At 43.3% G+C, this 72089-nt stretch overlaps 3 protein-coding genes across 3 annotated transcripts; 1 reads left to right on the forward strand and 2 right to left on the reverse strand.

Annotated features, from left to right (window-relative positions):
- Positions 1–38561: 38561 nt before the first annotated feature.
- Positions 38562–40572, reverse strand: LOC123171197 (CCR4-NOT transcription complex subunit 9-like). The gene is made up of 7 exons (XM_044588808.1): positions 40542–40572; positions 40268–40275; positions 39722–39841; positions 39443–39532; positions 39262–39304; positions 39004–39110; positions 38562–38657 (listed from the first exon to the last, which is right to left on the reverse strand). The coding sequence occupies exons 1-7, from the start codon at positions 40570–40572 to the stop codon at positions 38562–38564; spliced, it is 495 nt and encodes a 164-aa protein (XP_044444743.1).
- A 5224-nt stretch (positions 40573–45796) lies between these two features.
- On the forward strand, positions 45797–57319 carry LOC123170123 (replication factor C subunit 1). The gene is made up of 23 exons (XM_044587963.1): positions 45797–46104; positions 46224–46361; positions 46938–47651; positions 47757–47824; positions 47975–48050; positions 48134–48195; positions 48283–48434; positions 48744–48910; positions 49023–49211; positions 49318–49439; positions 49517–49724; positions 50102–50155; positions 50309–50478; positions 51347–51437; positions 52744–52925; positions 53023–53062; positions 53158–53282; positions 53924–53996; positions 54486–54578; positions 55239–55485; positions 56502–56561; positions 56649–56799; positions 57035–57319. The coding sequence occupies exons 1-22, from the start codon at positions 46102–46104 to the stop codon at positions 56780–56782; spliced, it is 3168 nt and encodes a 1055-aa protein (XP_044443898.1). The 5' UTR covers positions 45797–46101; the 3' UTR covers positions 56783–56799; positions 57035–57319.
- A 13396-nt stretch (positions 57320–70715) lies between these two features.
- LOC123169175 (germin-like protein 8-4) lies at positions 70716–71919 on the reverse strand. Its single transcript, XM_044587024.1, has 2 exons — positions 71688–71919; positions 70716–71489 (listed from the first exon to the last, which is right to left on the reverse strand). Exons 1-2 carry the CDS (start codon positions 71833–71835, stop codon positions 70930–70932), a joined length of 708 nt encoding a protein of 235 aa, XP_044442959.1. The 5' UTR covers positions 71836–71919; the 3' UTR covers positions 70716–70929.
- Between the last annotated feature and the right edge of the window lie 170 nt (positions 71920–72089).

The raw sequence follows: 72089 nt of genomic DNA on the forward strand, positions 1-72089 counted from the left end.
AGCCGAACCAGTGAACCCTCGTACTCCTCTCCGCATGGGCTTCCACTGCCGCGTCTTCCTCGGCTCCGCGTCGTCCCAATCCTAGGCCTCGCCGTCGTCCACCGCCCTGGTGCTCTCGGCACGGCGTGGTCAACGTGGTCAAGGAATGACTTCCATCGGAAGAGTACTGTATGTGGAGAGCCTGACAGCTGGGTCCACGGCCGCAGCAAGGAAGTGCCCCCTTATTACATGCAAAATAATTATTCCTCCACCTGACATCGGGGACCCACCGGACGGGCCACCATATTTCGTGAAAAAAATGTTCCCCCTAACTGCTGGGACCCACCGGCTACATCTTCACACGCAAGGAAGTGCATCCGGGCAAAAAAATGATTCGCCCCTTGACTGCGGGGACCCACCAGCTACATCTTCGCACGCAAGGAAGTGCCCGACAGTCGGGACCTACCTGGTCGAAGCGTACGTAGCGTTGTCATTCTGGTCGCGAACGTGTACGTACATACTGGTCGATGTAGAGGCGCGCACGTGTCGTAGTAGAGGCGCGCACGTAGCATGTACACGTACGTACAGCGGCCAAGGTGCAAGAAAGTAAATACGGCCACGTACGTACATACGGGCGGGGTCTCGAACGCCTACTCGCGCGTACGTACGGTCAGGGCTCGTGTACATGGCTGGGTCAGAACGGAGAAACAGCGTTGTCGTCGTGTTCATGGGGAGCCAACCGGCTGGGTCGGAACGGAATGCGTCGTCGTGTTCATCGGGAGGGCTTGGATGGAACAACCGATGGAAACGAGGCCTGGCGTACCGCAGAACGGAGGAAACGGCCTTGTGTTCGACCGGCCACGTTCGAAACGGGATCCTGTTCATCGGGAGGGGTCTGGCGTACCGCAAAACGGAGGAAACGGACCTCCTACGGTCGAAACGGGGGTCCTGTTGATCGGGAGGGGTGTGGCGTACCGCAAAACGGAGGAAACGAACTTGTGTTGGAGCGCTACGGTCGAAACGGGGGTCCTGTTCATCGGGAGGGGTGTGGCGTACCGCAAAACGGGACTCCACGAGATACTGTTCATCTCCACCGTCGACCCCCTCCAGCCTCCACGGGCTACTGTTCATCCACCGTCGACCTCCTCCAGCCTCCACCTGCGACTGTTCATCCACGGGCTCCTGTTCATCGAGCCTCCACCGCGCGCTACTCCACCGGCTACTGTTCAACCAGCCCTCTCCACGGGCTCCTGTTCAACCACCCCTCCACGGGCTACTGTTCATCCAGCCCTCCACCATCTACTATTCATCATGCCCTCCACGGGGTGGTCCTGTTCATCCAGCCCTCGACGGGGTCCTGTTCATCCAACCCCAACCGGCTCGATCGATCGGGGTCCTGTTCATCCAGAGGCAACACCACGGGGTCCTGTTCATCCACCCCCACCGGGAACTGTTCATCCAAACCCCCCAGCAACGCTCACTGTTCATCCAGAGGCAACATCGATCGGCTTCAGTTAGTAGCAGTAGCGAAGGAATCGCTCGATCGGGTTCAGTTAACAGCCATCGATCGATCGCTCGGGTTCAGTAACGCGTAGCCTGCAGTGCAATCGCTCGGGTTCAGTTAGAGCCCAACGCCTCGCTCGGGTTCAGTTAGAGCCCAATGCCTCGCACTCACGCGCCTGCGTGTACGAGAGAAACGTGCATCGCTCGGCCCCGACCACCCACCGTAACCGGGAACACCCCGATATTTTCCTCGCCCTCGCTTCTACCACGGTTTTTCCATCATGGACGGCCCAAAGAATGTCATGCAGCTGCGTCTCCGGCCCGCCCAGGACGAAAAGCCCATTTTCTGTCATGATTTTTTGTAATAGAAGTATGACCCCACCACATCTATGATGATACCGGGTTTTGTCACAATTATCGTCATAGAAGTGTCATAAGTATGACAGAAAAAAATTCGTTCGGCCCAAAATGTCACAGATGTGTCTTTTTTTTGTAGTGCCTCCTCGGCCCACCTCGGTGCCCATCTTCTGGTACATAAGTCATTTTGACCTAGCAAAAATAAGGAGAAGGCTTTCGGGACGGAGCGCCGCCGTCTCGAGGCGGAACTTGGGCAGGAGCACTTTTGCCCTCCGGCGGAGCGATTTGGCCGGGGGAACTTCCCTCCCGGAGGGGGAAATCATCGTCATCATCATCACCGACAACTCTCCCATCTTGGGGAGGGCAATATCCATCAACATCTTCAATAGCACCATCTCATCTCAAACCCTAGTTCATCTCTTGTATTCAGTCTTGTTACCGGAACTATAGATTGGTGCTAGGGGGTGACTTGTAGTGTTGATTACATCTTGTAGTTGATTACTATATGGTTTATTTGGTGGAAGATTATATGTTCAGATCCATGTTGCTAATTAATACTCCTCTGATCATGAGCATGTTTATTATTTGTGAGTAGTTACTTTTGTTCTTGAGGTCACGGGATAAATCATGTTGCAAGTAATCATGTGAACTTGATATGTGTTCGATATTTTGATAGTATGTATGTTGTGATTCCCTTAGTGGTGTCATGTGAACATCGACTACATGACACTTCACCATATTTGGGCCTAAGGGAATGCATTGCGGAGTAGCAATTAGATGGTGGGTTGCGAGAGTGACAGAAGCTTAAACCCCAGTTTATGCGTTATTCCGTAAGGGACCGATTGGACCCAAAAGTTTAATGCTATGGTTAGAATTTATTCTTAATACTTTTCTCATAGTTGCGGATGCTTGCGGGAGGGTTAATCATAAGTAGGAGGTTTGTTCAAGTAAGAACAACACCTAATCACCGGTCCACCCACATATCAAATTATCAAAGTAGCGAACACAAATCAAACCAACATGATGAAAGTGACTAGATGAAATTCCCGTGTACCCTCAAGAACACTTTGCTTATCATAAGAGACCGTTTTGGCTTGTCCTTTGCCTCAAAAGGATTGGGCTACCTTGCTGCATACTTGTTACTATTATCGTTACTTGCTTGTTACAAATTATCTTGCTATCAAACTACTCGCTACTTACAAATTCAGCACTTGCAGACATTACCTTACTGAAAACTACTTGTCATTTCCTTCTGCTCCTCGTTGGGTTCGACACTCTTACTTGTCGAAAAAGAGCTACAATTGATCCCCTATACTTGTGGGTCATCAAGGCTATTTTCTGGCGCCATTGCCGGGGAGTGAAGCGCCTTTGGTAAGTGGAATTCGGTAAGGAAACATTTATATAGTGTGCTGAAATTTATTGTCACTTGTTACTATGGAAAACAATCCTTTGAGGGGTTTGTTCGGGATATTTTCACCTCGTCCGGAACCACAATTAGCTATCCCTCAACCTACTGCACCTACTAAAAATATTGAATATGAAATTCCTTCGGGTATGATAGAACAACTGCTAGCTAATCCTTATGCGGGAGATGGAACAGAACATCCTGATATGCACTTGATATATGTAGAACAAATTTGTGGATTGTTTAAGCTTGCAGGTTTACCCAGGAGATGAGGTGATGAAAAAGGTTTTCCCTTTATCTTTGAAGGGAAAAGCATTGGCATGGTATAGGCTATGCGATGATATTGGATCATGGAATTGGAATCGTTTGAAATTGGAGTTCCACCAAAAAAATTATCCTATGCATCTAGTTCATCGTGATCGGAATTATATATATAATTTTTGGCCTCGTGAAGGAGAAAGTATCGCTCTAGCTTGGGGGAGGCTTAAGTCAATGTTATATTCATGCCCCAATCATGAGCTCTCAAGAGAAATTATTATCCAGAATTTTTATGCTCGGCTTTCTCGTAATGATCAAACCATGCTTGATACTTCTTGTGCTGGTTCTTTTATGAAGAAGACTATTGAATTCCGGTGGGATCTTTTGGAAAGAATTAAACGCAACTCTGAAGATTGGGAACTCGACGAAGGTAAAGAGTCAGGTATAAAGCTTAAGTATGATTGTGTTAAATATTTTATGGATACCGATGCTTTTCAAAAGTTTAGCACTAAATATGGACTTGACTCTGAGATAGTAGCCTCCTTTTGTGAATCATTTGCTACTCATGTTGAACTCCCTAAAGAGAAGTGGTTTAAATATCACCCACCTATTAAAGAAGAAATTAAAGAACCGGTACCAGTTAAAGAAGAAACTATACTCTATAATGTTGATCCAGTTGTTCCTACTGCTTATATTGAGAAACCCCCTTTTCCTGTTAGGATAAAGGAACATGCTAAAGTTTCAACTGTGGTTAACAAAAGCTATGTTAGAACACCTAAACCAGATGAACAAATTAGAGTAGAACCTAATGTTGCTATGGTTAAAGATCTCTTGGAAGAAGATATAGATGGGCATGTTATTTACTTCTGTGCAGAAGCTGCTAGAATTGCTAAACCCGATAAAAGGGATAAACATAGACCAGTTGTTGGCATGCCTGTCATTTCAGTTAAAATAGGAGATCACTGTTATCATGGTTTATGTGACATGGGTGCTAGTGTGAGTGCTATTCCTTACACTTTATATCAAGAAATTAAGAAAGACATAGCACCTGCAGAGATAGAAGACATAGATGTTACTATTAAACTTGCCAATAGAGACACCATATCACCTTGTGGGATTATTAGAGATGTTGAAGTCTTGTGTGGGAAAATAAAATACCCTACTGATTTTCTTGTTCTTGGTTCCCCACAAGATGACTTCTGTCCCATTATCTTTGGTAGACCTTTCTTGAACACAGTTAATGCTAAGATAGATTGTAAGAAACAAACTGTTGGTGTTAGCTTTGGTGATGAGTCTCATGAGTTTAATTTTTCCAAGTTTAGTAGAAATCTTCATGAAAAAGAATTGCCTAGTAAGGATGAATTAATTGGTCTTGCTTCTATTGTTGTGCCACCTACTGATCCTTTAGAACAATATTTGCTAGACCATGAAAATGATTTACATATGCATGAAAGAAATGAAATAGATAAGATTTTCTTTGAACAACGTCCTCTGCTTAAACACAATTTGCCTATTGAAACTCTAGGAGGTCCTCCTCCACCTAAAGGTGATCCTGTGTTTGAATTAAAACAATTGCCAGACACTTTGAAATATGCTTATCTTGATGAAAAGAAATATATCATGTTATTATCAGTGCTAACCTTTCAGAACATGAAGAAGAAAGATTATTGAAAGTTCTAAGGAAGCACCGAGCTGCTATTGGATATACTCTTGATGATTTAAAGGGCATTAGTCCCACTCTATGTCAGCACAAAATTAATATGGAACCTGATGCTAAACCAGTTGTTGATCACCAACGTCGGTTAAATCCGAAGATGAAAGAGGTGGTAAGAACGGAAATATTAAAACTTCTGGAAGCAGGTATAATCTATCCTATAGCTGATAGTAGATGGGTAAGTCCTGTTCATTGTGTCCCTAAGAAAGGAGGTATTACTGTTGTTCCTAATGATAAGAATGAACTTATTCCACAAAGAATTGTTACAGGCTATAGAATGGTAATTGATTTTAGAAAATTAAATAAAGCAACTAGAAAAGATCATTACCCTTTGCCTTTTATTGATCAAATGCTTGAAAGATTATCTAAGCACACACACTTTTGCTTCCTTGATGGATATTCTGGCTTTTCACAAATACCTGTTTCTCAACCTGATCAAGAAAAGACCACTTTTACTTGTCCTTTTGGAACCTATGCTTATAGACGTATGCCTTTTGGTTTATGTAATGCACCTGCTACCTTTCAAAGATGCATGATGACTATATTCTCTGACTTTTGTGAAAAGATTGTTGAGGTTTTCATGGATGACTTTTCTGTTTATGGGAAGTCTTTTGATGACTGTTTAAGCAATCTTGAGCAAGTTTTGCAGAGATGTGAACAAACAAATCTTGTCTTGAATTGGGAGAAGTGCCACTTTATGGTTAATGAAGGCATTGTCTTGGGTCATAAAATTTCTGAAAGAGGTATTGAAGTGGACCAAGCTAAGGTTGATGCAATTGAGAAAATGCCATGTCCTAAGGACATCAAAGGTATTCGTAGTTTCCTCGGTCATGCTGGTTTCTATAGTAGATTTATCAAAGACTTTTCTAAAATTTCTAGGCCTCTTACTAATCTTTTGCAAAAGGATATTCCTTTTGTTTTTGATGATGATTGTCTTGAAGCCTTTGAAACACTCAAGAAAGCCTTAATTTCTGCACCTATTGTTCAACCACCTGATTGGAACTTGCCTTTTGAAATTATGTGTGATGCTAGTGATTATGCTGTTGGTGCTGTTCTAGGACAAAGAGTTGATAAGAAATTGAATGTTATTCATTATGCTAGTAAAACTCTAGACAGTGCTCAAAGAAATTATGCTACTACTGAAAAAGAATTCTTAGCAGTGGTGTTTGCTTGTGATAAATTTAGACCTTATATTGTTGATTCCAAAGTAACTGTTCACACAGACCATGCTGCTATTAAATATCTTATGGAAAAGAAAGATGCTAAACCTAGACTTATTCGTTGGGTTCTCTTGTTACAAGAATTTGATTTACATATCACTGATAGAAAAGGAGCTGAGAACCCCGTAGCTGATAACTTGTCTAGGCTTGAAAATGTGCTTGATGACCCACTACCTATTGATGATAGTTTTCCTGATGAGCAGTTAGCTGCAATAAATGTTGCTAATAGTACTCCTTGGTATGCTGACTATGCTAATTACATTGTTGCTAAATATTACCACCTAGCTTTACATACCAATAAAAGAAAAAAATCTTCTATGATTTAAGACATTACTTTTGGGATGACCCACATCTTTATAAAGAAGGAGTAGATGGTATTATTAGACGTTGTGTACCTGAGCATGAACAGGGACAAATCCTACGGAAATGTCACACCGAGGCTTATGGAGGGCATCATGCTGGAGATAGAACTGCTCTCAAGGTATTGCAATCTGGATTTTATTGGCCTACCCTCTTCAAGGATGCCCGTAAGTTTGTCTCATCTTGCGATGAATGTCAAAGAATAGGTAATATCAATAAGCGTTAAGAAATGCCTATGAATTATTCACTTGCTGTTGAACCATTTGATGTTTGGGGATTTGATTACATGGGACCTTTTCCTTCCTCTAATGGGTATACACATATTTTGGTTGCTGTATGGTTAGAAGCTATTCCAACCAGTAGTGTTGATCACAACACCTCTCTTAAAATGCTTAAGGAAGTCATTTTCCCAAGGTTTGGAGTCCCTAGATATTTAATGACTGATGGTGGTTCACACTTTATTCATGGTGCTTTCCGTAAAATGCTTGCTAAGTATGATGTTAACCATAGAATTGCGTCACCCTATCATCCTCAGTCTAGTGGTCAAGTTGAACTGAGCAATAGAGAAATAAAGTTAATTTTGCAAAAGACTGTCAATAGGTCCAAAAAGAATTGGTCTAAGAAATTAGATGATGCACTTTGGGCTTATAGAACAGCATATAAAAATCCTATGGGTATGTCTCCTTATAAAATGTTTTATGGAAAAGCTTGTCATTTGCCTCTTGAGTTAGAACATAAAGCATATTGGGCAGTTAAAAAACTCAATTATGATTTCAAACTTGCTGGTGAAAAGAGGTTATTTGATATTAGCTCATTAGATGAATGGAGAACCCAAGCTTATGAAAATGCAAAGTTATTCAAAGTAAAAGTTAAAAGATGGCATGACAAAAGAATCCAAAAGTGTGAGTTTAAAGTCGGAGAATATGTTCTTTTGTACAACTCTCGTTTTAGATTTTTTGCAGGAAAGCTCCTCTCGAAATGGGAATGCCCATATGTCATCGAGGAGGTTTACCGGTCCGGAGCCATCAAAATAAATAATTCCGAAGGTACTAACCCGAAGGTTGTCAATGGGCAACGAATAAAGCATTATATCTTAGGTACGCCTATTAATATTGAAAGTAATATTATCCAACCTTTGACACCGGAAGAGCACATAAAAGAGTCCTTCCGGAACACTCCAGAATCGCCAAAATAAGGAGGTACGTGATACGGAAGTAAACGAACTCCGAAAAATCCGCAAAAATATTTTTTTTCTTTGGAATATTTTAGAATTTTGGAAATAAAGAAACTTCTAGGAAGCGTCCCCTGGTGGGCCTGGCGCGCCCAGGTGGGTTGTGCCCACCTGGGACACCTTCCGTAGTCCGTTTTTCTTCCATGTACTTGTCCTCCAAGATAAAAAAATCTCTATATACTTCCCGAACCTGTTAACCACCGTATCACGGAGAAAATCCTCTGTTCTCTTTTTCCTTGTTGTTTTCTGTTAGATCCCATCTACCATGGCTGCTTCAAGCTCCTCCAAGGACAAGTTCTTCAAGAACGTCATCAACCCATATTTACGGGAGGTGGTGCAACACCCTCGGGTCATTGAGATGCATGAGGGGGTGCTTCACCTTCGTAATGTGCCTTGCCCCAAGGGGACGGGAACCGTGGAGGCTAGGCTTGAAGCTTTGGAGCAAGATGTCTTCCGGTGCAAGGGGATGGTGGAGCGTGGACTCCATGCCAATCACCTCATGATCACGGACCTCTCCCGTGATCTCAAGGTGGATGGCAAGCCCATGAAGGACATCGTCTTCACCTTCAACGAGCAATTCAACTTCCTTCAAAGCCAAATCTATGACCTCCAGAACCAAGTCTTTGAATATGAGGCGAGGTTTAAAGGTATGAGTTTGGCTGCTAGTTGCAGGACCCGTGAGACTCACTCTTCCTCTTATGATGGTGGACCACTGCCATGGAAATCTGAGGACAAGGCTTCTTCTTCATCACTACCACCATCTTCTTCACCACCAAAGGAGAACTGAGTATCGGGTATGGGCACTCCCCTTGGCTTCCGCCAAGCTTGGGGGAGGTGCCCCGGTATCGTATCTTTTTGCTTTTACTTATCTTAGTTCGATCTTTTTGCTTTAGATGAAATAAAGTTTAGTTCGATACTTTCCTCTTTGAGAGTTTGCTTAGTGATCTATCATTGTAATCATGTGCAAGTTATATAATAAAGTTTAGTTTGAGTTTTTGCTTTCTTTAATTTCATGTTGCAAATAAAGAAAAGAAATAAGAAATAAAGAAATAAAAAGAAAAAGAAAGGAAATAAATAAGTAAGATTATATACTAATCCTATGGTAGGTGATGGCACCACATAAGGAAAAGTATAAGTAGGAAATTTTATTAGAGATTGACAAACATAGCATTAGTCAATGATGCAACTCATGAAAGAATTAATAAGGGAAGAGAAGATTCACATATAAATATATTATCCTAGAAATCTTTTGTGATTGTGAGCCCTCGTCAAAATATTATATGCCAAAATTGTTGATGTTGGACAAGGAAGACAACTTAATGGTTTATGTTTGTTTATATTCACATAGAAGTCATATTGTCATAGATCCTTCAACATGTGGTGCTTGCCCCTATCTTTGCTAGCCAAAAATTTCGCACTAAGTAGAGATACTACTTGTGCACCCAAAAACCCTTAAACCCAAATCTTTTCAAGTAAGTTGTCATCGGTGCAAAAAGGCAATAAAAATTGTTTCTAAATATGTGAGATCATTTAGTGTAAGAGAAAATTGAGCGTTGTACGAACTTGGATGACAAAGAATAAAAGCGACAGACTGCATAATAAAGGTTGTCATCTTAAGGGGCAATACAATCTGACGTTCTCTTGCACTAAGGGATTGAGCATGCACAAATAAGCGCATGGCAACCTCTGCTTCCCTCTACTAAGGGCCTATCCTTTACTTTTATGTATTTACTTTTATGCAAAGAGTCAAAGTTTTCCTTCTATTCCTTTTTATTTCTCTTTTGGCAAGCATCATGTGGTGAGGAAAGATCTAGGCACATATGTCCAGTTGAATTTAGATGGCATGAGTTATTATTTTTGACATCACCCTTGAGGTGAGTATGTTGGGAGGCGAAACTATAAGCTCCTATCTTTCTATGTGTCCGGTTGAAACCTTTTGCTCATGGGTACGAGGTGAGTGTTAGCAATCATAGAAGACTATATGATGGTTGAGTATGTGGACTTGCCTAAAGGCTCCGACGCGTGACTCTTCCTGAAAAGATGATGGATTTTAGTTGCAAAGTTGACTCGGAACATAGTTTGTTGGTTTCTAATAGAGTTTTTGCTTTATACTTCGATTATGTGATGAATTGTTACTTATTCATGAGAAGTATATGATGCAAGTTCTATGATAAAAGTCATATGTTTAATTTTGTTGTTGTTATAATAATCAACATGATGCTTTTATGTCCGTATTTTGTTTTTATCGACACCTCTCTCTCAAAGCATGTGGACATGTTTTCCGATTACGGTTTTCACTTGAGGACAGGCGAGGTCTAAGCTTGTGGGAGTTGATACGTCCATTTTGCATCATGTTTTCTAACTATTATTTATAATGTTTGTATCCATAATAATGGTTTTCGGAGTAATTCTAATGCCTTTTCTCTCATAATTTGCAAGGTACACACAAAGAGGGAGAATTCCGGCAGCTGGAAATCTAGACCTGAAAAAGCTACGTCAGGCCACCTATTCTGCACAACTCCAAATGAGCTAAAACTTCACGGAGATTTTTTATGGATTATTTAAGAAATATTAGAGCCAATAATCACCAGAGGGGGCCACCAGGTGGGCACAACCCACCTGGGCGCGCCAGGCCCCCCAGGCGCGCCCTGGTGGGTTGTGGCCTCCTCGGCCCACCTCCGGTGCCCATCTTCTGGTACATAAGTCATTTTGACCTAGAAAGAATAAGTAGAAGACTTTCAGGACGGAGCACCGCCGTCTCAAGGCGGAACTTGGGCAGGAGCACTTTTGCCCTCTGGCAGAGCAATTCTGCCGGGGGAACTTCCCTCCCGGAGGGGGAAATCATCGTCATCATCATCACCGATAACTCTCCCATCTTGGGGAGGGCAATCTCCATCAACATCTTCAACAGCACCATCTCATCTCAAACCCTATTTCATCTCTTGTATTCAATCTTGTTACCGGAACTATAGATTGGTGCTAGGGGGTGACTAGTAGTGTTGATTACATCTTGTAGTTGATTACTATATGGTTTATTTGGTGGAAGATTATATGTTCAGATCCATGATGCTAATTAATACTCCTCTGATCATGAGCATGTTTATTATTTGTGAGTAGTTACTTTTGTTCATGAGGTCACGGGATAAATCATGTTGCAAGTAATCATGTGAACTTGATATGTGTTCGATATTTTGATAGTATGTATGTTGTGATTCCCTTAGTGGTGTCATGTGAACATCGACTACATGACACTTCACCATATTTGGGCCCAAGGGAATGCATTGTTGAGTAGCAATTAGATGGTGGGTTGCGAGAGTGACAGAAGCTTAAACCCCAGTTTATGTGCTATTCCGTAAGGGACCGATTGGACCCAAAAGTTTAATGCTATGATTAGAATTTATTCTTAATACTTTTCTCGTAGTTGCGGATGCTTGCGGGAGGGTTAATCATAAGTAGGAGGTTTGTTCATGTAAGGACAGCACCTAAGCACCGGTCCACCCACATATCAAATTATCAAAGTAGCGAACACAAATCAAATCAACATGATGAAAGTGACTAGATGAAATTCCCGTGTACCCTCAAGAACGCTTTGCTTATCATAACAGACCATTTTGGCCTGTTTTTTGCCTCAAAAGGATTGGGCTACCTTGCTGCATACTTGTTACTATTATCGTTACTTGCTCGTTACAAATTATCTTGCTATCAAACTACTCTGCTACTTACAATTTCAGCACTTGCAGACATTACCTTACTGAAAACTACTTGTCATTTCCTTCTGCTCCTCGTTGGGTTCAACACTCTTACTTATCGAAAAGAGCTACAATTGATCCCGTGTACTTGTGGGTCATCAATCGTGCAGTATGTAATATAGGGTGGGCACTCAAATTCCCTCGTGCAAAGGTGATTAATGAAGAACATGTTCATTCCGACCATCGCCAGCTGGTGCTGGATACGGATTATCTGGACGAGAATATTTTCAAGCAACCAGCGGGATGTGCAAAACAATTCGAAGCTAGGTGGTTACAGGAAGACACTGTTAATGAAATCATTAAGGCATCTTGGGAGAAAGCAAAGTTAGCTGGTATTGGGCCTTCTCTTGCGGATCGAACGAGAGCCGTGCATGCTGATCTTCACAACTGGGATCGTGAATTTTTAAAGGGCCTGAAGCGGAGAATTAAGAAATTGAAAAAAGAGTTAGAGAGACTGCGGCGCGGCCCGACGAATGCTGAGTCTCGTTGCCGACAGAAGGAGATAATTGTGGTTATTGAAAACCTCTTAGACCAGGAGGAAATTTTCTGGCTACAAAGAGGTCGTGCAAACTGGTTGATGCACGGGGACCGTAGCACATCTTTCTTCCATAACGCAGCTACGGCTAGGAAGAAGAGAAATAATATCAAGAAGTTATTGGATGACTCGAGGGTCTCGAGAGAGGATAAGGAGCTACAGGATCACATCATTGGTTATTTCGCAAAACTCTTCACATCGGAAATTCAATGTCCAAGCCAAGAGGTCTTGTCCCTTGTTTATCAGAGAGTTTCTTCTGAAATGAACAATGCTCTTCTCGCCCCTTATACTGCTGAAGACGTTCGTAAGGCTTTGTTCGATATTGGGGATCTAAAAGCCCCCGGGAAGGATGGACTCCATGCTATGTTCTATAAAAGATTTTGGCCCATGTTAGGGGATGACCTAATTGAGGGGGTTTTGCAAGCGATCAATGCATGCACTATTCCAGCCGGTTGGAACAATACAGCGATTGTGATGATCCCAAAGGATAATTCACCAGAAAAGGTAACCCAATTTAGGTCGATCAGCTTATGTAATGTGGCATATAAAATCATTGCAAAAATGGTGGCTTCTCGTTTGAAGGTTCTCCTGCCAGATATTATTAGCCCAACTCAAAGTGCCTTTGTGCCTGGCAGATTGATAACAGATAATATTTTAGTAACCTATGAGTGTTTCCACACAATCAAGAACAAAAGAGAAGGTAAAGAAGGCATCTACGTGATAAAACTGGATATGCACAAAGCTTATGATAGAGTTGAGTGGCCTTTTTCGAGGGAAATTATGTTGAGATTGGGTTTTCTACAAGAATGGGTGAACTTTATTATGCAATGTGTCTCAACAGTTGAGTACAGGGTTAGGATAAATGGAGAGGAAAGTGAGAGTTTCAAGCTGTTGGGGAACGTAGTAATTTCAAAAAAATTCCTATGCACACGCAGGATCATGGTGATGCATAGCAACGAGAGGGGAGAGTGTGTCCATGTACCCTCGTAGACCGAAAGCGGAAGCGTTAGCACAACGCGGTTGATGTAGTCGTACGTCTTCACGGTCCGACCGATCCAAGTACCGAACGCACGGCACCTCCGAGTTCAGCACACGTTCAACTCGATGACGTCCCGCGGGCTCCGATCCAGCAGAGCTTCGCCGAAGAGTTTCGTCAGCACGACAGCGTGATGACGATGATGATATTGCTACCGACGCAGGGCTTCACCTAAGCACCGCTATGATATGATCGAGGTGGATTATGGTGGAGGGGGGTACCGCACACAGTTGGGAGAGATCAACTGATCAACTTGTGTGTCTAGAAGTGCCCCTGCCCCCGTATATAAAGGAGCAAGGGGGGAGGCCGGCCGGCCCTCTATGGCGCGCCAGGAGGAGGAGTCCTCCTCCAAGTAGGAGTAGGACTCCCCTCTTTCCTACTCCTACTAGGAGGGGGGAAGGAAGGATGAGAGGGAGAAGGAAAGAAGGGCGCCGCCCCCCCCCCCTCTCCTAGTCCAATTCGGACCAGAGGGGGAGGGGCGCGCGGCCTGCCCTAGGCCAGCCCTCTCTCTCTCCACTAAGGCCCATAAGGCCCATTATTTCTCCCGGGGGGTTCCGGTAACCCTCCGGCACTCCAGTTTTCTTCGAAACCACCCAGAACACTTCCAGTGTTCGAATATAGTCGTCCAATATGTCGATCTTTATGTCTCGACCATTTCGAGACTCCTCGTCATGTCCGTGATCATATCCGGGACTCCGAACTACCTTCGGTACATCAAAACACAAAAACTCATAATACCGATCGTCACCGAACTTTAAGCGTGCGGACCCTACGGGTTCGAGAACTATGTAGACATGACCGAGACACGTCTCCGGTCAATAACCAATAGCGGAACCTTGATGCTCATATTGGCTCCCACATATTCTACGAAGATCTTTATCGGTCAAACCGCATAACAACATATGTTGTTCCCTTTGTCATCGGTATGTTACTTGCCCGAGATTCGATCGTCGGTATCTCAATACCTAGTTCAATCTCGTTACCGGCAAGTCTCTTTACTCGTTCCGTAATACATCATCCCGCAACTAACTCATTAGTTACAATGCTTGCAAGGCTTATAGTGATGTGTATTACTGAGTGGGCCCAGAGATACCTCTCCGACAATCGGAGTGACAAATCCTAATCTCGATATACGCCAACTCAACAAGTACCTTCGGAGACACCTGTAGAGTACCTTTATAATCACCCATTTACGTTGTGACGTTTGGTAGCACACAAAGTGTTCCTCCGGTAAACGGGAGTTGCATAATCTCATAGTCATAGGAACATGTATAAGTCATGAAGAAAGCAATAGCAACATACTAAACGATCAAGTGCTAAGCTAACGGAATGGGTCAAGTCAATCACATCATTCTCCTAATGATGTGATCCCGTTAATCAAATGAAAACTCATGTCTATGGTTAGGAAACATAACCATCTTTAATAAATGAGCTAGTCAAGTAGAGGCATACTAGTGACACTCTGTTTGTCTATGTATTCACACATGTACTAAGATTCCGGTTAATACAATTCTACCATGAATAATAAACATTTATCATGATATGAGGAAATAAATAATAACTTTATTATTGCCTCTAGGGCATATTTCCTTCAGTCTCCCACTTGCACTAGAGTCAATAATCTAGATTACACAGTAATGATTCTAACACCCATGGTGGTGCTGATCATGTTTTGCTCATGGAAGAGGCTTAGTCAATGGGTCTGCAACATTCAGATCCGTATGTATCTTGCAAATCTCTATGTCTCCCACCTGGACTTGATCCCGGATGGAGTTGAAGCGTCTCTTGATGTGCATGGTTCTCTTGTGAAATCTGGATTCCTTTGCCAAGGCAATTGCACCAGTATTGTCACAAAAGATTTTCATTGGACCCGATGCACTAGGTATGACACCTAGATCGGATATGAACTCCTTCATCCAGACTCCTTCATTTGCTGCTTCCGAAGCAGCAATGTACTCCGCTTCACATGTAGATCCCGCCATGATGCTTTGTTTAGAACTGCTCCAACTGACAGCTCCACCGTTCAATATAAACATGTATCCGGTTTGCGATTTAGAATCATCCGGATCAGTGTCAAAGCTTGCATCAATGTAACCATTTACGATGAGCTCTTTGTCACCTCCATAAACGAGAAACATATCCTTAGTCCTTTTTAGGTATTTCAGGATGTTCTTGACCGCTGTCTAGTGATCCACTGCTGGATTACTTTGGTACCTCCCTGCTAAACTAATAGCAAGGCACACATCAGGTCTGGTACACAGCATTGCATACATGATAGAGCCTATGGCTGAAGCATAGGGAACATCTTTCATTTTCTCTCTATCTTCTGCAATGGTCGGGCATTGAGTCTTACTCAACTTCACACCTTGTAACACAGGCAAGAACCCTTTGTTTGTCTGATCCATTTTGAACTTCTTCAAAACTTTGTCAAGGTATGTGCTTTGTGAAAGTCCAATTAAGCGTCTTGATCTATCTCTATAGATCTTGATGCCCAATATGTAAGCAGCTTCACCGAGGTCCTTCATTGAAAAACTCTTATTCAAGTATCCTTTTATGCTATCCAGAAATTCTATATCATTTCCAATCAACAATATGTCATCCACATATAAGATTAGAAATGCTACAGAGCTCCCACTCACTTTCTTGTAAATACAGGCTTCTCCAAAAGTCTGTATAAAACCATATGCTTTGATCACACTATCAAAACGTTTATTCCAACTCCGAGAGGCTTGCACCAGTCCATAAATGGATCGCTGGAGCTTGCACACTTTGTTAGCACCTTTTGGATCGATAAAACCTTCAGGTTGCATCATATACAACTCTTCTTCCAGAAATCCATTCAGGAATGCAGTCTTTACATCCATTTGCCAAATTTCATAATCATAAAATGCGGCAATTGCTAACATGATTCGGACGGACTTAAGCATCGCTACGGGTGAGAAGGTCTCATCGTAGTCAACTCCTTGAACTTGTCAAAAACCTTTTGCAACAAGTCGAGCTTTGTAGACAGTAACATTACCGTCAGCGTCTGTCTTCTTCTTGAAGATCCATTTACTTTCGATGGCTTGCCGATCATCCGGCAAGTCAACCAAAGTCCATACTTTGTTCTCATACATGGATCCCATCTCAGATTTCATGGCCTCAAGCCATTTTGCGGAATCTGGGCTCATCATCAGTTCCTCATAGTTCGTAGGTTCGTCATGGTCTAGTAACATGACCTCTAGAACAGGATTACCGTACCACTCTGGTGCGGATCTTACTCTGGTTGACCTACGAGGTTCGGTAGTAACTTGATCTGAAGTTTCATGATCATTATCATTAGCTTCCTCACTAATTGGTGTGGTGTCACAGGAACCGGTTTCTGTGATGAACTACTTTCCAATAAGGGAGCAGGTACAGTTACCTCATCAAGTTCTACTTTCCTCCCACTCACTTCTTTCGAGAGAAACTCCTTCTCTAGAAAGGATCCATTCTTAGCAACGAATGTCTTGCCTTCGGATCTGTGATAGAAGGTGTACCCAACAGTTTCCTTTGGGTATCCTATGAAGACACATTTCTCCGATTTGGGTTCGAGCTTATCAGGTTGAAGCTTTTTCACATAAGCATCGCAGCCCCAAACTTTAAGAAACGACAACTTTGGTTTCTTGCCAAACCACAGTTCATAAGGCGTCGTCTCAACGGATTTTGATGGTGCCCTATTTAACGTGAATGCAGCCGTCTCTAAAGCATAACCCCAAAACGATAGCGGTAAATCAGTAAGAGACATCATAGATCGCACCATATCTAGTAAAGTACGATTACGACATTCAGACACACCATTACGCTGTGGTGTTCCGGGTGGCGTGAGTTGCGAAACTATTCCATATTGTTTCAAATGTAGACCAAACTCGTAACTCAAATATTCTCCTCCACGATCAGATCGTAGAAACTTTATTTTCTTGTTATGATGATTTTCCACTTCACTCTAAAATTCTTTGAACTTTTCAAATGTTTCAGACTTATGTTTCATTAAGTAGATATACCCATATCTGCTCAAATCATCTGTGAAGGTGAGAAAATAACAATACCCGCCGCGAGCCTCAATATTCATCGGACCACATACATCAGTATGTATGATTTCCAATAAATCTGTTGCTCACTCCATTGTTTCGGAGAACGGCGTTTTAGTCATCTTGCCCATGAGGCATGGTTTGCAAGTACCAAGTGATTCCAAAAGTCCATCAGTATGGAGTTTCTTCATGCGCTTTACACCAATATGACCCAAACGGCAGTGCCACAAATAAGTTGCACTATCATTATCAACTCTGCATCTTTTGGCTTCAACATTATGAATATGTGTGTCACTACTATCGAGATTTAACACAAATAGACCACTCTTCAAGGGTGCATGACCATAAAAGATATTACTCATATAAATAGAACAACCATTATTCTCAGATTTAAATGACTAACCGTCTCGCATCAAACAAGATCCAGATATAATGTTCATGCTCAACGCTGGCACCAAATAAAAATTATTTAGGTCTAAAACTGATCCCAAAGGTAGATGTAGAGGTAGTGTGCCGACGGCGATCACATCGACTTTGGAACCATTTCCCACGCGCATCGTCACCTCGTCCTTAGCCAGTCTTCGCTTAATCCGTAGTCCCTGTTTCGAGTTGCAAATATTAGCAACAGAACCAGTATCAAATACCCAGGTGCTACTGCGAGCTCTAGTAAGGTACACATCAATAACATGTATATCACATATACCTTTGTTCACCTTGCCATCCTTCTTATCCGCCAAATACTTGGGGCAGTTCCACTTACAGTGACCAGTCTGTTTGCAGTAGAAGCACTCAGTCTCAGGCTTAGGTCCAGACTTGGGTTTCTTCTCTTGAGCAGCAACTTGTTTGTTGTTCTTCTTGAAGTTCCCCTTCTTCTTGCCTTTGCCCTTTTTCTTGAAACTGGTGGTCTTGTTGACCATCAACACTTGATGCTCCTTCTTGATTTCTACCTCCGCAGCCTTTAGCATTGCGAAGAGCTCGGGAATTGTCTTATCCATCCCTTGCATATTATAGTTCATCACGAAGCTCTTGTAGCTTGGTGGCAGTGATTGAAGAATTCTGTCAATGACACTATCATCCGAAAGATTAACTCCCAGTTGAATCAAGTGATTGTTATACCCAGACATTCTGAGTATATGCTCACTGACAGAACTATTCTCCTCCATCTTGCAGCTGTAGAACTTATTGGAGACTTCATATCTCTCAATCCGGGCATTTGCTTGAAATATTAACTTCAACTCCTGGAACATCTCATATGCTCCATGACGTTCAAAACGTCGTTGAAGTCCCGGTTCTAAGCCGTAAAGCATGGCACACTGAACTATCGAGTAGTCATCAGCTTTGCTCTGCCAGACGTTCATAACATCTGGTGTTGCTCCTGCAGCAGGTTTGGCACCTAGCGGTGCTTCCAGGACGTAATTCTTCTGTGCAGCAATGAGGATAATCCTCAAGTTACGGACCCAGTCCGTGTAATTGCTACCATCATCTTTCAACTTTGCTTTCTCAAGGAACGCATTAAAATTCAACGGAACAACAGCACGGGCCATCTATCTACAACAACATAGACAAGCAAAATACTATCAGGTACTAAGTTCATGATAAATTTAAGTTCAATTAATCATATTACTTAAGAACTCCCACTTAGATAGACATCCCTCTAATCATCTAAGTGATCACGTGATCCAAATCAACTAAACCATAACCGATCATCACGTGAAATGGAGTAGTTTTCAATGGTGAACATCACTATGTTGATCATATCTACTATATGATTCACGCTCGACCTTTCGGTCTCAGTGTTCCGAGGCCATATCTGCATATGCTAGGCTCGTCAAGTTTAACCCGAGTATTCTGCGTGTGCAAAACTGGCTTGCACCCGTTGTAGATGAACGTTGAGCTTATCACACCCGATCATCACGTGGTGTCTCGGCACGACGAACTTTGGCAACGGTGCATACTCAGGGAGAACACTTTTACCTTGAAATTTAGTGAGAGATCATCTTATAATGCTACCGTCAATCAAAGCAAAATAAGATGCATAAAGGATAAACATCACATGCAATCAATATAAGTGATATGATATGGCCATCATCATCTTGTGCTTGTGATCTCCATCTCCGAAGCACCGTCATGATCACCATCGTCACCGGCGCGACACCTTGATCTCCATCGTAGCATCGTTGTCGTCTCGCCAACTATTGCTTCTACGACTATCGCTACCGCTTAGTGATAAAGTAAAGCAATTACAGGGCGATTGCATTGCATACAATAAAGCGACAACCATATGGCTCCTGCCAGTTGCCGATAACTCGGTTACAAAACATGATCATCTCATACAATAAAATATAGCATCATGTCTTGACCATATCACATCACAACATGCCCTGCAAAAACAAGTTAGACGTCCTCTACTTTGTTGTTGCAAGTTTTACGTGGCTGCTACGGGCTGAGCAAGAACCGTTCTTACCTACGCATCAAAACCACAACGATAGTTCGTCAAGTTAGTGTTGTTTTAACCTTCACAAGGACCGGGCGTAGCCACACTCGGTTCAACTAAAGTTGGAGAAACTAACACCCGCCAGCCACCTGTGTGCAAAGCACGTCGGTAGAACCAGTCTCGCGTAAGCGTACGCGTAATGTCGGTCCGGGCCGCTTCATCCAACAATACCGCCGAACCAAAGTATGACATGCTGGTAAGCAGTATGACTTGTATCGCCCACAACTCACTTGTGTTCTACTCGTGCATATAACATCTACGCATAAACCTGGCTCTGTTACCACTGTTGGAGAACGTAGTAATTTCAAAAAAATTCCTATGCACACGCAGGATCATGGTAATGCATAGCAACGACAGGGGAGAGTGTGTCCACGTACCCTCGTAGACCGAAAGAGGAAGCGTTAGCACAACGCGGTTGATGTAGTCGTACGTCTTCATGATCCGACCGATCCAAGTACCGAACGCACGGCACCTCCGAGTTCAGCACACGTTCAACTCGATGACGTCCCGCGGGCTCCGATCCAGCAGAGCTTCGCCGGAGAGTTTCGTCAGCACGACGGCATGATGACGATGATGATGTTGCTACCGACGCAGGGCTTCGTCTAAGCACCGCTACGATATGATCGAGATAGATTATGGTGGAGGGGGGCACCGCACACGGTTGGGAGAGATCAACTGATCAACTTGTGTGTCTAGAGGTGCCCCCTGCCCCCGTATATAAAGGAGCAAGGGGGGAGGCCGGCCGGCCCTCTATGGCGCGCCAGGAAGAGGAGTCCTCCTCCAAGTAGGAGTAGGACTCCCCTCTTTCCTACTCCTACTAGGAGGGGGAAAGGAAGGATGAGAGGGAGAAGGAAAGGGGGGCGCCGCCCCCTCTCCTAGTCCAATTCGGACCAGAGGGGGAGGGGCGCGCGGCCTGCCCTAGGCCAGCCCTCTCTCTCCACTAAGGCCCATAAGGCCCATTATTTCTCCCGGGGGGTTCCGGTAACCCTCCGGCACTCCAATTTTCTCCGAAACCACCCGGAACACTTCTGGTGTTCGAATATAGTCGTCCAATATATCGATCTTTACGTCTCGACCATTTCGAGACTCCTCGTCATGTCCGTGATCATATCCGGGACTCCGAACTACCTTCGGTACATCAAAACACAAAAACTCATAATACCGATCGTCACCGAACTTTAAGCGTGCGGACCCTACGAGTTCGAGAACTATGTAGACATGACCGAGACACGTCTCCGATCAATAACCAATAGCGGAACCTGGATGCTCATATTGGCTCCCACATATTCTACGAAGATCTTTATCGGTCAAACCGCATAACAACATACGTTGTTCCCTTTGTCATCGGTATGTTACTTGCCCGAGATTCGATCGTCGGTATCTCAATACCTAGTTCAATCTCGTTACCGGCAAGTCTCTTTACTCGTTCCGTAATACATCATCCCGCAACTAACTCATTAGTTACAATGCTTGCAAGGCTTATAGTGATGTGTATTACTGAGTGGGCCCAGAGGTACCTCTCCGACAATCGGAGTGACAAATCCTAATCTCGATATACGCCAACTCAACAAGTACCTTCGGAGACACCTGTAGAGCACCTTTATAATCACCCATTTACGTTGTGACGTTTGGTAGCACACAAAGTGTTCCTCCGGTAAACGGGAGTTGCATAATCTCATAGTCATAGGAACATGTATAAGTCATGAAGAAAGCAATAGCAACATACTAAACGATCAAGTGCTAAGCTAACGGAATGGGTCAAGTCAATCACATCATTCTCCTAATGATGTGATCCCGTTAATCAAATGACAACTCATGTCTATGGTTAGGAAACATAACCATCTTTAATTAACGGGCTAGTCAAGTAGAGGCATACTAGTGACACTCTGTTTGTCTATGTATTCACACATGTACTAAGATTCCGGTTAATACAATTCTAGCATGAATAATAAACATTTATCATGATATGAGGAAATAAATAATAACTTTATTATTGCCTCTAGGGCATATTTCCTTCACAAGCCCACAAGGGGGTTGAGACAGGGAGACCCGCTGTCGCCATACCTTTTCTTGTTATGTACTGAGGGTCTGAATGCTTTACTCACACACGCAGAGGAAATTGGAACTATCTCAGGTGTAAAAGTATGTAGAGATGCCCCACCTATCACAAATATCCTATTTGCAGATGATTCGTTGATTCTTATGAAAGCAAACTACCACAATGCAGAAGCTCTAAAAGCAGCGCTTGATCTATACTGTAAGTCATTAGGATAATTGGTAAGCGTTGAAAAATTCAGCATTTTCTTTAGCCCCAATACTGTTGGGGAACGTAGTATTTCAAAAACTTTCCTACGATCACGCAAGATCTATCTAGGAGATGCATAGCAACGAGCGGGAGAGTGTGTCCACGTACCCTTCTAGACTGAAAGCGGAAGTGTTAAGTAACGCGGTTGATGTAGTCGAACGTCTTTGCGATCCACCCGATCAAGTACCGAACGCACGGCACCTCCGCGATCTACACACGTTCAGCTCGGTGACATCCCTCGAACTCTTGATCCAGCTGAAGATGAGGGAGAGTTTCGTCAGCATGACGGCATGATGACAGTGATGATGAAGTTACCGACGCAGGGCTTCGCCTAAGCACTACAACAATATGACCGAGGTGGAAAACTGTGGAGGGGGGCACCACACACGACTAAACAATCAACTTGTGTGTCTATGGGGTGCCCCCCTACCCCGTATATAAAGGAGTGGAGGAGGGGGCCGGCCGGCCTCAAGGGGTGTGCCCCAAGGGGGAAATCCTACTCCAACTAGGCGTAGGTTCCCCCCTTTCCTAGTCCAACTAGGAGGGGGAAGGAAGGGGAAGAGGGAGAGAAGGAAAGGGGTGTCGGGCCCCCTCCCAATTCGGATTGGGCTTGGGGGCGCGCCCCTCCTCTTGGTCTTCTCATCTCTCTTTCACTAAAGCCCATGTAGGCCCATTAAGCCCCCGGGGGGTTCCGGTAACCTCCCGGTACTCCGAAAAATGCCCGAACTCATCCGAAACCTTTCCGGTGTCCAAACATAGCCTTCCAATATATTGATCTTTATGTCTCAACCATTTCGAGACTCCTCGTCATGTCCGTGATCATATCCGGGACTCTGAACAACCTTCGGTACACCAAAACACATAAACTCATAATACCGATCGTCATCGAACGTTAAGTGTGCGGACCCTACGGGTTCGAGAACTATGTAGACATGACCGAGACTCATCTCCGGTCAATAACCAATAGCGAAACCTGGATGCTCATATTGGCTCCCACATATTCTACGAAGATCTTTATCGGTTAAACCGCATAACAACATATGTTGTTCCCTTTGTCATCGGTATGTTATTTGCCCGAGATTCGATCGTCGTATCTCAATCCCTAGTTCAATCTCGTTACCGGCAAGTCTCTTTACTCGTTCCGTAATGCATCATCCCGCAAGTAACTCAATAGTCACATTGCTTGCAAGGCTTATAGTGATGTGCATTACCAAGAGGGCCCAGAGATACCTCTCCGACAATCAGAGTGACAAATCCTAATCTCGATCTATGCCAACTCAACAAACACCATCGGAGACACTTGTAGAGCATCTTTATAATCACCTAGTTACGTTGTGACGTTTGATAGCACACTAAGTGTTCCTCCGGTATTCGGGAGTTGCATAATCTCATAGTCATAGGAACATGTATAAGTCATGAAGAAAGCAATAACAAAAAACTAAACGATCATAGTGCTAAGCTAACGGATGGGTCTTGTCAATCACATCATTCTCTAATGATGTGATCCAGTTAATCAAATGACAACTCATGTTTATGGCTAGGAAACTTAACCATCTTTGATTAACGAGCTAGTTAAGTAGAGGCATACTAGTGACACTCTGTTTCTCTATGTATTCACACTTGTACTAAGTTTCTGGTTAATACAATTCTAGCATGAATAATAAACATTTATCATGATATAAGGAAAAATAAATAACAACTTTATTATTGCCTCTAGGGCATATTTCCTTCAGTCTCCCACTTGCACTAGAGTCAATAATCTAGTTCACATCGCCATGTGATTTAACACCAATAGTTCACATTGCCATGTGATTAACACCCATAGTTCACATCGCCATGTGACCAACACTCAAAGGGTTTACTAGAGTCAACAATCTAGTTCACATCGCCATGTGATTAACACCCAAAGAGTACTAAGGTGTGATCATGTTTTGCTTGTGAGAGAAGTTTAGTGAATGGGTCTGCCACATTCAGATACGTATGTATTTTGCAAATTTCTATGTCTACAATGCTCTGCACAGAGCTACTCTAGCTAATTTCTCCCACTTTCAGTATGTATCCAGATTGAGACTTAGAGTCATCTGGATCAGTGTCAAAGCTTGCATCGACGTAACCCTTTACGACGAACCTTTTTGTCACTTCCATAATCGAGAAACATATCCTTATTCCACTAAGGATAATTTTGACCGCTGTCTAGTGATCCACTCCTGGATCACTATTGTACCCTCTTGCCAAACTCATGATGAGGTACACAATAGGTCTGGTACACAGCATAGCATACTTTATAGAACCTATGACTGAGGCATAGGGAATGACTTTTCATTCTCTTTCTATTTTTTGTCGTGGTCGGGTTTTGAGTCTTTACTCAATTTCACACCTTGCAACACAGGCAAGAACTCCTTCTTTGACTATTCCATTTTGAACTACTTCAAAATCTTGTCAAGGTATGTACTCATTGAAAAAACTTATCAAGCATTTTGATCTATCTCTATAGATCTTGATGCTCAATATGTAAGCAGCTTCACCGAGGTCTTTCTTTGAAAAACTCCTTTCAAACACTCCTTTATGCTTTCCAGAAAATTCTACATCATTTCCGATCAACAATGTGTCTTTCACATATACTTATTAGAAAGGCTGTAGTGCTCCCACTCACTTCCTTGTAAATACAGGCTTCACCGCAAGTCTGTATAAAACTATATGCTTTGATCAACTCATCGAAGCGTATATTCCAACTCCGAGATGCTTGCACCAGTCCATAGATGGATTGCTGGAGCTTGCACACTTTGTTAGCACCTTTAGGATTGACAAAACTTTCTGGTTGCATCACATACAACTCTTCTTTAATAAATCCTTTAAGGAATGCAGTTTTGATATCCATTTGCCAGATTTCATAAAATGTGGCAATTGCTAACATGATTTAGACAGACTTTAAGCATTGATACGAGTGAGAAAATCTCATCGTAGTCAACATCTTGAACTTGTCGAAAACCTTTTGCGACAAGTCGAGCTTTGTAGATAGTAACACTACTATCAGCGTCCATCTTCCTCTAAGATATCCATTTATTTTCAATGGCTTGCCGATCATCGGGCTAGTCCACCAAAGTCCACACTTTGTTCTTATACATGGATCCTATCTCAGATTTCATGGCCTCAAGCCATTTCGTGGAATCTGGGCTCATCATCGCTTCCTCATAGTTCATAGGTTCGTCATGGTCTAGTAACATGACTTCCAGAATAGGATTCCCGTACCACTCTGGGGCAGAACTTTCTCTGGTTGAACTACGAGGTTCTGTAGTAACTTGATCTGAAGTTTCATGATCATTATCATTAACTTCCTCACTATTTGGTGTAGGCATCATTGGAACTGATTTTAGTGATGAGTTACTTTCCAATTCGAGAGAAGGTACAATTACCTCATCAAGTTATACTTTCCTCCCACTCACTTCTATCGAGAGGAACTTCTTCTCTAGAAAGGATCCACTCTTAGCAACAAAGATCTTGCCTTCGGATCTGTGATAGAAGGTGCACCAACAGTTTCTTTTGGGTATCCTATGAAGATGCACTTCTCCGATTTGGGTTTGAGCTTATCAGGCTGAAACTTTTTCACATAAGCATCGCAATCCCAAACTTTAAGAAACGACAGCTTAGGTTTCTTGCCAAACCACAGTTCATACGGTGTCATCTCAACGAATTTAGATGGTGCCCTATTTAACGTGAATGCAGTTGTCTCTAATGCAGAACCCCAAAACGATAGTGGTAAATCGGTAAGAGACATCATAGATTGCACCATATCTAATAAAGTACGGTTATGACATTCGGACACACCATTACGCTGTGGTGTTCCAGGTGGCGTGAGTTGCGAAACTATTCCACATCATTTCAAATGAAGACCAAACTCGTAACTCAAATATTCGTCTCCGCGATCAGATCGTAGAAACTTTATTTTCTTATTACGATGATTTTCCACTTCACTTTGGAATTCTTTGAACTTTTCAAATGTTTCAGACTTATGTTTCATCAAGTAGATATACCCATATCTGCTCAAATCGTCTGTGAAGGTCAGAAAATAACGATACCTGCCACGAGCCTCAACACTCACCGGATCGCATACATCAGTATGTATTATTTCCAATAAGTCAGTTACTCGCTCCATTGTTCCGGAGAACAGAGTCTTAGTCATCTTGCCCATGAGGCATGGTTCGCAAGCATCAAGTGATTCATAATCAAGTTATTCCAAAAGCCCATCAGCATGGAGTTTCTTCATGTGCTTTACACCAATATGACCTAAACAACAGTGCCACAAATATGTTGCACTATCATTATCAACTTTGCATCTTTTGGCATCAATATTATGAATATGTGTATCACTACGATCGAGATTCAATAAACCATTCACCTTGGGTGTATGACCACAGAAGGTTTTATTCATGTAAACAGAATAACAATTATTCTTTGACTTAAATGAATAACCGTATTGCAATAAACATGATCCAATCATATTATGCTCAACGCAAACACCAAATAACATTTATTTTAGGTTCAACACTAATCCCGAAGGTAAAGGGAGTGTGCGATGGTGATCTTATCAACCTTGGAATCACTTCCAACACACATCGTCACCTTGCCCTCAACTAGTCTTTGTTCATTTTGTAACTCCTGTTTCGAGTTACTAATCATAGCAACTGAACCAGTATCAAATACCCAGGGGCTACTATGAACACTAGTAAAGTACACATCAATAACATGTATATCATATATACTTTTGTTCACTTTGCCATCCTTCTTATCCGCCAAGTATTTGGGGCAGTTCCGCTTCCAGTGACCATTTCCTTCGCAGTAGAAGCAGTCAGTTTCAGGCTTGGGTCTAGCTTTGGGCTTTTTCATGGGAGTGGAAACTTGCTTGCCATTCTTCTTGAAGTTCCCTTTCTTTCACTTGCCCTTTTACTTGAAACTAGTGGTCTTATCAACCATCAACATTTGATGCTTTTCTTGATTTCTACCTTCGTCGATTTCAGCATCACGAAGAGCTCGGGAATCGTTTTCGTCATCCCTTGCATATTATAGTAACTTGGTGATAGTGACTAGAGAACTCTATCAATCACTATTTTATCTGGAAAATTAACTCCCACTTGATTTAAGCGATTGTAGTACTCAGACAATCTGAGCACATGCTCACTGGTTGAGCTATTCTCCTCCATCTTGTAGGCAAAGTACTTGTCAGAGGTCTTATACCTCTCGACTCGGGCATGAGTCTGAAATACCAATTTCAGCTCTTAGAACATCTTATATGCTCCGTGGCGTTCAAAACATTTTTGAAGTCCCGGTTCTAAGCCGTAAAGCATGGTGCACTAAACTATCAAGTAGTTATCGTACCGAGCTTGCCAAACATTCATAACGTCTGCATTTGCTCCTGCAATAGGTCCGTTACCTAGCGGTTCATCAAGGACATAATTCTTCTGTGCAGCAATGAGGATAATCCTCATATCACGGACCTAGTCCGCATCATTGCTACTATCATCTTTCAACATAGTTTTTCTCTAGGAACATATCAAAAATAAACGGGGAGCTACATCGCGAGCTATTGATCTACAACATAGTTATGCAAATACTATCAGGACTAAGTTCATGATAAATTAAAGTTCAATTAATCATATTACTTAAGAACTCCCACTTAGATAGACATCCCTCTAATCATCTAAGTGATCACGTGATCCATCTCAACTAAACCATGTCCGATCATCACGTGAGATGGAGTAGTTTTCAATGGTGAACATCACTATGTTGATCATATCTACTATATGATTCACGCTCGACCTTTCGGTCTCAGTGTTCCAAGGCCATATCTGCATATGCTAGGCTCGTCAAGTTTAACCCTAGTATTATGCGTGTGCAAAACTGGCTTGCACCTGTTGTATGTGAACGTAGAGCTTATCACACCCGATCATCACGTGGTGTCTCAGCACGAAGAACTGTCGCAATGGTGCATACTCAGGGAGAACACTTGTACCTTGAAATTTAGTGAGAGATCATCTTATAATGCTACCGCCGTACTAAGCAAAATAAGATGCATAAAGGATAAACATCACATGCAATCAATATAAGTGATATGATATGGCCATCATCATCTTGTGCCTTTGATGTCCATCTCCAAAGCACCGTCATGATCACCATCGTCACCGGCTTGACACCTTGATCTTCATCGAAGCATCATTGTCGTCTCGCCAACTATTACTTCTACGACTATCGCTACCGCTTAGTGATAAAGTAAAGCAATTACATGGTGATATACAATAAAGCGACAACCATATGGCTCCTGCCAGTTGCTGATAACTGTTACAAAACATGATCATCTCATACAACAATTTATATATCATCACGTCTTGACCATATCACATCACAGCAAGCCCTGCAAAAACAAGTTAGACGTCCTCTACTTTGTTGTTTCAAGTTTTATGTGGCTGCTACGGGCTTCTAGCAAGAATCGTTCTTACCTACGCATCAAAACCACAACGATTTTTCATCAAGTGTTCTGTTTTAACCTTCAACAAGGACCGGGCGTAGTCACACTCGATTCAGCTAAAGTTGGAGAAACAGACACCCACTAGCCACCTGTGTGCAAAGCACGGCGGTAGAACTAGTCTCATGAATGCGGTCATGTAATGTCGGTCTGGGCCGCTTCATCCAACAATACCGCCGAATGAAAGTATGACATGCTGGTAAGCAGTATGACTATTATCGCCCACAACTCTTTGTGTTCTACTCGTGCATATAACATCTACGCATAGACCTGGCTCTGATACCACTGTTGGGGAATGCAGTATTTCAAAAAAATTCCTACCATGCAAGATCTATCTAGGAGATGCATAGCAACGAACGAGAGAGTGTGTCCACGTACCCTTGTAGACCGAAATCGGAAGCGTTAAGTAACGCGGTTGATGTAGTCGAACGTCTTCGCGATCCAACCGATCAAGTACCGAACGCACGGCACCTCCGCGATCTGCACACGTTCATCTCGGTGACGTCCCTCGAACTCTTGATCCAGCTGAGGCCGAGGGAGAGTTTCGTCAGCGCGACGGCGTGATGACAGTGATGATGAAGTTACCGACGCAGGGCTTCGCCTAAGCACTACAACGATATGACCGAGGTGGAAAACTGTGGAGGGGGGCACTGCACACGGCTAAACAATCAACTTGTGTGTCTATGGGGTGCCCCCTTCCCCGTATATAAAGGAGTGGAGGAGGGGGCCGGCCGGCCTCAAGGGGTGCGCCCCAATGGGGGGAATCCTACTCCAACTAGGAGTAGGTTCCCCCCTTTCCCAGTCCAACTAGGAGGGGGAAGGAAGGGGAAGAGGGAGAGAAGGAAAGGGGGCCCGGCCCCCCTCCCAATTCGGATTGGGCTTGGGGGGCGCCCCTCCTCTTGGCCTTCTCATCTCTCTTCCACTAAAGCCCATGTAGGCCCATTAAGCTCCGGGGGGTTCCGGTAACCTCCCGGTACTCCGGAAAATGCCCGAACTCATCCGAAACCTTTCCGGTGTCCAAACATAGCCTTCCAATATATCGATTTTTATGTCTCGACCATTTCGAGACTCCTCGTCATGTCCGCGATCATATCCGGGACTCCGAATAATCTTCGGTACATCAAAACACATAAACTCATAATACCGATCGTCATCGAATTATGTAGACATGACCGAGACTCATCTCCGGTCAATAACCAATAGCGGAACTTGGATGCTCATATTGGCTCCCACATATTCTACGAAGATCTTTATCGGTCAAACCGCATAACAACATGCGTTGTTCCCTTTGTCATCGGTATGTTACTTGCCCGAGATTCGATCGTCGGTAATACCTAGTTCAATCTCATTACCGAAAAGTCTCTTTACTCGTTTCGTAATGCATCATCCCGCAACTAACTCATTAGTCACATTGCTTGCAAGGCTTATAGTGATGTGCATTACCGAGAGGGCCCAGAGATACCTCTTCGACAATCGGAGTGACAAATCCTAATCTCGATCTATGCCAACTCAACAAAAACCATCGGAGACACCTATAGAGCATCTTTATAATCACCCAGTTACGTTGTGACATTTGATAGCACATTAAGTGTTCCTCCGGTATTCGGGAGTTGCATAATCTCATAGTCATATGAACATGTATAAGTCATGAAGAAAGCAATAGCAAAAAACTAAACGATCATAGTGCTAAGCTAACGGATGGGTCTTGTCAATCACATCATTCTCTAATGATGTGATCCCGTTAATCAAATGACAACTCATGTCTATGTCTAGGAAACTTGATCATCTTTGATTAACGAGCTAGTCAAGTAGAGGCATACTAGTGACACTCTGTTTGTCTATGTATTCACACATGTACTAAGTTTCCGGTTAATACAATTCTAGCATGAATAATAAATATTTATCATGATATAAGGAAATATAAATAACAACTTTATTATTACCTCTAGGGCATATTTCCTTCAAATAAGAAGGTGGAGATCAGAGCACAATTATGTACAACACTGAATATAATGACGGAGGTTCTTACTGATAAATATTTGGGCCTGCGAGCAAATGTTGGGTGGATAAAACAGACTGTTTCCAATTTTGATTGAATGAATTCTTAAGAAAATCATTGGCTGGAAGGAGAAATTGTTGTCCACCGGGGGGGAGGAAATCCTGCTCAAGGCTGTGATCCAAGCCATACCCACCCATGCAATGTCGGTCTTTAAAATTCCTAAAAAAAATTGTAAAGGAATCATTGATGCGATGGCGCATTTCTGGTGGGGAGACGAGGAGAACCAAAAAAGGATGCATTGGATGTCCTGGTGGAAAATGCGTGTTCCTAAAAATCAAGGTGGCACGGGATTTCGTGATATTCACTGTTTCAACTTGGCGTTGCTCGCTAAACAAGCATGGCGTCTTCTGGATAACCCTGATTCTTTGTGTGCTTCTATCTTAAGGGCAAAGTACTACCCTGATGGTGACTTGATGAATGCTAAACAAAGGAAAGGCTCTTCTTTTACATGGCAGAGTATTATGGCAGACATCATTACCCTGAAAAGAGGCTATATCTGGCGAGTGGGGAACGGACAAAAAATAAATATTTGGGAAGATGCTTGGATCCCAAACTGTGCTAATAGGAGAATTGTAACGCCGAAGGGGGGCATCTCTTAACCAAGGTAGGTGATCTCATTGATCCTGTGTCCAATAATTGGGATGAAGAACTCATCAAACAAACTATGTGGCCCATCGATATACAAAGGATTCTTTCAATTCCACTCTCGCAATGTGATATGCCAGGTTTTATTGCTTGGAGCTATACAAAAAATGGAATGTTCTCGGTTCGGTCAGCATATTCCATCGAGTGGGAAAATCAGTATGGTAACAAATTAAAATACTCCAATGGAATGGGGCAAACCACAGTTAACCCTATTTGGAGTAAGATATGGAAGTTATCTTGCCCGGCAAAAGTGAAAATTTTTATATGGCGCACGCTTCATGGAACTCTCTCATGCCAGGTTACGCTTACTAATAGACGTATGAAGGTTTCGGCCACTTGCCCCACTTGCTCAGAGGGCTTAGAAGATACAAAACATATGTTTTTCGTTGTAGGGAAGCAAAGGAGGTTTGGAAAAGGCTAGGGATAATTGATATTATCGATAAAGCGTGCGAGGTAGACCATGCCGGAGAGGCGGTGTTGGAGTACTTACTACTTCTCCCGGACCAAGATTTGAGGATGATAGGTCACCACAATGTGCGTGAGATGATTGTTGTCTCAACATGGTATTTATGGTGGGAAAGACGGAAGTTAGTGCATAAGGAGACATCCCAAAATGCCTTGCAGATTTCAATGGGTGTTTTAGCACTTACCACAAACTTTGTTAATGCTTCATCGCCCAAGGCTACCATTAAGAAGGAAGGATGGTCTTGCCCCCTAGAGGTTTTGTGAAACTTAATGTTGATGCTTCTTTTGACCATGATATGCTTAGGGGAACGATGGGGGCGGTCCTGAGAGACGACAAAGGCAGGTTTATTGCTGGAGGAAATGAGAAGATCGATTACTGCGCATATGTGCTGATGGCGGAAGCCCTTGCTCTCAAGTTTGGTTTAACTCTGGCGCAAAGGGCAGGATGTAATCGCCTTATTATTAACTCAGATAACCTGGAGGTAATTTATACTATGCAGGATGGAGGACAATCAGCGGGTGCGGCAGCAGCAATCTTCGATGATTGTTTTCATTACGCTTGTGATTTTAGTATTACTAGATTCGAACATTGTGATAGAGAAGCAAATAAAGTAGCCCATGAGCTTGCTAAATTAGCTAGATTTTCTTAGACTTCTGTCTGGTTTGAGGAACCTGTAGATGAGATTATAATGATCCTCATGAACGATGTACTTCTTATATCTAATGAATAAAGTCTCGATATTTTTCAAAAAAAAAGTTGACGAAGGTCTGAAATTTGAGCACATGGGTGATCTACCCAACTTCCTGAGCATAATCCGATGATGTTCCGGGATTTTAGCCACATGCAGCAATGGATTCGACACCGAGGAACTCATGAGTAGCTTCAGAATGATCTGATTGAGCATCTGTGGTCGCTTTAAGGAGAACCATAACATATGTGCAAACAAGTTGAATTCAGATTTAAACTACTTTATTTTAAAACTTAATGTTAAGATTACATTATGGGATGGAGGGAGTAATATTTATATTTGAACTATTATTGCATTCGAATATTTGCACTACTTGAAGAATTATTTCTATATATCTATAATTATTTTGAGTGTCGCGAGTGTAGAAAAAAAACATGTGTGGACATGAGCGGAGTTAGGTGCACATGGTTGGATGGACGGCTTCTATATTTGTGTCAGTGGTCTGTTGTTGTGTCCGATTTGGGGTTACCCGTGGAGGCCCTAAACTCCATAGAAAGGAAGGGATGTGAGAGCTTCGGTCTGCCTTTGCATGGACCCAACATGTCAATCTGTGAGGATGATGTCTCCGGCCTCGTCTTCGTGTCGTTTGATTGAGACTTTGGTGCCTTCTTGTCGGCATCGCATGCATAGGGAGGTAGGGATTTGACAATCATGGTGGATGCTTATTTTATGGTGCTGGTAGCCCTTTCTTGCTCCTCTCGCCGCACCTCCACAAAATCCAGCGTCTCACATTGAATCATTAGGCCTTCGTAGCCGAACGAACACACAATCTAGTGCCGCACATAGTGGCGGAGTTAGTTGAGAATCAAAGGGGGGTCCGAGAGAAAATATGCATGGGGCGGGGGGTGGGGGGAGGGCAAATGCTATACTCTTCTTAATTCAAGTATTTAATTCTCTTTCCTTCACTAAATATGCTAAGGCGCCCCCCTCAACAATGCATGTAGCTCCGAGTTAAAAAAAAAAGAATGTAGCTCCGCCACTGGCCGCAGGGCGTCGATTCGACCCTTCCTTGTGCGTTAGGAAAGTGGTCACATGTTGAAAATAGTGTTATTATAATTTTAGGAAATGTTCATTTAGCTTCAAAATATTCATGCAATTTTTTAAAAATCACACAATTTCTTATATAACCGTTTATTTCCTAAAAATATAAAAGAAAGAAGAAAATAAAAAAAGAAGCGGAAACCGGGCATAAGACAGTGCCTCTCGAAAACGAAAAAAACATGTTTTCTTTTTTTCCCTTTCCGTGAGAGGCACGGTCGTGCCTCTTTCGGAAAGAAAAAAAAGCGTGCTCCTGGTTCGGTTTTTTCGTGAAAAAAAATTCGTCAAAAGTTCTCAACATGAGATCTAGTTTTGACGATCTTGACGCGAGGAATCCAATCCAATGGTGAAAACAGTTCGACATTTGGATGCACAGTTTAAGAGATAAAATGTTTTGAATAATCAGATCTATGAAAAAAGGGAAAACTCGCAGGTCACGACAAGTGGCGCACTGCGTGGTTGTGACAAGTGACACACAGTGCGCCACTTATCGCAATCTGGGAAGGTGTGAGTGACCTTTGCAAAGAGTGCTCCTGATTGCGGTAAATTCGGATTTATAGTCCCGGTACCTTTTCTTTTAGGAATATAGTAATAACCTGAAATCAGGAAGAAAAAAAAGGCCCAGCAAAATCGCTGCCTGTAGCGAAGGCCCAGCCCAACATAGCATAAGGACCTTATGCTATGTTGGGCTGGGCCTTCACTTGCCACGGCACCAGCACGGGCCGCAGCTGCACGACACCTCCTCGCTCGTCGGCGGCTCGGCGCGAGCCGCGCGACCACATCTCCCATTAGATCGGAATCGCGCCTTGGCGCGAGGGTGCCGGTCTCAGCATTTTGCCGAAGCATATAACACTATATTAGTAGAAACCAGGTATAACATTTGCACATATAGAGGATAATAAAGTAAAGAAACATTTAATTGTGATAGAGCTTAAGATCAACATAAGTTTATAAGGCAGGATCAAGCTCGGTGCGTTCATACGACCGCAAAAGATAACCATTCGACACGAAGTTCGATACCAAAAGTAAGAACACATAAGAGGAGGTAATAAGAACGGGACATAATAAAGAAGAGCCAACTACGGAGCCATAATCAGGAAGCATACTAATAAGTGCTGCAATTCATCTGTCTTGTCGATGTACTTCATAGGGACTGCCTCACACGAACCTGATACTATCGAGCATCGACCACATTACTTACAATTCCTCTATGCTTTTGTATGGCCAAACGATAGCACTCCAATCATTTGGATTAGAAAGTTTCTTACAGAAGGACATGATACATGAATTTTTCAATCTGAACATAAGTACACAGTATCTATAGTTCTATGCTAATTTTCCATATCTATTCCATGGTTTAATAAATCTTAAGCACATGTAATGTTCAACACAAGCACATGAGTTGCAGGGTACCACAGGAATATGATCAGGCACGTGATAGTTATACCACATGAATACTTGATGGACAAAATTATTATAAAAAGTTAGTAACCAACTAAATGTAACAGTACACCCATCAAATTGAGTATACACATGCGCCCTGCCTGGGTCGGTGGCCCAAATCCTAACTCTGTGTGCAAATAAAAGTGTTCATACACAATTAGTACATGCAACAGATTGCCCACCACATTCTTCTCAAATAATGATGCAGGCATGATTCCAAAAAAAATATATAGCTAACAATCCCTCCCCACGAAACACAACACTATGAATTAATTGTAACCATGTTTATTTGATCCATAATCACATTCTTTTCATCAGGAACAACTAACTGCTTACGGATTAAAAATATAGATTGGCTGAAGCGCCACACATGCATCATCCAACAATTTTAATTATTTGCTAAAATCCCCGCTACCCATGGCAACAAACACCAACCTTGTTATTTTAATATTTTCTATTAACTACATTTCTGCCGAAAAGTGGTGGCACTTTCTACTCAAATCTGCAAGATGTAATTCAGCCAAACACTATATGATCGGGAATCTGACATACCTTCTAGTCTATCCAGGCAATTTGGGATCGATCTGTTCTATGGATTAATCAGATGACTGAGCGGAATCCCCAATCGCTGCCTCTGCCCCCACTTCTGCCGCACAGATTTGGCCGTCCACACTGCTTCCCTCATGGTGCGTCTACATAACCCCATTTACCAAAATTCAGGTTAGATGCAGAAATGCGGAAACAAATCCTTGCGGAACTGCGCACATCACTAACACAAATCTGCACCTGTTAATCGGCTGCAGCAGGAACCCCATCTTCACGGGTATCCGCAGGTCCCTTCTCACAGACGGTGGCTCGCCGAGGCTGCCTCTCTAGATAAAAGATGGATCCAGGCTCGAGAGGTAGGAGACAGCTGCTCCCAGCGACCCATGCTTGCGTTTACTCGGCTACTGTCGGAGTTACCGGAAAGCATCAATCCTGACCCATGGATCAGGACAGCGAAAACGACTCGAGCCACGGCTCTGTTCAGATCGCTCGATGGCGTTTAACACTCATATAGCATGCAACTTTCTCTCGCACTGAAACCGGAATAAGATTTTGTAAGCAAATATTATTTAGTAGCAAAAGAAAACACAAAATCCAATCATGTTAATACAACAGATGTAATATCATTTGGATACTAAGGAATAATAATGAATGAGATACGAAATCAGTGTTTTAACTTTACATGTTTCACAAAGAAAATGCTACAGTGGGCCATGAGAAGCAAAGTTCACCTGACTTGTTCATGAAGAGTAAAAAGATCATGCAGATCTTCTGTTGAAAGAGAATTCCACTGTAAAAGTGAAAACAGAGCCATGAGAAATCAATTTACTTGGTTGTTTGAAGGATAAAAAAAGCAAAAGATAACTTTATGTACTTGATCCTGCATTTTGTCGTTCGCTTGTGCCTGATGAACAAACTTTCTGGAGGCCTTCTTTTGTCATTTGACACTGATATACCTATAGATGAATGTGGCAGATCATAGTCAGTGGAAGAAAGTAACCAGCAACTCGGTATTTCTTCGCTAGATAGTGTAAAAAGTGAAGTCATGAACTACAAGATCTGCCTGACGGCCGCAAGCCATGTGAGCGCAAACACCACAAGACAAGAGCAGCAACACGTCCTACTATTTGGGCATTATGCATTCTAGGCGCAAATCTTGCAATCAAATACAAAACAACTGCATTATGCAATGTTGAACCATGCTCAAATAGATGCTCCAGGGCTAAATTTCCAAGTAAAACATATATGGTAGAAGTTGCCAAAAGATACTTATACAGTGCTCAATATCACATAGAAAAGTTTCAACGAAAATAAAAGAGCTGCTACAGACATCAAACTATCATGGCATTAGCATTTCTCAAGACATGTCATATCTCAGTTTTTAGTCCACTTCCGATCTGCAAAATAAGAGAAAATCGAGATTGAGAGAGATATGGACCTGAAGGTCATCGACAGTCACTTTGATGATTTTTCCATGGAAGCCATCGTCACATGCCCGAGAAAGCTAAAGTTCTGGTGTAATATCGGAACCTACAAGCAAGCACAAACAGTCCATGTTCTTAAGTTGAATCTGAACTTCGCAAGCAAAATAATATAGGAAATAAATAATTCAATAAGTAAATAGGGTACCATTGATTCCTATATTGCAAGGAGCCGAGGTATTTGCAGTTCACAGTACATATAAATCAAACCGTGAGAAACGACAACATGTAAGCAATTGACCGTTGATGGGTTAAATTATCAAGAAAATGTCCCTTTCCAATTTTCAAGCAAGTAGACAAAAACCATGAAAATATTACATTTAGAGCGAACCTTTGTTGTGTTATTTTTAAGCTTCCGAAAGACCCCATGGAGAAAATAAGCACCTCCAAGTTGTTGCTGATATGATTCAAACATTCAAATCTTTATTGTGCCTGACAAACTTGCATAGGCGAAAGCTAAATTAACATCATATTGACTATCCAAAGGCGACAATGAAAAAAACAGGATCATGATGACAAATGAATTTGTAACATTCAGAGACTTCAGTCCAAGCAGGCAACCAAAATTGCGATATCCATCAATCCATCCCCTGATCCACATTAGCAGGAGTGGTTGAGGTGCAAAGCGAAATCCCATGAGCGTGATCCTTGTCACCATCGACTCTAATCGGCTCGACGATGTCAGAAGGCACAGGAAAGAGGCATGGGGAGGGGGGCACCTCAACCAAAGGATGCCGCGTAGTGTCATGATGGGAGCGGCGGCTGGAGAGGAAGAGGAGCACATTGATGGCTCAGTTCAGCCATTAGAATTATGGCTTAGTTCAAATAAAAAAGAAAGAATCACTGAATGTTTCCATACAACAGAATTTTGGCTGAAAATTGTAATTGGAGTTACGTCTCTTGAACAAAGCTAAGTCCCATGAAACACACACTTTGAAACCAAGAGTGCTACTAATTTATCTATGCAAACCTACAACAAAATTATGGCTGAAATGACATGCCATTAAACTGGAGGTGCTAAGCAAACATTAGTATACTTCAATCTAGCAGGTTGTAATGCTGCAATAGTCTAGCAAGTCTTCCCACCGAGCAAATATCCAAGAGTAGAAATGGATAAACCTAATGACCTCCGAACAATAATTAACCTTACACATTCCAACCCTTTCGAAGAACTCGGTACTCAAATCATTTTCATGAATTGCACAAAAGCATCATTTATTTACAACTATTTCTACTCCTGAATTGCACAGTCCAAAAGCATTGTCATGAATATTTGCATATTATAGGCCACACGCCACAAGCAAGAGAATAGCAACAACACAATGGAACTAAATACAGAGTTCGAGCAGGACGTAAGATATGATGCTATTAGCCAAGCAAGTAATATATACTGTATATGTAAAAAAGAGAAGCCTAGTGGCAGTTATGAATTAGGAGAGGCGGCATCTAATAATGCACCATTTTTTCTAGATGTCCTTTCAAGCAGCTGCTTGTGTCCAATAACTTCAAAATCGTCAACCTGCATATATAAAAAACAAAGCAACAAAAAATACTCTTATGATATGCAAATCGGATATCCAAAAGAAGAAACAATATAATTTCTAACAAATCATTAACCTGTTCGGTTCAAAAATAACGGTTATTGTTGGGATTCCTGGGATCCAATCCCAATGAGTCCATTTGATTAAAATGACTGGATTACTGGAATGAGAATACCAAAAGAACAATATATAGTCTACAAAAAAAAGAATACAACCAATCCCAATCACCGTTTTCCCCTCTGGTTCAACCCTCTCACAATTTAAAGCAAAAATCAATATGGACCATCCATTCCTAGTTTGCGTAAGTATCTAGTTTTAAATTACCTTCACAAGAGCACCAACAACACCCAAGCTGGTAAGCCTCAAGTACTCAAAAGGTCTGGTCTTGCTGGTAGTATTTAGGAACGGGTACATGTACAGTGGGATGTGAGCTGCAAAGGAAAAGGAAGAAGACTCAATTATTAACCACTGCTAGTTAAGATTTACTTATTCTGTAAAGTCACCAAAATGAGGAAAGCTTTTTAATAATTATAAACGATGGAAATATTTAAGACTTGGCATAGAAACAGTAGCGCTTAGTACCATTCAAGAACGAGATCCTGGTCTCAGGGTGTGAAGCAACACACTGCAATTAAAAAAAGAAGTAAAATGAAATTGAGGGGCAGATGGCAAGCAAGCATGATATGAAAGCAGTAGTCTTCTCAATCCACCAGAAGGCCCACCAGGAGTGAGGGTTTCCTTTCTTTCTCATGTAAAAGCATACCTGAAGAAGTGCAAGTGCATTGCAGACACGGTTTGATGCAACTGGCAACAAAGTAGGAGATGAAAGTGAAGGGTAGATTGACACAATCTCCTGCATATATTTTCAAAACAGCAAGACAAGCTGGATAAGGAGAATGCACAGAACCATCAATAAATTTTATATTGAAAGAATCAATACACATGCACAACCACCCTAACTCAAATAACCAGAACTACACAAGTACATACTTACTCTTGCCATTGCAACTGAATTTAGAACTTTGCAATAATTGTAACCTACCTGGAGCAGTGCAGCAACGGTGCCAAAGGAGTGCCACAGCAGTGGAGCAAGGTCTTGAAAAATCTCTTGCTTTTGAAAGAGGAAAACTGAGAAACTGAGTAGACAATGAATTTTCACCTCCTGCATCCCAGATTTGCAGCCATACTTTAAATGTTAAAGTAAAATGGTTCCATGTATCAACTGTCCAGTTTGGGATATTGTCTTTGGAAAGTTGATGTTTCCCTCAGAACATAATGATAATGCTTGCAATAGTGGCTCATACCATGGGTTCGCAATTTTGCTAGATAAATAAGTGACGGAGAAAAAATACTAACTAAACTTCATCACTTATCTAGATAATCTGCAGAAGTAGAACTGACTATTTCTAACCTATAAATGTCTTCCTATATAGTTCATAAACTGTTTAGATTTCTTCACACCGCCTCCTGATAAGTTTGCAAAGTCATCAATAGGAAAGGATTTCACAAAGTTTACACACCCTCCCTCTCCTTGAATAGGGCATCTCCACCAGATACTAAAATTAAATATGCACAGCCGAATACATACCTTGTAGCCTGCTCCAGCACAAAAATATTCATTGGAAGTTCGCTTTTACCAAGAAACAAATACATCAGGAAGCAGGAGATATTAACAAAAATGCGCTTGTTGTATTCACTCCCGAGAGATTGTATATGATAACTGCAGTATTTACCATTTTATTCAAGGGTACAATAGCGGAAATGGGCACGTGTCTTGTTGTATTCAATCCTAACAGAACAATGTGTAAGATAATGATGGTATTTTCTATTTTAATCAGAGCAAGCAGAATTAAAATAAATACAGATATCTGATGCAAATATCGAAATCTCCATCTGGGTGTGTCCAATAGAGATCAGCAACCGTTCTTGCTACAGTTGCTAATAATAAGTACAACAAAGCACATGTTTAAAAGATGTATCATAATAAAAGCTACAAAAATCACATGCCCTACTTGCTTTCGCTACATATATCTACAAGTCTACAGCAAGCTAAAGTACCGCACAAAATCACCAAATTCTTATCATACTCCAGATATGAGCAGGCAAAGTTGCACTAAATTACCCACCACCACAAAGCTAGTCATGGAATTGCGCTCGGGAGATCGATGACACATCCAAGCTACTGCAAAGACCTTGTCCTGCCCTGTGATAGTGGTGACCTGCAATCCAAGAGAATTAGATGACCAGCCGTCAGAGAGAGAGAGAGAGAGGGAGTAGGTGAACCTATAGCAACGGCCTGGGTGGAGTTGCAGTCCACGGAGGTGCAGATGTGTGCGAGGGTGCAAACCCGACCTTGAGGAACCAAAACCTTCTAACAAACGCTGACTCGGGAACTTGTGTGACCAGTTCATTATACCAGAGTTTACTGGCCTGAAGAATTGAAAAATGAAAGAAGCTAACAGTTGGTGCATGCCTAATTTTACTCTGTAGTACCAGGTACACCAGAAACATGCTTCCCTGTTAGCGCTTTCGAAGATCGTCCTAATCCCATTTTAACCGTTCTTCCTTGAAAGGAGCCTAAAATGCCCCCAAAGAAATATATGATCAGTGGAACCTAAAATGGAATAGTACAAAAAATAACCCTTCAGATAGCTTCTCTTAAATGGCTCTCATGCTCAACACTGGCTTCTATGTTACATGCATGCAGACATGTTTTTCTATCTTCCAATGTATTATTTGGTCATACAGGAATTAACCAGTCCAACAATTGGGCAAATCTTACTAAAAGTAAACAAAGGAACATAACATGGAGGAGCTTACAACCTGATAGACTTAACTGGGCAGTGCCAACGGTAGTCAACAACCTTTGAGCCACAGAACAGCAAGATCGAATTGAGCTTTTGGCCAAAATTATTCATTTCAGAGGCTTGCTCACTGCTCAAAGAAAATTGTTTTGCAGTTTACTTTTGTTGACATGGTGAAAAGAAAATAGCAGCCTAAAAAGAATAGCTATTACCTGCCCGCAAGATCAACCAAGGCAAGGTTTCCACGAAGAACTTGACTACCACATCATCCTCTCTGCTCGTGTCTTACAGTAATCTCCAGTACAACGCGTGAACTTGAAAAAAGAGAGGAACAAACAATATTTTCCGTGTGAGAATAATGTACAAAAATCAGGGGAGCGATTAATTGACCATAACTACTGTAACTGTCTATAGATTATAGACTCAGAATCTAACAATTTATACTATGATATAATATCAAATCAAACCATATTTGTATTTCAAGATACAAAAAAGAAGAGGACTTAGTTCGGTCATCCACGTGAACGCCCCTCCAAGAAAGGGCTCTTGTTCTTTCTCCAGGCAGTAAAATAAACTCAAAGTATACTACGAACTCCATTGATCCTGTCTCACTAATTAATAATCCAAGAAGCGGCAGGTTAATTAGGATACTGACCACGGCTTGGGCTCGAAGGGGTGCTCCGCTTAGAGGTGCGGGAAGAGGGATTCTCTTTCGAACGGGAAATAAATATGAAGAATTCCCTAAGACTAAACCTGTTGGAAATATGCCCTAGAGGCAATAATAAGATGGTTATTATTATATTTCTTTATTCATGATAATTGTCTATTGTTCATGCTATAATTGTGTTATCCGGAAATCGTAATACATGTGTGAATACATAGACCACAACATGTCCCTAGTGAACCTCTAGTTGACTAGCTCGTTGATCAACAGATAGTCATGGTTTCCTGACTATGGACATTGGATGTCATTGATAACGGGATCACATCATTAGGAGAATGATGTGATGGACAAGACCCAATCCTAAGCATAGCACAAAGATCGTGTAGTTCGTTTGCTAGAGCTTTTCTAAGTGTCAAGTATCATTTCCTTAGACCATGAGATTGTGCAACTCCCGGATACTGTAGGAGTGCTTTGGGTGTGCCAAACGTCACAACGTAACTGGGTGGCTATAAAGGTACACTACGGGTATCTCCGAAAGTGTCTGTTGGGTTGGCACGAATCGAGACTGGGATTTGTCACTCCGTATGACGGAGAGGTATCTCTGGGCCCACTCGGTAATGCATCATCATAATGAGCTCAATGTGACCAAGTGTCTGGTCACGGGATCATGCATTACGGTACGAGTAAAGTGACTTGCCGGTAACGAGATTGAACAAGGTATTGGGATACCGACGATCGAATCTCGGGCAAGTAACGTACCGATTGATAAAGGGAATTGTATACGGGATTGATTGAATCCTCGACATCGTGGTTCATCCGATGAGATCACCGTGGAACATGTGGGAGCCAACATGGGTATCCAGATCCCGCTGTTGGTTATTGACCGGAGAGTCGTCTCGGTCATGTCTGCATGTCTCCCGAACCCGTAGGGTCTACACACTTAAGGTTCGGTGACGCTAGGGTTGTAGAGATATTAGTATGCGGTAACCCGAAAGTTGTTCAGAGTCCCGGATGAGATCCCGGACGTCACGAGGAGTTCCGGAATGGTCCGGAGGTGAAGAATTATATATAGGAAGTCCAGTTTCGGCCATCGGGAAAGTTTCGGGGGTCACCGGTATTGTACCGGGACCACCGGAAGGGTCCCGGGGGTCCACCGGGTGGGGCCACCTATCCCGGAGGGCCCCATGGGCTGAAGTGGGAAGGGAACCAGCCCCTAGTGGGCTGGGGCGCCCCCCCCTTGGGCCTCCCCTGCGCCTAGGGTTGGAAACCTTAGGGGTGGGGGGCGCCCCACTTGCCTTGGGGGGCAAGTTCCCCCCCCCCTTGGGCGCCGCCCCCCATGTAGATGGGATCTCCAGGGTCGGCGCCCCCTAGGGGGCCTATATAGTGGGGGGAGGGAGGGCAGCAGTACCCTAGCCCCTGGCGCCTCCCTCTCCCTCCCGTGACACCTCTCCCTCCCGCTTGTGCTTGGCGAAGCCCTGCCGGCATCCCCGCTACTTCCACCACCACGCCGTCGTGCTGCTGGATCTCCATCAACCTCTCCTTCCCCCTTGCTGGATCAAGAAGGAGGAGACGTCGCTGCTCCGTACGTGTGTTGAACGCGGAGGTGCCGTCCGTTCGGCGCTCGGTCATCGGTGATTTGGATCACGACGAGTACGACTCCATCAACCCCGTTCACTTGAACGCTTCCGCTCGCGATCTACAAGGGTATGTAGATGCACTCCTTCCCTCTCGTTGCTAGTAAACTCCATAGATGGATCTTGGTGATGCGTAGAAAATTTTAAAATTCTGCAACGATCCCCAACAAAACCTTTCAAGTATTTTGCTATGGGAATAGCCGATAGAGATTACAGAAACCATAAACAAATCTTTTCCATCGACCAAGTCAGAGATTACAGAGCAGATATGGTAGTTAAGGACCATTGCCAATTTGGCATTTTAAAATTGAAAGCATGGGTGTTATGTTACCATCCAAGTGTATGTAAAGCTTCAAATATCATGTGTGTGCTTTCAGAACAGGGTATTCGGCATACTTGACTGACTAATACAGTAAGCACTAAATACTAAGCTGCCATACTATTTTTTTGACAAGAGCTGCCATACTAAGTAATCAGTGACCCGCCAAGCTTAACTTAAGCCACATGGTTTATGATAAAAGTAAACTGCATATAGTTCAATGCAATGTGGAGTGGGCTGACGTGGTCAACTATTTCTTAGAAGATCAAAAGATATTCATGATTTGTAATATAACAGATGTATGAGCAGGTATAAATTGGAATATCCAGGAGAACTGTTTCTTAGAAGATCAAAAGATATTCATGATCTAGTTATAGAAGTAAGGTCTCCCAATAAACATATTAAATCTGAATATTGATGTCAATACAAATGTGACCATCATACACTAAACAAAAAAGACTGTCGGAACCTCCTTGACCCTCCTAATAGCAATGATGGCCTGCTTTTGAATACTCCCAAGATTAATTAACCATGGAAACAAAAGGAAATTCTCCTAACAGAACCTCCTTGATTCTCCTAATAGCAAAACCACACACACACGTACATCAGACATCTCTGTAGTACTAATTCAAGTAGATCAAGAAAATGGGTAGCCAAATAGCATGGCATATATAGAATTGTAGATTAGTATCTAGTATAATCAGAAAAAGTTGAAGAGCTCCGCTACTGCCGCTGCTCGATCCCTCACATCGCTGGGACCGTCCCTAACCCCTAAGGTCTCCCAGGGCTCAATGGACCAACTGTTCGGAGGAACCAGCGACCGACCAAACCGAGTGCTGCACAAACACACACACACTCGCATGGCGAGGGGGTGGGTGAGAGGGGGAGATGGAGAGGAGTGGAGGTACCAGATCGAAGCACGGAGGAAACAAAGTGGAGGGGGCGGAGACGAGCACGCCGAGGGCGGCGCAGGCGAGGGCGGCGAGCAGGACCCGGTAGGACGCCGGGGCCGAGGGCGACCGGGGGTCCTTGAGCTCGAGGGCGCAGACGGGGACGGGGAGGGCTCTGGTGGAGCGGAGGGGGCGGGCGCAGCGCGCCGTCCTTGCCGCCGTCGCCCCATGGGGAGGAGAGGAAGGAAGAGGACGCGGAGGCGAGATGACGGCGGTGTGGGGCTGGCCCTGGACGGGAGCGGGGCAGGGAGGCGTGGGCGGGAGGAAGAGGAGAGGAGGCGACGACGGCGGCGGCGGCGGGGGGGGGGAGGCGGGCGCGGGTTAGGGTTTCGAGGGAGAGGAGGCGAGGCGAGGCGGGAGGAGCTGGGCGCGGGGGAGGCGCGGGTGCGGGAGGGAGGAGGCGGCTTAGGTCATCCCACGACAGCGGCCCACTTTTTATACCCCTGTACGCGAAATGACAGAAATGCCCTCGGCGGGGCAGCGAAATTACAGGCGGTGGCACACTGGAGGGCATACAACGGTCTACTATTCATTGTAGCAGTAACTTTTTTTGATCCAACGGCTGATATCGACCAGGAGTGAGATCGAACGGTCCACAACGCATCAAAAAATCGATCCGACGGCCGAGAGTCGCTAAGCTCTGAGGAGGCCCATGTTCTCCCTAGATACTTATATCAGGATTCTCCCCCTCCCGAATCTCCGTTTTTTTTGTTGACAATTTTCGGGTAAACCCGAACGCCCACCCGTCGCCAAGCCCCCGTCCGCCGTCGCCGACCCGCAGTCTCCCCCCACCCCCCTCCGCCCTCCCATCCACCCGAAACCACCCCGCACTGCCACCGCCGCCTCCCCCCTCCTCCTCCTCCTCCTCTCCCGTCATCGCCCCCCCGCTTGCGCGTGGCGCCAATACCTAGCGGCGCCATTCGACCCAAATCGAGGGCAAGGAGGCGACGACGCCCACGCCCCTAAAACCCTAGAGGGTTCCCCGTCGCGATTGAGCCAAGAACCGGCGAGTTCGCGCGCCGGTGCCGGGCTTTTCCGGGCCAGGACTGACATGGTGAGTTCTTTCTTGACCCCTCGCTAATCCAGGTTTCTTGGTTCGACGCGGAAGGTTGGTTTTTCGATCCGCTCTTCTCGGCTGACGGTTTCGCCGTTCTTGGATTTCTTGTGGCGCAGTCGTCGGACATCAGGAAATGGTTCATGAAGCCGCACGACAAGAATGCCGGTGCGGCCAAGCCCTCTGCCGCCGGCGCCGCGCCGGCGGCGGCCAAGAAGCCTGTGCTCAGCATCCCCGAGAAGGCCGCGACATCTTCGGTAGAATGCTGACTTCTTTCTTTCTGCTTCTTCGTTCATCTGGTTGGTTCGGTGCTTTTCTAGGTCTTCTTTAGCGGTTTGTTTTCTCTAGCATTGCTGTCCAGGATGCAGTGCATCGGCTCAGCAACTCGATTTTCCTCGGTCATACAGTTTAATAATTCTAGATTAATGCATTTCCTGCGGCAGTGGCCCAACCATAACCTGTTAAAATGCCTTATTCCTTCTGCTAATCAGTGTTGGAATCTTTTGTGCAAACCATACATTAATATCGTTATATATATACACAGACCACCCAAAAAGATTCTAGATTTGATTTTCGCATGCACTGTTTATACAGTTTAAGAACCGACTTTGATGTTTCATGTCTGGTTGTGCACCATGAGCCCATGATATAAGGATGTATTAGCAGATAGTACTGTCAATCAGATTCTAAGCTGGGTATATTCTTGTACCACCATCGCAGTTAGACCAATGGCTCGCTTTAATTCTTTGGTTGCTTCCACTGACCTAAATTATTTGATGTCCCCCAGTTTATATACGTCACCTGTAATCAAATACTGTATCTGGACCATGCAGGTGCCTGGCAATCAAGATGCTTCAGTTAGAAGGAAGACAAGCAAGTACTTTGCACCCAAAACAGAAAAAGATGCAGATGTTGCTGAGAAGAGTTCTTCTAAAAGGAAACTTCAGAAAAGCAGCGAGGACCTTGAGGATGACATCAAGCCTTTCGCAGCAAACAAGGCCCTTAAGGATGAAGAAGACGACGACGACGACTTTGTGGCGCCTTCGAAAAAGAAAACTCCAGTGAAGCCACCACCACTAAAGAAGTTGAAGGCTGCATCTAATGATGATGACCAGGACGAAAGGATGGATGAAGATGCCGAGACCCCTTCCAAAGCAGCTGGAAGGGGAAGAGGAAGGGGAAGGGGAGGAAGAGGAGCAGGAGCAGCCCATGGAAAGACTACCAGTCATGATGATGATGGTGGGGAGGACAGGATGGATGAAGATGCTAAGACCCCTTCCAAAGCAGCCGGAAGGGGAAGAGGAAGGGGAAGGGGAAGGGTTGGAAGAGGAGGAGGAACGGCTCATGGAAAGACTACTACTGGTCTTGATGATGATGGTGAGGAGGATAGGATGGATGAAGATGACAAGACCCCTTCCAAAGCAGCTGCAAGGGGAAGAGGAGGCAGAGGAGCAGGAGCTACTCCTGGGGGAAGAGGTAGAGGAGGGGGTGGGAGAGGTTTCATGAATTTTGGTGAAAGGAAGGACCCCCCTCACAAAGGGGAGAAGGTAATTCATAGTTCTTGTCATAAGTTTCTGAAATGCCCAACCCGAAACTGTTCATTCCATGTTCTGAAAGGTTCAACCCTAAACTGTTCATTCCATGTTCTGTAGGAAGTCCCAGAGGGTGCCCCTGACTGTTTAGCTGGTCTGACATTTGTCATAAGTGGTACCCTTGACAGGTGCGGGTTACTTTCTTCATTTTTTTATACCGAAGTGTTTTGTTTTCTGATCATGCAACGGCCAATGCACATAATTATCTTAACACTTCCAACTTTCTTTATTGAGATGATCTGGCCAGTAAATAATCATAATTTTCTGTTTGTCTGCAGTCTTGAACGGGAGGAAGCGGGTGATCTAATAAAGCGTTACGGGGGACGTGTTACCGGTTCAATTAGTAAAAAGACGGTATGTGTAGTATTATAAAAGTTGCCGCTGTAAGTATTAATGGCTTATATCTTTGTTGACAACTTGACATCGCTTGTTGGCAGAGTTACCTATTGGCTGATGAAGATATTGGGGGAGTGAAATCTAATAAAGCAAAAGATCTGGGGTATTACTTGATGGCTTTATTTTGAGAAGGACTCTGTAAGTTTGTTTTTAATTGTCACTGCTTGATACATGCTCACGTTTATTGCAGCGTCCCGTTCTTGACTGAAGATGGGTTATTTGATATGATCCGGAAATCAAAGCCTGCAAAGGCTCCTGTAAATAAACATGAAGGTAACAGCAATTCAGAAAAGCTACAGAAGTCACAGACGAAGAGCTCTCCAGTTAAAGCTGAAAGAAGAGGTAACCAGGAACTTCTAAATTGTAATGCATCTATAGTTTATAGGACAAACATAATCCTGCTTAGTTGCATTAACCTGGAACATAATTACCGTGGTAGTTCACTCCTAACTTTGTACTCCCTCCGTCCCAAAATAAGTGTCGCTGATTTAGTACAAAGTTATACTAATTCAGCGACACTTACTTTGGGATGGAGGGAGTAGATGTTAGGTTGATCCTGCAAATAACATGCCATTGATATGATTTATTTTCTTAATATTGACATTTCTCATGTTGTTGATGCTTATGCATATCTTGATTTTGAATTTTTAGCTGTCGATCAAGTCGGTACCATGGGCAAGAGTACTCCCTCAAAGAGTAATAAAGAAAGCAACTCCACCAACAACCAAAAGGTCAAGGTTGTTGACCGCGGTTCTTTGCAATGGACAGAGAAATATCGGCCAAAAGTTCCAAACGACATAGTTGGCAACCAATCAATGGTGAGAAATTCTGCATTTTGCTTATTTTGGTCATGTACATCTATGCACACATAACTTAGTATGAAGGATTGTTTTTTTCCGGGGAGCATTGACGAACTTCTAATGTATATAGGTTAAACAACTTCATGATTGGTTGAAAAGTTGGGAGGATCAATTCCTTCATTCTGGCCAAAAGGGCAAAGGAAAGAAGCAGGTCGATGGTGGAGCTAAAAAAGCTGTATTGCTGAGTGGACCTCCAGGCATTGGTAAGACTACAACTGCAAAAGTTGTTAGTCAGATGCTTGGATTGCAGGCCATTGAGGTGTGTCTTTGTTCTTACATACTTCACTTATTTATCTTTCAGGTAATTATGTGTTCTTTATTTACCTTTGAGTCATAAATTTAAATGAGTAATATATGCATAACAGGTTAATGCAAGTGATAGTCGTGGTAAAGCAGACTCCAAGATCGAGAAAGGTGTTGGGGGGAGCACATCAAATTCTATAAAAGAGCTTATCAGCAATGCTACTCTGAATTATAGTGACAACCGGTCTGTACTACAATATCCTGAACTTTTGCACTTTGATTTGTTTTTATTGTTATATGAAGTGTGGAGCAATTTCACAGGACAAAGAAGCCTAAGGCTGTACTAATCATGGACGAAGTTGATGGTATGTCTGCTGGTGATAGAGGTGGAGTTGCTGATCTTATTGCCAGCATCAAGATATCCAAGATTCCTATAGTTTGCATTTGTAATGATCGTTATAGCCAGAAGCTGAAGAGCCTTGTAAATTACTGTTTGCTACTCAACTTCAGGAAACCAACAAAGCAGCAGGTTATTTCATGCCACCATATTCTAATGATTGATGTAAATTATTGTTTGCTTTCCTACTATTGTCTATTACCCTATTATTGCCCGTACCTATGACAACTGAACTGCTGTTCTCAATTGCTTGCTGCTACCCAGTTAATCTGATAAAATCCGCCTTCTTAATGTTTTTTCTGAACATAAGAAAACGTGGTTATATTCATTTTGGTATTTTTTTTAATTGTTGGCAAAAGTTGCTTCTTTTTTGACTTTATGTTTTTTCTGGTTTACTTCTCCCATCTCCTCACACTATATATACTAATATGGGACAGGTTCAGCACTATTTGTATTTCTAACAAAACAAATTGTGTTTTGGGGTTTGTTTTAACTTCTGTACTCAACAGATGGGCAAGAGGTTGATGGAGATTGCCAGAAAAGAAGGCATTCAAGCTCAAGAGGTGTGTTCAATATGTTCTCAGGGTTCTGTTCTTATTGATGGTCAAAACTTCAAAAAAAGTGGAAACATAGCTCAACTAATTCAATACTAAATCACATAATATTCTTTGCATATTTCACGTTCAGTTGCTAATATATGGTTTCTCATCTGCTAGAATGCAATGGAAGAGCTTGCAGAAAGAGTACATGGGGATATTCGCATGGCACTCAACCATTTGCAATACATGAGTCTCTCTCAGTCTGTGGTCAAATATGATGATATAAGGTTGCGTCTTAATAGTAGCTCAAAAGATGAAGATATCTCTCCCTTCACGGCTGTGGACAAGTATTATTCCTTCTTTTTAGTATATCAATGTCATTCTATGGAGTTATTTAGAATATTTATTGTCAGTCTTTCAATGATCTCTTCATGTTTATTGATTAATTCGCGTTTGGTGTGAAACTACATATCCTGTCTAATTATGGAAGTGTTAAGGATTAACAAAGTTTTCCGATCACTTACTCTGCTCGCCCTGTTTTGATCTTATTAATGCAAATGTATTTGATCCAGTCATTTCTTTTGGGGATGGGTTACTTTTTATTAGCATTGGGAACATATCACATTACAGATATACAATAGACCCGAAGTGGTCGGACCCTTCCCCGGACCCTGCGCAAGCGGGAGCTACATGCACCGGGCTGCCTTAAAAAAAACTAACTCCACCATTTTCCTAGTTTCTACTGTATATCCGTTGGAAAAGTACCTGACTTAAGTACATGATGATGCTGGTGCTGATGACGTTGAGCTTCATCTAAAGGTTTCATTTGTTGCTAAATTGATTTAGGATAAAACGTTTGTACATGTACTGAGATGCAGCCCTAGAAGCGGTCAAAAGAAGATGATGCCCTATAGATTTTGGTATTTTTTGGAGAACAAGACTCAGTAGCTTTTTGTAATGGCTAAACATGTCAATTCCCAACTAGTTTAGACACTTGGAAGTTGAAACTGTTTGCCCCTGCAATTAATTTGTCAGTTTGCTTTTATCTTTTTTATATAGATTAGTGAGATTTAAGCAGATCAAATGATATTTTTTTCATTCACTTAGTTCCATGCTCACTCCCGTCTAATTAAATGTATCTATGCTTATACTTGGTTAATTGCTTGAATGGCTTTCAAACCTAGTGTTCTTCATGGTTATTTATTCAACTTTCAGGCTATTCGGTTTCAATGGTGGGAGACTAAGGATGGATGAGAGAATCGACTTGAGCATGAGCGATCCTGATTTAGTTCCCCTTATTATCCAGGTTTTGAATCAAATTTGTTTTTGTCATCTGTGCAAATGTTAATCCTTCGCATTTGCATCATGATTTTTTTATTACTATGTATTTCTTTTCTGTGTACTGAATGCAGAGCTACTTATGCTTGTATAATTGTAATGAAAAAATTCCACTTTTCAACCCTGAACTATGGCCAAAATTCACCTTTCAACTGTGAACTCTAAAACCGTTTGAAATGCAACCTCAAACTATTGGAACAGTCAACTTTCCAACCTAAAGCGGTTTCCCAAGTGGTTTTGACTGATGTGGATGCCATGCAGATGCCACTAAATGCCACATCGCTGGCATGTCATCAAATCCTTTTTTTACATGTTTTTACCAATATTTCTTCCATTTCCAGTACTTTTTTGTTATTTTTTTAAATACGGATGAATAGTTTGTTTTGGTTGTTTATTTTTTCAGTTTTGCTTGTTCATGGTGGCAACATGCCAATGATGTGGTTAGAGTTCATGGCTGATTTTTTTTTGAAATGTCGACTCTTTTAAGTTATGGTAATCAGTAGTCCGTCATAGCGTGCAATTTAAGTGTTGAGCCTAAATTGCATCTGTGTTTTTTTGTTGCAAATTTAGGTCTTGTTTGCTTCAAGGTTGACCATACCACAACTACCCTTAGACAATACATGGTAACTGAAACCACAAGTGTGGCGGGAAGTTATGTTTATGTGGATGAGAAAGCATGGCAAGCCATAACTGTGGCTAGAAACCAAACACACACCTAACAAATTGTAGCGTGCCTAAGGTTATCCATCAGACTACTTTTGTTTCTCGACTTTTTTTGGATTGACAGGTACAATAAGTCAATCTACAAGACTGCGAGTAGGTAACCATGTCACATGCCACACCCCTAAGCACTATGAGCTAAGCTCCACTGCTAGTGATGCTTGGAGGCCGGTCGCTCTTGCTGAAGCCCACAACCGTGCCTCTGCACTGTTAGTGCATCATCTAACTTAGGCTAATATTTCTGAATTGGTCAACACAAAGGCATTCCCATTTCATAGCAATGCTGTTACAGCTTTGCATATGTTGACACGTTTCTCCTGGAAAGCTTGGATGCTAGCTTTCATTTTTTCTTTTCAATCATCTCAGCTATTATATGAAAGAAATTCCAGCTATTAGTTGCTGTATTGAACTACACATGATGGTTTAGTTGGTGTGTACCAGAATTGTGTACAAATATGTGCTTTAGGACTGCTTCTGTCTTTGAATTATTGTTACCCTAGTTGCTTCTATCATTAAGCCTGGTTATATTCGTGTGCTAATATGTGCCATTATAGGAAAATTATATCAATTATCGGCCTAGTGCCGTTGGGAAGGATGACAGTGGAGTTAAAAGAATGAATTATCTTGCCCGTGCCGCTGAGTCTATAGCGGACGGTGATATTGTTAATGTGCAAATAAGAAGATATCGACAGTGGCAGCTGTCCCAAGCTGCCTGTTTGGCTTCATCAATAGTACCGTATGTGCATTGATCTTTCCCAATGGTTAATATGTAGCGGTATTGATTTATTCGAATGTTTCAACACAGTTTTCTAATCTCTTTCAAAAAATTTCAGTGCTGCTTTGATGCATGGAAATAGAGAAGTCCTTGAAGCAGTAAAGTTCAAACCCTAACCATCCATTACTACTATTGAGTATATTCTATTTTTTCTGAATTTTAGTAGACTGAACTGGATAATGATTTTTTGCAGGGTGAAAGAAACTTTAATAGGTTTGGTGGATGGTTGGGCAAGTACTCAACCACTAACAAAAACAAAAGGCTACTGGAAGATGTCCATAGTCATATTCTTGCATCACAGCAAGCTAATTTGGATAGGTGGGTATAGTCCAAAACTAGCTTGCTTTCTGCCGAATCCTACTTTGTTAAGTTTCTGGATTAGTAGTAAAATTGATACTTACCCTGGAACCACCAGAACCATGTTTTTCACTGGTAAAGAGTAGGGTACTTATGTACATTGATTGTTGGATTATCGACATAGATCAGAGAACAAAAAAACAAGCTAATGATTTTCTTGGCTAATTGTTTTATTACTTGTAACCATGATAAAATGATATGGAACTTTCAGCATGAGTTAAGACAAGGACCACATTATCATCTGCTAGGAAAAATATATGGGTCATGAATTTCTTTTAAGTGGCCAGCCAACTATTAGTTGCTGGACATGGCTTGCTCATTTTCCAATGTAACTACTTATGAACAAGTGCCTCAACAGTCAGCGAATTAAAGGGTGCCTTACCCTTCTCTTAACTTGCCTTGGTCACATCTTCGAGATGGAAGATTATGATTTTCTATTTCAAACCATGTAAGCTGAGAAAACAGATCGTCTTTGTGTTGTAAACAACTAATCATTTACCAGAACTCAAGATCCTTTGACAAAAGTTGTAACTTGAAAGACCGTAAAGGATCTGTGCTATGTTTCATTGTAGTCTCAGTCTTGTAATTGTTGGAATCTGCAGGGAGGCGTTGAGGCTCGATTATCTCACTCTTCTCTTGAGACAGTTGACTGGCCCACTGAAGACAATGCCGAAGGTATTGTTTATCATGACCTTCTTGGACTACTCTTGATCATTCACTAAATGAGCGAAGCATAAAATTGATTTTTTGTTCAAAGCTTCCACAGAAGATTCATCGAAGTATCATATGTCAACTGCTGCATTTGTTCAAGCATATTGCTGCATATTGTCCGAATTGTGTACCTTGACAGGTCTGCTCCTTGTGAGGAAGTAATGCATGATGAATTGGCTAATTTTATTTTTAATAAAAAGAGGAGAAATCTTATTTTTGTTATTTAAGGATTTTGTCAAGGGGCTAGGCGGGGTTTGACACACAAAGGCTTGCAACTTTGCATGCTTTCTCAATTCAACTATTATCATCTTAGAATTAGTATTTCTTTCGTTGGCAAAATATGCACTCTGCACACACACTATTGGTTGTTCGTTTGCAATGCAGTAATCTCCCATGGAGAAACCTTTTAACTGAGAAATCTGCCGGTGATCTTATATTTGTAATTTTCTGCAGGAGGAAGCTGTCCAAAAGGTGGTGGAGTTTATGGATACCTACTCTTTAAGCCAGGAAGACTTTGACACGCTTGTTGAATTATCTAAATTTAAGGTTGGTTATTATTCTAAAAACTGCCTGATGGTGTTCATTAACTGTCTCTTTGAGTGGCAATTTAGTTGACAGATAATACATATACTTAAACGTATTTGGTTTAATGTAATGTTAAAGTTATCCATTGTAGATATTCTAGATGATGCAAACTATGTTGCACTGTGCTAATTATTTTGAGAACGTGTTTGTGGTAATTGCATCGGCAACTGTTGCATTTGTCTTCTGTGTAATGTTTTCATAGTTTGCATCGTGGGAGCTATAAAAATTGCTTGAAAACATCAGTGAAATATGAAGCTCGTGATGGTGTGGAATTCTGGACATGATAATTCGTGCAGTAGTGATGAGAATACAGAGACAAGTTAAAAAATACAACAAAGAAACAATAGAATCTACTTGGTCGGACAATGTATGTTTTCAGTATCGCAGTATTTGCCATCAACTCCACAAGCTTATGTAGCTTGTCAAAGATTAGGTCCTTTATTTGTTTTTCGGTGCATTGTTGTTCAATTCAGATCTTTATCATTACAACTAAGTTCACTGCTCAAATTAATTTATTGAAGCATCCAAGCAGGATAATGTCTTAGTTGAGCAATGTTGTTTCAATGTAATTTGATTACCCTCTTTCCTTTACATGGTGCTGAATACATTTTTGTTCTGCAGGGCCATCCAAATCCTATGGATGGTATTCAACCAGCTGTTAAAAGTGCCTTGACGAAGGCATACAAACAAGGAAGTAGCTCTCGTGTTGTTCGATCAGCAGATCTAATAAATATCCCTGGCATGAAAAAAACTTTAAAGAAACGAGTGGCAGCAATCCTGGAGCCATTGGATGAGAGTTTGCCTGAAGAAACTGGAGTAGCATCTGCAGAAGGTGATGAAGAGGAATTGTCTGATGCTGAAAATGATGGTACGTGCTTTTTTCTCGGTAAATGAATATATTGTACCAAAAGAGAATCTTTAATCTTTAATGCTTGCTGTTGTACATATTGATTAGTGTGTTCTGTTTTAGGAATACAGATAAATCTGTTGACACAATTGGTACCAGTATTGCTACAACATTTTCATATGCATTTTCATTCGTTATTTTATCTGTAACATGCCATACAGTATGTCTTTAGCCAGTCATGATACGGTGTATCTGGTGTTGGCAGAGATACTAATCGAGTAATCATCAGTCCAAGGAACTATGAATAAATATCTGTAATAAGACTACGTTTTTGTCTGTACTTATTTGCTCCAAACTTCTAACATTCAGTCGGAAGGATCACAGTGGTCAGTCAGGCTCTTTTTTTAGTTTGCATTACCGCCAAATTCAGGCCTACTCCCATGTAGTTTGTTCTGTGAAAAGTGGGATATCAGAGTGCATTATCTGTAACATGCAATGCACTGCTAGAAGAATTGTTTTCTGCAGAGCATTGTTGCTGTACCTAATATATTCCTACTTGCATAAAAGCATAAATGGGTTTGCAGCAGGGGCAGAAATTCAATGAGAAACTTGGAATCTGGTCTTCAGTCAGGCTTATAGATCTGTCACAGATGCTAGCAAATTGCTCAGAGCCTGATGCTCTTTTCTTTTCTGGGTACTCCTGATGTTCTTTAGTAATGCCAGAAAACTGTTGGGAGGGTCATGGAATTGTTGTTCCATCACAAGAAACTTTGCATTTTTTAATTATTATGTACTCCAGGTGTGATGAATTTTGTCTTCTCTGATCTTGGAAATGTTTGTGTAGCTATGCCTGTCAAATAAACCAAACAGTGCTGTGTTCATATTTATACGCCTAATATATAGCATCAACGATGTAATTTTGGATGGTAGTTTTTTGTATCACCGCTGTACAGATCGGCGCAGCTGAGAGTCATACCTAGTTTATTTTTTGTACTAGTCAATTTTCAGCGCATAGACTGCTCCTGTTTTTCTTTCAGATGAACTTGTGCCTGGTGACTCGAAGCCAAAACTGGACCTGCAGAGTGATAATAAGAAAGGTTATTTGTCATATTCTGCCTTGTTTGATATTGTTATTATCGCCAGGATATATAATAACTAATTTATATGTTGGATTCCACTCGCAGGAATTCAAGTGCAGCTCAACCTGAAGAGCAATGGCAACGGGTCGAGCGCAAAGAAGGCGCCAGCAGCAAGATCAAAAGCTCCTGGGTCTGCAGGGAAGGCCGTCGGAGGCTCAGGCGGGAAGCGGAAGAGGTAGCCTACCGCCGCCGCACAGTAAGTGTCTAGTATGTACTTATATACTATTCCCTCCGTCCCAAAATAAGTGTCTCAACTACAGTACAACTTTGTAAATAAGTGTCTCAACTATAGTACAACTTCGTACTAAAGTTAGTACAAAGTCGAGACACTTATTTTGGGACGGAGGGAGTATATCCAAATGTCATGTGATACCTGACCTGTCGATCCTCCTGAGATACATTTGATCTGATCGCTACGCTGTTGTTTTCAGATGATGACTGTTTGGAAGCAACAGAGACCGCATATGGTTAGTTGGTGGCCTCGTCTTTGGTTTCTCCTGTTACCCCAGTTCCCATTTGTAGGGAAAACCTGTTTGCTTGCACTTCATGTGCTCTTCTGTTTCTCGCCCCGGCTAGAGGGGCTTGTTTAGCGTGTGAGCTTTTTCTCCTGACGCAATCCGCTCTGAATCTGGAACGGTTAGGTGTATTTTTCAGAGATGTAAACCTGAAACTAGAGAACAACATTTGGATGCCTGGTTCTGCCTGTTCCCACTGAATGCTCGTCTAGCTTGCTGTAGATAACATGGTTGTAACCTGCGAAAGGCCGATCAGGCAATCTGCTGTGATCTTCTGTTGCGTTGTTCATCTCGTACCGTGAGCTCGGTATGTCGGCTCTGGGTTTGTGGTCTGAACAGCCCATGGTCGCTCTTTCTCTCGTACACGCGTGGTGTTGGCAAGGTCGCCCTTCTCGTACGCGTCCTTGAAAAGGGCGTCATTCAAGGCTTAGCTGTCTATCGTCATCTGTTGCAAGTCTTTTTGTGGCGCACACAAGAACAAATTATTAATGAACGAATGTTTGCCGCTACGATCTCAGTGTGTACACGTGGGATTTGTTTTCATAAAATCTCGCTATGATTTTTTTTCCTTTTTTCCTTTTGACAACACCAAGCTTCGAGGCATCCGGCAACAATGCACGTGCATAACCAATCTACTCACTCTATTTCTAAATATAAGTCTTTTTAGTGATTCCATTATCGATGCGGATTTTTAAGACATGATGCGTGCAAGGATGAAATCTGAATAGAATGAATACCCAAACAATACACAGTTTAATTGGGCAAAGTACGCGTACATGAGTTGGTAGCTAGCCATCTTATGAGCTGGATACAAGCGAATCCGCATGTTAATGTAACGCAGACCATTTAAATGGTGACCAGATGAAGGGTCTGCCACGCTTTAACTCTTCACTTAAATGTCTGGTGCGAAATGCTGGTGGGCGTGATGAAGATATTTGATTCCAGTGTACTGCACATACCCGTCCCAGGGCATGACGCAGACCATTTACATTAGCTCCAGTATTTTTTATGCATCTATGGCACGAATTATCGGTAGTTATTTAGTTAATCGCCGCCTGAATTGTCTGCTTAGTTCAGTCACGAAAGAGATCTAGTATAATAAATCGAGAAAATCCGTTTCGGGCACCTGAACACAAGCACTTTGCCCATATATTATAATCTTGCTTGTGCACCTAACACAGCTACGTGGATCAAAGACGTCCCCATCATTGAATCGTCGCCATTTTCTCTGGGAGTGGTTGCTTGCACGCAAATGAATGCAGTCGTAGAGGAGATGGACACCAAACAATATTCATATGTTCTGAGAGATACTAACAAACGCATACATGTAGAGGAGATGGTACAACCGTACAAACATGCCAAATCTCAGGGTCAACACTTGATGTTGATCTCGTGATCCGAGGTCAACACACCAATACATGAGTTGATGTCTTCTTGCCCTGCGAGTCTGTGAGATGTTGATCCAATCCAAAATGCTTAACTGATTATGCGGCAGATGACTTGGGATTGAAAATGAAATGTTGGCGAGTGCTTAGTCTGTGGACATTGCACACCATCATTTATTATCTGATAGCATTAATTAAACAAAGTATTACAATCATCGGAATCACTAACTTCCGAAGGAAAATTCCCTAGCCAACACGCAGTGCGTTGCTTATCCTCTTTGACTTAGCGTGTCCTAGGCAACGCAAGAGGTGAAACCATGAAAGAGGTGTTACTTATTACCCAAACAACTTTGAAGCTAAATATTTCGGGCTCCTAGCGCCGGGTTGGAGATGAATAAAAAAAGTTCAAAAGCTTGCAGGAGAGACTGCCAAAGCGACTGCTACAATGGGGGATGATTCACCTTCCCATTAGCAGGTCGTTCCCGTTGCATCGACGTCGGCAGAGCCCTGTCATTTTACCACCCTTGTATCCTCCCAGAATAGTTCACCACTTGCTTGCGCTTCACCATGTCTTCTTTCTGGTGCTGCTTAATTAGCAAGAGATTCTCCACATAACTAGAGAGGAATCTCCTTGAAGCTTCAACTGGCACCTTAGGTTTATCATGTGTTATCTCATTCTGAACGTGCCATATCCCCCACAAGAGCATGAGTACCATCAACCGTTGCTTCTCATTTAGCTCATATAGCAGCCGAAGAAGCCATTTTCATCCGCATCAAAGAGAAGCATGCTTTCGTGGGGAGATCCCAAGTTGAGCGCATAGCACCCCACATCTTTTTCGCATGAGAGCACCCGCATATACCACAATCACCATGTGATTCCAGCAAATTTCCATGCAAGTATGTGTACTTTTAGCGGTGCAGAGCATTTCCAAATGAGCTTTCAGGCCGGGTGTGTACCGTCGGGGTACACATTTGTCACAACAATCCCATGTTACTCCATGATCACCTGTAGGCCAAGCGCATAGGCAGTACGAACTGAGAACAAATAGTGCTTGTCAGGATGCCAGGCGATAAAGTCTTCCTCAAGGCGCCCCAATGGTTTGATATTTAGAACCTCTGCAATGTCCACATGGAAGAAGTTTTGCTATATGGGTTGAGCAGTCCATATGAACCAACTATCAGCCATCTGGAAATCCGAGACCCAGAGCAAGGGACATCGATGCCGCGTGGTAATCGGCTGGTATGATGCACCGCGAGGGACCTAGGGGTCATGCCATGCCCGGATGCTGGCCCCATTTTCCACATGCCAAATACTACATTTCTTTAAGAGCTGCAAATCATACTCGACCTCGTGCCAAGTCGAGGAAGCATTCACTGTGAATACTGTGTACATGAGGAACCCGTTTGAGTAGTACTTTGCATGAATCACCTATGCACATAAGATGTTAGGATATTGGATTAGACCTCAGCCTTGTTGGGGGTAACAATGCTTGATTAAAGAGCCGCAGGTTCTTGAACCCCACTCCTTCCATCGTCTTTGGCTGGAGCATACTGTCCCAACTCCCAAGAGATTCAGTGAGCGCGCCGTCTTTCTTTTCCACGTCCCATCAAAAGTTTGTCACCATCTTTGTTAGGTCATCACAAAGCCCGTCTGGGAGTTTGAAAACACCTGGCAGTGCCTGTGCAATGGCCTTTAACATGATCTCCTTCCCACCTTGAGAAAGGTAAATTTCACCCCATTGAAGCAGTCGCTTTGGCAGTCATTCCTGCAAGCTTTTGAACTTTTCTTTATTCATCTCCCATCCGGCGCCGGGAGCCTAAGATATTTAGCTTAAAGTTGTTTGGGTAACAAGTAACACCTCTTTCACGATTTCACCTCTTGTGCTGCCTAGGACACGGTGAGTCAAAGAGGATAAGGAGTGCACTGCGCGTTGGCAAGGGAATTTTCCTTCGGAAGTTAGTGATTCCGATGATTGTAATACTTTGTTGAATTAATGCAATCAGTTTCGCACCAAAAGATAAAAAATGATGGCGTGAAATGTCCACAGACTAAGCAGTCAGTCAACATTTCATTTTCAATTCCCCGTCGTCTGCCGCATAATCAGTTAAGCATTTTGGATTGGATCAACATCAGGGTCAGTTCTTTTGGGCGGCTTAAAAAATAAATTGTCTCTCCCCCGCTTAAAAAATAAGCTGCCCCCAATTTTTTTTGAGACTTTTTAAATTAGTTATTCCATAACTAGTTTAGAAGATCCAATGAATAAGAGAGACGGCTTATGACAAAAGCTGGGAAGGAGGCAGCTTATTTTTTAAGCTGCCAAAAAAACTGACCCTCACAGGGCAATAAGACATCAACTCATGTGTTGGTGTGTTGACCTGGGAACACAAGATCAACATCAAGTTTTGACCCTGAAATTCGGCATGCTTGTACGGTTGTACCATCTCCTCTACATGTACGTGTTTGTAAAGAATTTCTGGGAATATATAAATATAAATATGGTTTGGCGTCCACCTAAGAGAGGCCACGCTATGACTGCGTTCATTTGCGTGCAAGTAACCACTCCCAGGAAAGATGGTGACGGATTCAACGATGGAGACGTCTCTGGTCCACGTACTTCTGTTAGGTGCACAAGCAAGATTATACTATATGTGCCAGGTGGTTGTGTTTATGTGTACGAAATGGAATTCATCGATTTATTATAGGTCTCTTTCGTGACTGAACTAAGTACTAGTATGGTCAATTCTTGATGACTGACCGACAATGGTTTCGTTGTCGATAACTGACCGAGCTTTCTCAGTACATTTTTTGACATGGGGTGAATTTTATTGGCTTCAAATAAAACATTAAAATAATACAAATACAATGAGTGCATATTCCGTCTCTGCATAGTTAGTTAGAATGCACACAACCAATACAAACACACACATACAAAAAATATGCCCGTAAATAACAAAGTCATATGAGACCAAAACTATGTATAGACGTGGTTGGCGGTGGTATAATTCTCCGTGACGATAGAGGCCAGATTATCTATAGCGCATGCAGGGAGATCCGTACTTGTGATAGTGCTTTGAAGGCGGAACTAGCAGCCTGTAGAGAAGGGATATACTTGGCCTTGCACCGGACAGACTTGCCAATCATAGTTGAGCTGGATAGTGCGGAAGTGGTGGCGATGCTCACAGTAACCACGACAGGTATATCAAGGCACCACTCACTCATTGAGGGGATCCACAGGTTGGTAGATCTTGATGCTAGGGAGATTTTATTTACTCACTGTAGTAGCTCGCAAAATAATGTTAGCCATGAGCTGGTCGCGTATGGGCGTAGTACCCCTCAGACTGCAGTTTGGCTAAATGTCGGCACTGACTTTGTTGTAAACTTGGTTATGGCTGGGAAGCCTCCTTAACTATTGAGAATCTCCTTTTCCCTAGGAAAAAAAGCTATGTATAAGCGAGTAAAAAAGAAAAAAATCCAAAGCAATCTGATCCACGATCAGCAAATTATAACAATGATCATCGCACCAACCATCTCATGACACCACACAGACGACAGGGTGGTTTAACAACATCACCTTCAGGAAAGGATCGACACACAAGCGTACCTTTGCCATATGTTGGAAATATGAGCAATTTACCAAATGATTTTATTAACGGAAATACTAGATAAAATATGACTAATATAGCAGAGATAAAGCAAGTCATGCAATCTGACAGAGAGAAACAAGTCATGCAATCTGACAGAGAGAAGGTAAATAGCATGTGCATATATGAACTTGAACTAAACACATCTAGAACAACCACTAGATGAAGTTGCATATATAAAGTAGAACCTAATATATGTAGGGCAGAAACTAGAGCAAAGAACTGTGCCAGGACTTCTAACAGAAAGAGCAAGAACACGTACGGGACAACAGCAGCAAAAGCACTGGACTTGGGGTCGACATCCTCTCCAGCCATGTCGTCGATGAGGTCGTCGATGTCGGGGAAGAAGTCGTCGTCGGGGAAGTAGTCGTCGGAGTCCGTGATGAGAAGTCAGTAGTCGCGCGGATCGCTCCCCAAAAACCTTATCACCCTTCTCCCGTACAGGACTCAAAGAGGTGCGGTTTCAGAGGCCTACTGTCCCGACTCGCGGTGCACGCCGCAAGCCGGGATGAGGAAGACAACAGCAGCTCAGAGATTGGAACCGGTGGCGAGAGGAAGGAGAAGTTCTGGTGCGTCTCTCTGGGAGGAGCGACCTCCCTTTTATAGGCGCAAGAGAAGGAGGCGAGAGGCTGCGCCAGGAGCTGAAGGGAACGAGGGAGATGAAACGAACAGGCGGCATCCGAAGGGTGCAGCGTTCGTATTCAATATCCACTACAACAAAAACTTTCCAGCTCCCGAGTGACCTTTCGTATACCCGTAGTGCGTGGCAAAAATTTAGACATAGGCTCGGCTCATTCCCGCAACCCGCGCCGTGCGTGTCGTGTCGTGACGAGGCGTGGCGAGGTGGGCGGCGGAGGAGGAGCGCGCGTGGATGTCCCTCTTGTTCTCATGCTCATACACGTGGGGAAAGAACCTCCCTTATAAGGAGGTCCAACTCCCTCTAAACTAGCAATGTGGGACTAAACTTTAGTAGTGCCCCTTGCCTTGCACGAATGGGCTAAGTGGGCCTCTAGAATTTATTTAGGAATTTCTGAAATAGTTATTGGGCTGTCCCAAAATAGACTAAATTCCAGCAATCCCCCACTAGATCCCAGAGGCACACAGAAATTTGCCTTTGATTCCAAAACATTGTTTTATATACCGGTACTACAGTGGAGACTGTTAAGTTGAACTTCCACCTAGAACTCTATGCTACACTAGTAAGCAACTTGAACAGTGGACTGGGCCTTGAACTGCAAGTTTTCTGTGAATCTAGATTCACATAAAGCCTTGACCGATACGTGGCTACCGTGGGTCTTCCCCGCGAGTGGAGCTTATGCGTCATACTTCGAGACCTTTCATGAGTTTACTAGAGAGAACCCTACTCTCATAGATTGCGACGTTTAACAATCAGACTCATATAGGTGCGTTCTTCAAAAGATGTTCTGCAGGACGACATCTCTGCTTCAATGAGCCATTTAGAACACATTAAGATATACATCAACCTGCCATGCAGATTAATAGAGTATTGCATCTTCATGGAGTGGTATTGTTAATAGTAAGGATACTCTCCTCTCAGTTGACCAACAACTTGTCTTCCACATCTAATTCATGGGATCTCCGATCACATAGACTAGGTTACCACTATGAACAACTCATATTGCGGGTCTCATACCCATCTCCCTCGGTGCATTATCTATCACATTACGTGATAGACCCTTAGTAAAGGGATCTGCCAGATTCTTAGACATTTGGATATAATCCAATGCAATAACTCCGGAGTTTCTCATTTTCCTGACAGACTTTAACCTTCTCTGGACGTGTCTTGATGACTTCATGTTATCCTTTGAGCTGCTCACTTTCGTGATCACAGTTTGATTGTCGCAGTTCATAAGGATACCCGGTACAGGTTTCTCAATAACCGACAAGTCATTCAAGAGCCGGCGAAGCCAATCTGCTTCGACCGTAGCTGTATCTAGTGCTGTGAGTTCTGCTTCCATTGTTGACCTCGTTAAGATGGTCTGCTTGCAAGACTTTTAAGAAACAGCGCCACCACCATGAGTGAATACATATCCGCTCGTGGCCTTTATCTCATCAACATCTGAGATCCAGTTTGAGTCACTATACCCTTCAAGCACCTTTGGGTGCCTGGTGTAGTGAATTCCATAATTCGTAGTGCCTCTCAAATAACGCAAAACTCTCTCTAGAGCTTTCCAATGCACATCTTGAGACAAACCGACTCAGTTTGCTAACAGCAAAAGAGATGTCTGGTCTTGTAGCACTGGCTAAGTACATAAGCGAGCCAATAATCTGAGAATATTTCAATTGATCTCTAGCAATTCTTTGATTCTTTCAAAGTAACACACTCGCATCATATGGTGTTGGAGAGGGCTTGCAGTCACTATAGCCAAAGCGACTCAAGATCTTTTCCATATAGTGAGATTGAAGCAATGTAATCCCACCATCATCGTCTCTCAACAACTTGATGTTTAGAATGACATCAGCCACTCCTCAACCCTTCATCTCAAAACAGCAAGATAGGAAATCTTTGACCTCCTTAATAACATTCAGATTTGTTCCGAAAATCAGTATGTCGTCAACATACAAGCAAAGGATAACTCCCTCGCCCCCACCATGGCGATAGTACACACATTTGTCAGCTTCGTTTACAACAAAGCCTGCAGCTGTTAAAGTTCTTTCAAACTTCTCATGCCACTGTTTGGGTGCTTGCTTGAGTCCATACAAAGACTTCAGCAACTTGCACACTTTTCCTTCCTGACCATCTAGTACAAACCCATCTGGTTGTTCCATATAAATTTCCTCGTCCAACTCTTCATTTAGGGAAGCAGTCTTAACATCCATTTGATGAACGAGAAGACCATGTGAGGCAGCTAGTGAAAGTAGAACTCGAATAGTGGTCAGTCGAGCCACAGGTGAGTAAGTATCAAAGAAGTCTTCACCTTCCTTTTGGGTATAACCCTTAGCCACGAGCCGTGCCTTGTACTTTTCAATAGTACCATCAGGCCTAAGCTTCTTCTTGAATACCCATTTGCATCCTATAGGTTTGCACCCATAAGGACGATCAGTTATCTCCCAAGTTTCATTCGCCAAGATGGAATCCATCTCACTACGAACCGCTTCCTTCCAGTAGTCAGCATCTTCAGATGCATAGGCCTCTGAAATAGAACTGGGAGTGTCATCTATGAGATACACAAGAAAATCATCACCAAAGGACTTTGCAGTCCTCTGTCTCTTGCTCCTAGTAGGAACTTCATTGTTCTCGTCCACAGGATTTTCAAAGTGTTCCATCGAAATGGCAGGTTCAGTAATTGTAACTGGTTTCTGATTCGATGAACTAGGCATCTCCTGATTAGATGAGGTAGCCATATCCTTCATGGGAAAGATATCTCCAAAGAAAGTCGCATCATTCGACTCCATGATCGTACCGACATGCATGTCAGGTACCTCAGATTTTACAACCAAGAATCTATAACCAATGCTATGAAAAGCATATCACAGGAAAACACAATCCACGGTCTTTGGTCCAAGCTTGCGCTTCTTTGGAATTGGCACATTGACTTTCGCCAAACAACCCCAGGTTCGTAGATAAGAGAGTTTTAATCTTTTCTTCTCCCATTCCTCAAATGGATTTATCTCTTTATTCTTTGTGGGAACTCGGTTTAGGACATGACATGCAGTCAATATCGCCTCCCCCCACCATGCCTTGGAGAGACCCGATGTGTCTAACATGGCGTTAACCAAATCTGTTAGAGTATGGTTCTTTCTTTCGGCCACCCCATTTGACTGAGGTGAATAGGGAGGCGTCCTCTCAATGATTATACCATGTTCCGCACAAAAAACATCAAATTCATTGGAAAAATACTCCCCACCACGGTCGGACCTAAGCCTCTTGATTTTCCGATCAAGTTGGTTTTCCACTTTAGCTTTATAGATCTTGAAAAAGTTCAAAGCCTCATCCTTAGATTTCAGAAGATACACACGGCAATATCTAGTGGAGTCGTCAATTAAAGTCATGAAATATTTCTTTCCACCTTTTGTCAAAACACCATTCATTTCACATAGATCTGAATGTATGAGTTCTAGTGGTGCAAGATTTCTCGTTTCCGCAGTCACATGAGACTTACGAGGTTGCTTAGCTTGCACACACACTTGACACTTGGATCCCTTGACAGTGGTGAAACTAGGGATTATGTTCAACTTCGCTAGTCGCGACATGCAACCAAAGTTAACATGACAAAGACGTGAATGCCACACATTTGATTCACTATTGTTGCAAATATGATTAACAACTTTATTGCAAACGTCTGATAAGGATAAACGAAACAGGCCTCCTGACTCATAGCCTTTACCAACAAAGGTTCCATACTTGGATATTATAAATTTACTCGACTCAAAGACAAGCTTGTAGCCATCTCTACACAGAAGAGATCCGCTAACAAGACTTTTATTGACGGAGGGGACATAATGCACGTTCTTCAGCCGCACGATCTTCCCCGAAGTAAACTTCAGATCGACCGTGCCAACACCATGAACAAAAGCACTTGAACCGTTGCCCATCAGCACGGTTGAAGTCCCTGCGGTCTGATAAGACGAAAACATGGAAATATCACCGCATACATGCACATTAGCACCCGTGTAATCAACCAATCAGGAGAATGACATACTGAAAGAATAGTGGGAAATATACCATACCCAGCGTCCTTCATGTCAGTGTCTCCAATGATAACATTAGCGGTCTTGCCGCCTTTCCCAGGATGACGCTTGTCATAGCAATTAGGGCAACTAGGAGCCCAATGATCAGGATCCCCACACACATGACAAACACATTTCTTCTTGTCATTTTTCTTCTTGAAGTTCGTGTGCTGCACAGCCTTGTTCTTCCCATCAAACTTTGCTTTACCATCAAACTTGCCCTTGTTCTTGAACTTGTGGGGCTGGAAGTTCTTCTTCTGTACCAGATTGGCACTAGATCCTCCCTCAATGCCTCGAGCACGTGTGTCCTTTGCTCTCGCCTTTTCTTCCACATCAAGAGTGCCAATGAGATCCGGGACGGAAAACTCCTGTCTCTTATGCTTCAGTAAGGTAGCAAAGTTCCTCCACGAAGGAGGAAGCTTAGTGATGATACCTCCGGCAACAAACTTGTCCGGTAGCATACAACTGAAGTGCTCAAGTTCTCTAGCAAATGACTGTATCTCATGAGCTTGCTCAACCATGGAGCGCTCTTCAGTCATCCTGTAATCATAGAATTGCTCCATGATGTACAGCTCCGTGCCAGCATCCAAGACCCCAAACTTGGCCTCGAGTGCATCCCACATATCTTTTCCATTATCAATTGACGCATAAGCATCAACTATGTTCTCACCAAGAACACTGAAGAGAGCAGCCTTAAACAGAGTATCCATTTTCTGAAAAGCTTGTGCCTGTTGAGCATCAAGCTCTCCTTCAGGTTTGCCAAGAGTGGCATCATAGCAACTCATGGTTTGAAACCATAAGACTGCTCTCACACGTCACCTCTTATAGTGGATACCCTCAAACATAGGAGGTCTCATGGAAGCAGCAAAACCACTCGGGGGTAAATTGCCTATAATAAGGTTTTTGGATTGTTGGAAATATGAGCAATTTACCGAATGATTTTATTAATGGAAATACTAGATAAAGCATGACTAATATAGCAGAGATAAAGCAAGTCATGCAATCTGACAGAGAGAAGGTAAATAGCATGTGCATATATGAACTTGAACTAAACACATCTAGAACAGCCACTAGATGAAGTTGCATATATAAAATAGAACCTAACATATGTAGGGCAGAAACTAGAGCAAAGAACTGTGCCAGGACTTCTAACAGAAAGAGTAAGAACACGTACGGGACAGCAGCAGCAAAAGCACTGGACTTGGGGTCGACATCCTCTCCAGCCATGTCATCGATGTCGGGGAAGTAGAAGTTAGTAGTCACGCGGAGTGCTCCCCAAAAACCTTATCACCCTTCTCCCGCGCCGGGAGCAGGCAGCAACCGAAGGGTGTAGCGTTCGTATTCAATATCCACTACATCAACTCGCGCCGAGGCGTGGCGAGCGGCGGAGGAGGAGCGCGCGTGGATGTCCCTCTTGTTCTCATGCTCATACAAGTAGGGAAAGAACCTCCCTTATAAGGAGGTCCAACTCCCTCTAAACTAGCAATGTGGGACTAAACTTTAGTAGTGTCCCTTGCCTTGCACGAATGGGCTAAGTGGGCCTCTAGAATTTATTTAGGAATTTCTGAAATAGTTATTGGGCTGTCCCAAAATAGACTAAATTCCAGCACCAGATCCCTCCAGTGCATGTTGCTTTGTTTTTATTTCTTAGGATCACCAATAACAGTTGTTTTGATGGCGGCGTTGTTCAATCAAGATAAAAAACAAAGCGATTAATACCTGAGTAAAATTCAAATAATGTGTGGGAGCACGTGATTACCAAGCACTATGGTGCTGATAACTTGTTGTAATAACCATGTTACTACGCAATCTATCAAGAACAAAAAAAGGGTAAGCACAAAAGAAGCGTATGGATGTAGCTCAACACTGCTCGGCTTTATTGATCAATGATACTCATGGATAGCCCCAGCGTGTCTGCGTGTGCCCCATCTTTTGTGTTTACCTGTAACCATTATTGGGAATGCATGTACTACTTGGTAGCGAGCAACTACTTCCTCCATTCTATAATGTAAGACTTTTTTAACACTAGAGTACATCATAACAACTACTTATATCCCTGCTCTTCTATCTATGCTGCTTAATCCGTTAAAGGTCGACGTCTTAATTTTCCGGCATGCCAAATGATTTCCCGCCACGGAACAAGTTTGCATCTCTTGGTTTCAGTAAACAAATCATTTTTTTTCCACAAATACGTAAAGCTTGCGTATCATTTCATTGATAGAAGGAGTTAGAATGAGTACATAAGATGATACGACACATGACACGGACGCAAGAGGCGTGAACATGATGCACGAAACAGAGAAACATGAGAAACTCGACCCCAACATAAAAAACACAGCTAAACTCTCCGACCGAAGAAGCAATCCAACCAACAACTAGACGACCGACATCCCCAAAGACAGCACCAAGGACGCCGCGAGCAAACAAGACAACGCCTTCACGAAGGAGAACGACACCAAGACGCCGTCGTCGTCCGGTCCGGAATACCGGACCTAGGGTTTCCCCTGATGCTCGAAGAGGGGCACAGATAATGGCCATAACAGTGCCTCCAAGAAGGGAACGACACCCGCGAGTGTCGCTGCTGCCAGCACAAGATGCAGGGATTTCTCCCTGGCCAAATTCTGAGCAATCCCAAGCCGTCGGAGCACAAGTCGGAGAAGAGGAAGTCAAGCATAGGCCGGAACTGCGACTGCAGGAAGGAGAGTCACGCCCAATGCCAAAGAAGACACCGGTCGTCGCCGGACGTGCGAGCTTTGGAGGAGGACAAGGTTGCGTGGCTGAGCGGAATGGGATGCAATGTGGATGCGACGGTGGCCGGAGCCCCAGACAAGTCGGGATCTGGAAGGGAGCGCAGATCAAGGCCACTAGGACCGGAGCAGCAAGGGCACCAACGGGCCAAAGGAGCTGGAAGGGGACACAACTCCCGGAGCGCGCCGGACCCAAGGATGCACCGGGATGGACGGCCAACCAAGGGCACCACAGGGTGTTGGGTGCGGAGATGCCAAGGAGTCAGCGAGCCATAGGAGCCGGAGATAGCGCAGCTCCTGGGCTGCGCCGGATCCGAAGCCACGCCGGCCGACCATGGACGCAGGTCCTTGGCCGCTGGGTCGAAGCCGCCCCTGCGGGGTGAGTGGATGATGAAGAAGGTTCGCACGCAGCCACATTCCCGGCCGGCGCGCTACAGGAAGTAGCGGCCGCCGGGTACAACCGTGAGCCTCCAGGCCACCTTCGAAGAGGGGCTGACCCGAAGCCGTCAATAGTGGAGGGGGGTCGGGGTGGGGAGGGGGCGCAGCAAGGAGGGCGCGCCTGGCCGCCACGGCGGGACGGCCGGGGAACACCACAACCAGCTGGGGGAGGCCCCAGATCCAACCGGGGCGGAATTGCACGACGCGCCAAGAGCCGGGGCGAGGCCACCCGCTACAGCAGCAGGTCGGGGAAGAGGTCGCCGGGGGACCGCTGGGGGAGGCCGCCTCCGCCGTCAGTGTGGGCCGCCGGCGCCGCCAGGAACATATCTGGGGGCGTGGCGGGTCAGAGGGTAGGTGGGCAAGGGAGGGGGGAACAGCCCCGCCGCCGCCATCCTAGGGCCCGGTGCGGCTTCGCCGGCCGGCCCTCCTGCGACGGCGACGCGGGGTAGGGGCGAGGAGGGGTGGCGAGCCGGCGGCGGCTGGGTTCCCCCGAGTCACCCGGGTCGGGCGACGCGAGGATCGAGAATGAAGCTCGGTCGTAAACAAATCACTTGTCAGACAAAAACAAGTTCCATGTACATGTAAACTGTGTCTAGAAATAACATGCGTGCCCAATCATTGATGCTTTGTCATTAACATCATGGATCTCTATATCAGCAACGAGAGAAAGGTTCCCGCAAAAAAAAAAGCAACGAGAGAAAGGAGCACCTCTGTATTCCATTCATCAAACAGTGAAAACATCACCAGCACATTATGACATGAATCTGACAAAAAACATATCTTGTCACGATTCAAAAAGAAAATAAAAATTCACAGCTCGCAACCATGCATGCATACGTATTGCATGTCATTTATTCTATATATCATTACATATTAACTTCCCATATGCCCAGATAAAAGAGAATATTTAGTAGTTGGTGTTCCCCCAGAACTGAGATTGGAGCCAGTGAATGAGATCCTTCTCCACCTGAAATGCCGTGGCTAAGACATCATCCGAAATCGGTGGCTTTGATCCAAATACTGCATTGGCAATAGAAATAACTCCAGGGTTTTGGCTGCTGAGCGAGGACAACGCGGCTGCTGGCTTGTCATGCGCTAGGTTCATTTGGAAGTGGATCATTGCTTTTGGGAATACGAATACATCGCCCTTCTTAACTATCTTGGAGAAGAGCCTGTTTGGGTTGGATGTGACAAATCCAAGGTAGAGTGTCCCCTCAAGCACTGTGAGGAGCTCAGTGGCACGGGGGTGTATGTGTGGCGTGTTCACACCTAATGGTCCATAGTCGATGCGAGCCAGCGAGATGCCGAGGGTGTTGAGGCCAGGGAAATTTATGACATTGATGTTGGTGACGTTAGACCTGACCTTGCTGGCCTTAGTATCCCTAGGCTGATCGAGCATGGCTGCGTTGAAGAAGTCTTCCGGGGTCGCGGCCATTGGGTCCTTGCAAGCAAACCCATTTACTCGCACTGCATGCATAGAGAAAGTTGCATAAAGCTTAGAAAGTAAGAAATGTGTATGGCTTGAGCATGTAGTAATAATGCTTTTATAACTATATATTATCAGCATGTAGTAACCTTCCATGTGTGATCAATGCTAAGCTATCACAACATTAACTACAACATCACTAGAATTAAGGACACACATGTATACGCGCACGTGCATACCAGGCGCCTTCATGTCGGCAATGCAGAAGTCCTGAAGAGGGCTAGGATCATAGGCAGTGGCCTGCCATGAGGCCAGCGCAAGGAGGGCTGCAAGGAGAAACAATGAGGAAGAGGAAGCCATGGTGAGTTGCTTTGTCAATGGAAGCATGGATGGGTGTGCTTAAATAGCCGCAGATTGGCAGAGCTGGCGCAAGGAACAGCGTGTGGTGATATGCATGAACCTGCATGTGAGCAAATAGAACAAGTCAAGTACTCTTACGAGAGGAACTTATCAACCAATTGCAACAGTCCCTGCTGGCTGCTAGAACTTTATTGATGGCCCAACTTCTTAAGTTTCCATTAGAAAATGTAACACATATCTTCTCCACTAAGTAATTAACATGACACATTAGCATGTGCTTG

This window comes from Triticum aestivum, chromosome 7D, assembly GCF_018294505.1.
Source record: "Triticum aestivum cultivar Chinese Spring chromosome 7D, IWGSC CS RefSeq v2.1, whole genome shotgun sequence".
Taxonomy (NCBI): Eukaryota; Viridiplantae; Streptophyta; class Magnoliopsida; order Poales; family Poaceae; genus Triticum; species Triticum aestivum.

Coding starts and splice junctions, on each gene's coding strand:
- LOC123169175 (XM_044587024.1), bottom strand. CDS start 71,835: ATGCTTCCATTGACAAAGCAACTCACCATGGCTTCCTCTTCCTCATTG. Junction 71,490..71,687: donor TGCCGACATGAAGGCGCCTG/GTATGCACGTGC, acceptor CTATGCATGCAG/TGCGAGTAAATGGGTTTGCT.
- LOC123170123 (XM_044587963.1), top strand. Junction 49,440..49,516: donor CTGAATTATAGTGACAACCG/GTCTGTACTACA, acceptor GCAATTTCACAG/GACAAAGAAGCCTAAGGCTG. Junction 55,486..56,501: donor GTCTGATGCTGAAAATGATG/GTACGTGCTTTT, acceptor TTTTTCTTTCAG/ATGAACTTGTGCCTGGTGAC.
- LOC123171197 (XM_044588808.1), bottom strand. CDS start 40,572: ATGGAGATTTCGATATTTGCATCAGATATCT. Junction 39,111..39,261: donor CAGGATCTCGTTCTTGAATG/GTACTAAGCGCT, acceptor TTTCCTTTGCAG/CTCACATCCCACTGTACATG. Junction 38,658..39,003: donor TTGTTGGTGCTCTTGTGAAG/GTAATTTAAAAC, acceptor TTATATATGCAG/GTTGACGATTTTGAAGTTAT.